At 63.1% G+C, this 60948-nt stretch overlaps 6 protein-coding genes, 1 long non-coding RNA gene and 2 other non-coding genes across 25 annotated transcripts; 8 read left to right on the top strand and 1 right to left on the bottom strand.

The window, feature by feature from the left end:
• The first annotated feature begins 647 nt into the window (after positions 1-647).
• LOC125120547 (lipocalin-15-like) lies at positions 648-11281 on the top strand. 9 transcript variants are annotated; one of them, XM_047768977.1, is made up of 7 exons: positions 3576-3771; positions 9267-9397; positions 9847-9917; positions 10234-10338; positions 10415-10504; positions 10603-10628; positions 10891-11147. In XM_047768977.1, exons 1-7 carry the CDS (start codon positions 3706-3708, stop codon positions 11017-11019), a joined length of 618 nt encoding a protein of 205 aa, XP_047624933.1. In that variant the 5' UTR covers positions 3576-3705; the 3' UTR covers positions 11020-11147. The 9 variants fall into 9 exon arrangements, with proteins under 9 accessions (XP_047624939.1, XP_047624937.1, XP_047624936.1 ...); XM_047768979.1 differs by having other exon boundaries at positions 3583-3771; positions 11042-11147; XM_047768983.1 differs by lacking the exons at positions 9267-9397; positions 9847-9917; positions 10234-10338; ... (1 more) ...; positions 10603-10628; positions 10891-11147 and adding exons at positions 648-2175; positions 2257-2327; positions 2526-2636; positions 3252-3353; positions 8659-8687 and having other exon boundaries at positions 3706-3771.
• A 786-nt stretch (positions 11282-12067) lies between these two features.
• Positions 12068-15307, top strand: LOC125121428 (epididymal-specific lipocalin-5-like). 6 transcript variants are annotated; one of them, XM_047769659.1, is made up of 7 exons: positions 12068-12697; positions 12873-13006; positions 13468-13547; positions 14057-14161; positions 14304-14405; positions 14478-14499; positions 15202-15307. In XM_047769659.1, the coding sequence occupies exons 1-7, from the start codon at positions 12602-12604 to the stop codon at positions 15206-15208; spliced, it is 546 nt and encodes a 181-aa protein (XP_047625615.1). In that variant the 5' UTR covers positions 12068-12601; the 3' UTR covers positions 15209-15307. The 6 variants fall into 6 exon arrangements, with proteins under 6 accessions (XP_047625615.1, XP_047625613.1, XP_047625611.1 ...); XM_047769657.1 differs by having other exon boundaries at positions 14304-14499; XM_047769655.1 differs by having other exon boundaries at positions 14057-14405.
• Positions 15308-20118: 4811 nt separating this feature from the next.
• LCN6 (lipocalin 6) lies at positions 20119-24585 on the top strand. The gene is made up of 7 exons (XM_047769305.1): positions 20119-20211; positions 20647-20786; positions 22050-22120; positions 22572-22682; positions 22961-23062; positions 23384-23532; positions 24535-24585. The coding sequence occupies exons 1-7, from the start codon at positions 20119-20121 to the stop codon at positions 24583-24585; spliced, it is 717 nt and encodes a 238-aa protein (XP_047625261.1).
• A 176-nt stretch (positions 24586-24761) lies between these two features.
• Positions 24762-27694, top strand: LCN10 (lipocalin 10). Its single transcript, XM_047769304.1, has 6 exons — positions 24762-24872; positions 25517-25656; positions 25941-26011; positions 26303-26410; positions 27273-27371; positions 27666-27694. The coding sequence occupies exons 1-6, from the start codon at positions 24762-24764 to the stop codon at positions 27692-27694; spliced, it is 558 nt and encodes a 185-aa protein (XP_047625260.1).
• A 5233-nt stretch (positions 27695-32927) lies between these two features.
• On the top strand, positions 32928-38450 carry LOC125120546 (uncharacterized). 3 transcript variants are annotated; one of them, XM_047768974.1, is made up of 6 exons: positions 32942-33178; positions 33695-33735; positions 33937-34111; positions 35068-35134; positions 35928-36002; positions 37862-38450. In XM_047768974.1, exons 1-6 carry the CDS (start codon positions 32956-32958, stop codon positions 38142-38144), a joined length of 864 nt encoding a protein of 287 aa, XP_047624930.1. In that variant the 5' UTR covers positions 32942-32955; the 3' UTR covers positions 38145-38450. The 3 variants fall into 3 exon arrangements, 2 of the variants coding, with proteins under 2 accessions (XP_047624930.1, XP_047624929.1); XM_047768973.1 differs by having other exon boundaries at positions 37859-38450; XR_007133341.1 differs by lacking the exon at positions 33937-34111 and having other exon boundaries at positions 32928-33227; positions 37859-38450.
• LOC125121772 (small nucleolar RNA SNORA17) lies at positions 33883-34013 on the top strand. The gene has a single exon (XR_007133635.1). It is a non-coding gene; the product is annotated as a small nucleolar RNA SNORA17 (small nucleolar RNA).
• On the top strand, positions 35179-35313 carry LOC125121763 (small nucleolar RNA SNORA43). The gene has a single exon (XR_007133626.1). It is a non-coding gene; the product is annotated as a small nucleolar RNA SNORA43 (small nucleolar RNA).
• DIPK1B (divergent protein kinase domain 1B) lies at positions 38367-46384 on the bottom strand. Of its 2 annotated transcripts, none has more exons than XM_047768972.1 (5): positions 46262-46384; positions 42987-43121; positions 40229-40336; positions 39970-40146; positions 38367-39567 (listed from the first exon to the last, which is right to left on the bottom strand). In XM_047768972.1, the coding sequence occupies exons 1-5, from the start codon at positions 46322-46324 to the stop codon at positions 38911-38913; spliced, it is 1140 nt and encodes a 379-aa protein (XP_047624928.1). In that variant the 5' UTR covers positions 46325-46384; the 3' UTR covers positions 38367-38910. The 2 variants fall into 2 exon arrangements, with proteins under 2 accessions (XP_047624928.1, XP_047624927.1); XM_047768971.1 differs by having other exon boundaries at positions 38367-39723; positions 46262-46383.
• Positions 46385-46677: 293 nt separating this feature from the next.
• LOC125120544 (uncharacterized) lies at positions 46678-55917 on the top strand. Its single transcript, XR_007133339.1, has 2 exons — positions 46678-47299; positions 53206-55917. It is a non-coding gene; the product is annotated as an uncharacterized LOC125120544 (long non-coding RNA).
• The last annotated feature ends 5031 nt before the right edge of the window (positions 55918-60948 follow it).

Below are 60948 nucleotides of genomic sequence, written 5' to 3'. Positions count from 1 at the left end.
TGCAGTAGCATTCACCCTCCTTGTGTGTTTCTGTAAGTTTAGACAGACGCAGAGTCCATCACCCAGAGCAGGCGCTCAGCCTCTCCCGCCCGCACCTGCCAACTGTGGGCAGCCTTCTGTCCCCTCGGGTCTGCCTGTTCTGGAACGTCGTAGAAAAGAGGCCAGGCTGCAGCCTTCCCGACTGGCTTCCCACTCAGGATACTGCATCTGGTTTACCCGGCTTGTGACGGGGTCAGCAGTCTCATCACCCGGAGGCTGGGGTTGCTCCCCTGTGCCCTGGGGGGCATTTGGTCCTTTCTGTGGGGGGGGGGGTTTGACAGTAAGGTCACATGACCAGCCACAGGCAGGTTTTTGTGAAAAAGTGACTCCTTTCTCTCGGGTAAATACATGCCCAGGTGTTGACTACGGAGTCCGGTGCTAAAATGGTTGTTTTCCTTCCTAAGAACCTGCCAGACCATCTCGGAGCGCTGCCCTGGCCTTCTCCCCAGTCCAGCCGTGACCGTCTTGATCCGGCTGCTGTGTCCCCCGTCCCCACCACCAGCGCCCGGAGCCACTCCACTTGACGGCAGTTTCCATTTGGGAATCTTTTCAAATCTCTCGCCTGCTTTTTTTTGGGTTTGTTTTAATTGGGTTTTTTTTTTTTTTTATTGTTGAGTCTTGCGAATTGTCTATAGATTCAGGATTTAAGTCCTTCATCAGAGGGGTGTTTTGCAAATGTTTTCACAGGAAGGCTTCGCTGTGTGCTCTCTGGTGACTCTGGGACCTGGCTGAGAGCCACCGGCCTCCTGGACCCTGTGGGGGCGGAGGGCAGGAGCCTCAGCCCTGCCTCTCCCTCCACAGTGTGGGCCACACGGTGTTCCTCGAATAATGTCCCTGGAGTGCTCCGAGTGGATGTGGCAGGTCACCTGGAGAAGCCTTGCCAGCTCGAGCCCCCCCAGCCCTTGGCGCCTCCCTGGCGACTCTCTGAGCCACATGCTTATGCAACCAGTGATAAGGTGGCCGCGACACCGTAATCCACCCTAAGTGACCGCCCAGCCCCACCTTCCACACGGGCTTGCAGGAGGCCCAGCTGGGGGTCTGGGGAGTGAGGGGCGCCCAGGCCTCTGATATCACCTCTGTCACAGCTGCGCTGGCCAGGCTCTGCCCCAAGACAAGGTCCAAAGTCCTGGCCCAGTGGTGGCTCCAGTCCTATGCAGGGAGGTGAGGACTCTGGGGACCCCAGAGCCCGGGTGGGAGCCCGCTGGCAGAGCAACCCACCCCTGGCTGCCTCTCAGCAGCACCCCTGAGGGCCCAGGCCCCACCTTGGCCAAGGAGGAGGCAGACAGGTGCGTGGGGTGAGTCAGGGGAGAGCCTGGCTCTCTGCACACTCCAGGAAGCGACTCCTGGAGCCGGTGGGGACACTCGAGCAATTGTGCCACACAATGGACAAAGAGGGGCTGGAGTTTCCGGGGTCAAGGTGCCTTCCGATCCCCAACCTGCCGCTGCGGGCTGGGGTATAAAGCTGGGCCGGTGGGGCACCAGTGGCCTGGGTGCCAGGGACCAGAGGACAGGCGACGGGATGGGGGCCACCCTGCTAAGCCGTGTCCTGGTGCTGCTCTGGGTGACATCGGCTGGGGCTGAGGTCCTGGTGCAGCCTGATTTTGATGCCAAAAAGGTATGGGAGGCCTCGGTGCTGTGCCGCGGGTGGGGCAGCAGGCTGAGCCCCTGCCGGAAGCAGGGAGTGCGGGATCCCGTAACTTCTGCCGTCCACAGAGGGCTTGCTCTGCGCCTTCAGGGCTGCAAACCTCTTAGGTTCCTTTTCGATTTAATCCTGAAACTAGGCCGTTTGGGGGTAAGGACAGACCCACCTCACGGTGGGGAGAACTGAGGCTCACAGTGGCCATGGGACCTGCCCCAGGCGAGTGGCAGAATAGGGGCTCGCACCACGAGAGGACACTCCGAAGATCCCTGGCTTCAGACAAATCCGTGGGCCTCGGGGCCCAGGGTCCGGGTGCCAGGCGGGCGGGACCCAGGGTCACGGGCCGCCTCCTCACAGTTCGCAGGCCTCTGGTACGTGGTCGCCATGGTCTCCGACTGCAAGGTCTTCCGGGGCAGCAAGGACCACCTGCTCATGTTCACCAGCAACGTCACGGCCACGGCGGAGGGCAACCTCAGCGTCCACATGGAGGTCCCCAGGTGAGCGCGGCGGCGGGGGCGGCGGCGGGGGCGGGGGCGGGACGGGGCCCAGCGTGAGCCTTGGCTGCGCTGTGTCCCCAGGCCTGACGGCTGTAACCAGGTGGACGCCGAGTATCTGAGGACTGGCTCCCAGGGGCACTTCCGAGTCCCCGGTAGGTGCCCCGGAGGCCCTTCTCCAGGGCAAGACTGTCCTACCTGCGCCCCTCGCCCTCGTCGTCCCCCGTCCCTGCCGCCTCCCGCCCCTCCCCTCCGTCGGCCCCGCCCCGCCCCGCTGTCCCTCGAAGCGGGTGGGGGTGGGGGTGGGAGCCGGGGGTGGGGGGGCCGAGCCCTTCTCCCCGCCGCCTCTGCAGCGCTGGGCTACCTGGACGTGCGCGTCGTGGACACGGACTACAGCTCCTTCGCCGTGGTCTACATCTACAAGGAGCTGGAGGGGGCGCTCAGCACGCTGGTGCAGCTCTACAGTGAGGGCCCCACGCCCCCCACCCCCGCTGGCCCTCCCGCGCCCCGGGACCTGCCCCACCCCGGCACCCGCTCCCAAGTCTGGGCCCACACGACCAGTCAGGGCGGCTGGCGGAACCGCACAGCGCTTCGGAGGGGCCTCCGAGGGCTAGGCTCTCAGGCCAAAGCTCGCGCCCCTCTCTGCCTGGGACCCTCCCTCCCCTGCTTGGCCGGCTGCTTGACACCCTGAGCCGGGCGGGGCTCAGGTCTTATTTTGCTTTCAGGGGGCTTGGCAGAGTGAACCAGGGGGCTCCAAGAGGGGAGAGCCGGGCTAAGAGCTGGGGGCCGGCTTTGGGGACTGCAGGTGAAGCTACGGGAAGGGCATGAGGCCCAGCGGTGCGTGGTCTGGAGAACGCACAGGCCACCCCAACCTGCCAGATGCCCCTTTGGAAATTAGGAAAGGTGCCCCTCGGGGCAGCTGCGGCCGCACTGGGCCCGCAGCCGGGCGGGCGCTCTCCTGCACTGCCCACCCTGTCCAGCCCACCTGCCGTCAGGCTTCCCGGCCGGGAGACCCCCGTCCCCGCTCCCTCTCTCCCCTCTGTGAGCCCCGTGTTCACAGGGGCCCTGCTCTGCCCCAGGCCGGACCCAGGAAGCGAGCCCCCAGGCCGTGAAGACCTTCCAAGACTTCTACCCGACCGTGGGGCTCCCCCACGACATGATGGTCGCATTGCCCAAGTCAGGTACCCGGCCAAACCCTGCCCACCAAGCCCCGCCTCCCCCAAGCCCCGCCTTCCGCCCCAAGTCCCGCCTCTAGCCTCGTTTCCAGAGTCCGGGGCGGTGCAGGCAGGAGACCGCCTTCTCTTCTAAGGGTGGGTTGGCAGCCCCTCCGGCAACTCCTCCTCGCAGCCGCCTCTTCCTCCCGGCTCACCCAAGGGAGAGGTTTGGGGCCGTCGGGGCGGGAGAGCCCCTTGGCCCCACCCTCTGGGAGGGGCTGTCCGGGCAGGGCCGGCGGCGTGGGGGGTGGGGGAGTGCCCGAGGTGGGGGGCAGCCCTGGCCAGCTCAGCCTCTCAGGCACTGCCTGTTTTTCTACAGATGCCTGCTCCTCGGGGGGCCAGGGAGCACCCTGACAGCTGGGAGACCCACATCGGCCCTTCCCAGGTGGGTCCCGGGATAACTTTGCCCTCCTGTTGTCCCTGGCCTGTGTGGGCTGCCTCTCAGCCCACTCCTCACCCGCCTCCTGCCCTCTGACCTCCTGAGGTCTGCAGGTGCAGTTCCCCCAGCATCCATTGTTCTGCCTGGACACTTGCTGGTGTGCTTCAGGCCTCAGCTCAGCATCACCTCCTCCAGGGAGCCCCTCCTGATTGCCTGGGGTTGCGTAACAAATTACCACAAACCGGCTGGCTTAAAACAACAGAAATGGGGGGTTCCTGTCGTGGCGCAGCGGAAACAAATCTGACTAGTATCCACGAGGACGTGGGTTTGATCCCTGGCCTCACTCCGTGGGTTGGGGATCTGGTGTTGCTGTGAGCTGTGTTGTAAGCCGGCGGCTGTAGCTGTGATTGGACCCCTAGCCTGGGAACGTCCATATGCCTTGGGGGGGGGGCTAAAAAAGACAAAAAACAAACACCCCAGAAATGTATTCTCTCAACAGTTCTGGAGGCCAGAGGACCAAGTCGAGGTGTGGGCAGGGCTGTGGCGGGAGAATGCCCCGTCCGGAGTCTGGTGGTGGCGGCCTCCGGCGCGGTCCTCAGCCTCTCGCGGCCTCACTCCCATCTCTGTCTGCCTCTGCGGCCACATGGCCGGACTTCCCTCTTCTTACCAGGACACTAGTTGGGGCGGTGGGGGGGGGTGAGGTCCACCTAAGTCTGGGGCTGTCCCATCTCAAGGTCCTGCACTAATTACATCTGCAAAGACCTCATCTCCGAGTAAGGTCACAGTTGGAGTTCAAGTGGACTTGAGTTTGGGGGACACGATCCAGCCCAGTACATCCTGTGTCCTCACGGCCTCTGGCTCGCACCCCCAACCCCCGCCCCTGGTCCTCGCCCTCTCCCCGAGGGTCCCGCGAGGCGGGAACCACCACCCTCCACCGTCGCAGGGGACGTGGATGCACACGGGCTCTCGGGGACACCGGGCAACCATCAGACCCTCAGCCAAGTTCATCGTGAAGAATTAGGGGACCTCCATAAAACAGGAAATAACAGACACAACGTGACAGTCCCCGGCTTCGGGCGGTGCCCCTGTGGCCTCTCCCGGCAGGATGGGTTAGGTGTAGGCCGGGTGGGGGCTTCCTGAGCAGCCTGCAGGCAGGGTCCCTCTGGCCTCCAGAGCTTAGTGCTCTCCATGGCTGGCCTGGGTTTGCTCAGTGCTGGGACCCTGGAGCTATGTGCATGTTCCAGACACCTGACCTGGTGGGAGGAAGGGGTCAAGTTGTCCTCAGGAAGGTTCTAGAGCCAGAGCGCTGTCTTCCTGCCCTGTGCCCCACCCCCCAGGTTTCTCTTAGAAAGAAAAACCAGCTTTCAGGGTAAATTCTCCGATGCCCCCCCCCCCCCAGGGGTTGAGTCTGTGGTTTTATTGTGGTTTACTGGCTATTCTGGGGCTTTCTTGCCACACCAGCCCCCTCACCGCCAGCCAGGAAGTAAGCAGGGCCCCGGGCCCTGGGTGGCAGATGGGGGACAGCTCCGGTGTGTGTCCATATGTGTGGAAGTTGTGGTGGCGGAAGCAACTCGTACAGCCTTTGGGGTGAAGAGCGAAGTGGGGGGGCGCTGTGTGTGGGAAGCAGCTCCGGTGTCTGAGGAGTGACCGCGCCTTTCCTGTCTGCGCAGGGCACGCGGGAGCAGCACGCCTTGTCACCTGCAGTGGCCCAGACTCACACCCCACCTGCACAGGCCACCCTCTCCACACCCCCTCCACCTCCCCATCTCCCATCCCCCTCGGGCCACCCCTCCCACCCAATAAACAGCTTCTGCAGTTTTGAGGCTCCCGATTTCTTTGCAGAGGCCCCAGGGAGGGCCCAGCAGCCCCTGCTCCCCGGGACTCTGGTTGCTAGATTCCTCCTGGCTGAGGAGGCGGGGCTCCAGCCACAGGAGGCACCCGGGGGGGTGGGCTGCACCCACCAGCGCAGCCCCTGTGGGGTCCCGGCCTGGGGTGTGCCCTGGAGAGACCCACCCGGCTCCGCACACCCCACTCTGGCTACAGAGCAGCAGGGGGGCTGCGGGGGTGGGGGGCTTGGGGAGTTTCCCTTGACCTTGGGCACATCACAAGCCTCTGTGAGGTTTGGGAATGGGTCACGGTCGTGGCCTGAGTGCCCCACCAGGGACCCCAGGACCCATGTGGTGAGCCTACGGGGCGCCTTGTTTCGCAGATGGGGAAAACGGGGCAATGTGCTCAGTGAGGGGCCAGGCTGGGATTCAGGGTCAGGTCGGGCGCAGGGGCTCTGTGCTGACCCTCCATCAAGGGTGGGGCCTGGAGAGCCCTCCCCCGGGGCCCGGCGGAGCTCAGAGCGTCCAGGTCCCACGGGCACACACCCTTCAAAGGGCCAGCCATGGGGTGGGGCAGGAAGGCGCTGGAGGTCCTGCTTCATTGCTCGCGGGCGTCCTGCGGCCCTCGCTGGCCGGAAGCCGTTAGCCCCGAGTGCACCTGTCGTCATCCTGGCCCTGGTCCCCTGAGGCGGTGGACATCCCACAGCTTCCTGTCCTGTCTCCTGCCTGGCCAAGCTCCCTGGGGGAGCTCAGCTCATCAGCCCAGGGCTGGGGGCAGCCTGGGGCTGGGGTCAGTCAGGGCTCAGCCTCCTGGGGTCTCCCTGCTCCTGCTTTTTTTGTGGGGGGACCTCACCTAAAGCATGGACGTTCCCAGGCTAGAGGTCGAATCAGAGCTGCAGCTGCCAGCCTATCCCACAGCCACAGCAATGCGGGTGGGATCTGAGCTGCACCTGCGACCTGCGCCACAGCTCGCGGCAACACTGGATCCTTAACCCACTGAGCAAGGCCGGGAATCAAACCCCCGTCCTCATGGATGCTAGTCAAGTTCGTAACCCGCTGAGCCACAACAGGAACTCGGCTCCAGCTTTTTGGGTGGTCCTGCTTGGTCTCTGGGCTGCCCCAGCCTAGCTTGACCCCTGACGCCTGCCTGACCCCAACCACAGCCTTTGTTGGCAGGCCGTGCTGCGTCCGGGTGGCCAGTTCCCCGTCCTGGAGAGCAGGCCTGCCCTTTAGCTGGCCAAGCTTGGAGCCAGTCCTGGGTGGGCTTTTCCGGCCTTGAAGGTGGGAAGGCGGCACCTTGCCGGCTGAGACCCAGGGCTGCAGATCTGGGCGCCCTGGGACCCTTCTTGGCCACCTGGGGCTCCTGCGGCTCAGCTCGCGGTCATAAAAGACAGGGAACTGGGGCAGAGCCTCGCGCCCAGGCTCCATGGAGAGAGGGGCCAGGGCTGGTGCCCAGGCAACCTGACCCATCTTCACCTTGACGTTCTCGTCTGATCCTGAGTCCAGGATGAAGCGCCTTGGCAGTGGCCGGGGGCCTGGGCAAGGGTGGGAAGCTCGTGGCCCATGGCCCCCGGAGCATGAGCAGGGGAGGCTCTCCCTGAGGCCGACCTCTGGGCTGTACACCGAGGGGCCCGGGCCTGGCTGGGCTGGTTCTACCACGGGGGGCGGGGGGGGTGATGCAGAGGTGCACAGGGCCTGGAGCGACCCCACCGCTGTCTGCCCTGAGCCCCACTTCCCACCAGGCCTCTGCCCCTTGCATACCTGCTCCCTCTGCGGGGGGGCGTCATTTCCCACCCAGGCTTTGCAGCCCCTCCATGGTCCCCCCCCCAGGGGCCCGTCCAGGCCCATGGAGCCAGTCTTCCCAGATCAGAAAGAGCCAGAAAACCATGCCGTGTCCTGTGCGGAGGCTGGGGGGGCGTGTGCAGGGCTCTGAGCCCGTGGGGGCCTGGGCTTGTGTATCCGGCCCGTCAGGCCCTCCTGGGGTGGGAGATGGTTCCGTGCTGCTCCGGTGGGAATGGGGGCCTTGTCCTGCTCTCAGGCCCCCAGACGGGCCCTGAAGCTGTGTCCACCACTGTCCCCAGACCAGGAAGGTGGTGGCACCAGCTGTTTAGTCCAGTGGACCCCCCCACCGTGGCTGTGGGTGTCATGGGGCCAGGACGCACGCCCCCTGAGCCATCGGGGGCCAAGTCTGCTGAGGACACGCAGGCGGTTGCACAACCTGCCACCCCCCTTCCGGATATAAGCCCGGGCGCTGGGGGCACAGGCACCGGGAGCTCAGACACTCGATGGAGCCCGGGCTGCTGAGCGCCGTCCTGGGCGTCGTCCTGGTGCAGGTGATGGCCACGCACGACCTCGACCTGCAGAAGGTGGCTTTTCTTTCTTGGCTTCAGGGTGCTGGGCTTCTCTAGTCCCCTGTCCCTCCACCCGCAGCTGATGCTGGAGCAGCTATGCCAGGGCCCCAGGACCCCCTCGGTCAGCCCCACGAGGGCAGGTCTGAGCTCAGCCCTGCCAGGTCTCTCTCCTCCCGCGGAGCAGGCATCAGGCCAGTGCCCAGGGCCGGTCGGGGATGGGCAGCACTCCCCTCAGGGCCTTCTGGGGGCAGGTGTGTGTCCTCAGCAAGGACGGTCTGGGATCCCCAGGGTGTGGGGCTCCCGGGCCGGAGGGGGGTCCCTCCTGTACCAGCCAGATCCATGCGCGGTGGGGACCAGCAGTGGCTTTCCCAGGGCAGGGCCTCTGCGGGGGCTTGGGCTTCCACCCACATGCTCTTTGCCCGGCTTCCTCCCTTGCGGGGTCTGTGTCGGCTGCGGGGCCAGGAGCGTGGATGACAGATGCTGGACACAGATTCATTTCTCTTGCACAAATGATCAGTTCCTAAGAGTTTCAGATGAAGTTCTAGGCTCCGAGAGGCTCGTTCTTTCTTTCTTTCTTTTTTCTTTTTTTGGCTATTTTAGGGCCGCACCCACGGCACGTGGAGGTCCCCAGGCTAGGGGTCAAATCAGAGCTACAGCTGCCGGCCTCCACCACAGCCACGGCAACGCGGGGTCCAATCTGCTTCTGCGACCTACAGCACAGCTCACGGCGACCCCGGATCCTTAACCCACCGAGCGAGGCCAGGGATCGAACCACATCCTTTTTGATCCTCGTCATGCTCGTTAACCGCTGAGACATGAAGGGAACTCCCGGGAGGCCCTTTCCGAAGCCAGGAGCACCTGCACCCGTGTGGCCGGGCAGAGCCGGGCCTCGTCCGTCGGGCAGGGCTCCTGGCCACTGCTTATCCGCGGGTGTCCCATTCAGCTGGCTCTCTCCAGCCCACTTCTCTCAGGCTCTAGCCACCACCTCCCCCAGGGTCCTGTCCCCCAGGACAGGCAGCAGCAGAGGCTGGGTCTCTGTGGGCACGCAGAGCAGCGTTCCCCGCCCACCCCCCCCCCCCCCGGCCCCAGCTGCACACAGGCCCACATGGGGAGGGGCTCACCCCGACGCCCCTGATGGGGCCCCTTGGGAGGCTGGCAACTTTTGCCTCTTGGCGGCTGAACCCTGCAGCCTCTGCCGACCTCCCAGGGCCGGCTGGCTCCCTGCTGTGGGGCCTGGGGAGGTGGGGAGGCCAGCCTCCTGGGGCGGGGATGGGGTCGTGGTCTGGCTGCCCTAGGCGGGCGTGGCTTCCGCTCCTTTCTCCAGATCGCGGGATTCTGGCGGGAGGTTGGCGTGGCCTCCAGCCAAAACCTGGTCCTGAAGAGCCCCAGGAGGCTGGAGGCCTTGTTCCTGACCTCGCAGGAGGGGGAGCTGACCGTCAAGGCTGCGTATAACAGGTAAGGGGGCCAGGGTCCCGGGGGGCCTCGCGGGGTCAGGTACCTGTGGCCAGGTGCCCGGGAGCATGTGGATGAGGGCGTTCGGGTCACTTCGTGGGCCGGCCCTGCCCGCGTTCGCCTCGGCCAGCCCCTTGAGACCAGACCCCCGGCTCCTCGAGCTGCATCTTCTCTCGAATAAAAGCTCACAGTCTTGAGGAAGCCCCATCAGGTGACAAGAGAGGGAGATGGACTCAGCATAGGTGGCTCTCTGGAGGTTACAGAGCCCTTGGGGCAGAGGCACAGCTGGTTCCACCCTGTAGCTCTGCCCTCCCCATCCTGTCCGGGATCTCCTGGGGACAGACACGCTGCCAGAGCCCTGCCTGAAGCCAGGCACCCCCGCCTCGCCCGGGAGTGTGCCCAGCACGAGGAAGGCAGGCGGCATTTTCCTCACGGGTATTTGCTGCTTTCAGCTCAGGAAGCTGTGAGACTGAACAGATGGTGAGCTCAGAAGTCAACGCGTCAGGGAAATTTGTTTTTCCTGGTAAGAGCCGTTTCCTTGTCGCTGCAGTTACCACCCTCCGGCCCTGTGTGCCAGCTACGCTTGGCCTTGCCGTTCCTCATGCTGTTCCGTGCGCTCCTCCTCAGGCCCCAGTCTCCCATTCTCCCACCAACAACCTGGTCATCCTTCCAGGGCTGCCGTAGCCCTCCCCTCCCCGACCCCAGTGTCCTGGGAGGGCCGGGCACTGGGTGGGGAGAGAATGGAGTTGGGCCGGCTGACCCTGGCCCTCCAAGGTCTGCCAGCCCGAGGGGTGGTGCCCGGCCTGCCCGTGCCTGTCCCCTCCCACTCGCTGCCACAGGCCGCAGGGAGATCCACGTGATAGACATTGACTACGAGCAATACGCCATCCTGAGGGTCTCCCATCTCTGGCAGGGCAGGGAATTCCACGTGCTCAAGTATTTCAGTAAGCTGCCCCCGGTGCGGGCTGGGGGGCTGCCCTCCTGGGGACCACCCAGCCCAGTCCCCTATGTCCCCCACAGCTCGGAGCCTCGAGGGCGAGTATGAACCTGGCTTCTGGAGGTTCCGGGAGTTGACGGCAGACACGGGGCTGTACCTGGTGGCCCGGCACGGTGAGCCCCAGGCCTTTGGGGTGGGGGCGGGGCTAGGGGCCCCGAGGATGGGGTCAGGGCACCCGTGCTGGCGCCCCTCTCACTGTCCCGTCCTGCAGGGAGGTGCGCCAAGCTTCTGAAGGAGGTGAGACTCTGGCCCACGGCCTGACGGGAGCTCGGCTGGCTCCAGATCCTGGGCCTCCAGGGTGGGGACACCAAGCTGCCGGGAGGGGCGCCTGGCTCTCGGCCCCATTCGCATCCACCAGGGGCTGGCCTGCGGTCGGGGGCACAGGCCCTGGGGGCACCGTCTCGGGCTCCCCAGCTCCCTGCGGTGCTCACCCCTCAGCTGCACGGCCCCCTCTGTCTCAACGGCCCCGAGACGTTGGGACTCTTCCCCCACTTTGCAGGCAGAGGAACTGAGGCCTGGCCACACAGCCAGGACACCCACTCCTGGCCACGGCCAGCCGCTGCCCACCCCCACCCCTACCCCCACCCCACCCCACCCGGGGGCCTTTGGAGGCTGGGCTGTGCCCTGAGGCCCTGCCCTCTGTGTCACAGGAGCTGATCTAGAGGAGCCCCGCCCCCAGCCAGGACACTGGGAGCCCTGCCCACCTGGCCTCTCCTGGAGGCACCTGCCCCCAATAAACGCTGCTGCCAAACCCGCTGCCCCGACTCGTTCCTGGGGGGGCGAGGTGAGGGGGGTCGGGGTCGACAAAGGTGAGCCTGGCTGCCCTGAAGCCTCCACCAGGAGGAGGTGGGTGTGCCGGCGCCGGCAGTGAGACCTCTCCGTCGGTGGGGTCCCACCGCGCTGCTCTCCTTGGAGCCGGGACCTTCTGTGTGAGCCCTCCCACCCGCCCCCGCCCGCCAGTCTCCTCTCTGTCTGTCTGTCTCTGTCTGTCTGTCTCTGTCTCTGTCTCCGACTCTCTGTCTCTGTCTGTACCTCTCTTTGACTCTGTTCCTAGCTCTGTCTCCATCTCTGTCCTTCTGTCTCTCTGCCTCTCTGTCTCTGCCTCTGTTCTCTCTCTGTCTCTGTCTGACTCTGCTCCTCTCTGACTCTATCTCTGTGTCCCTCTCTGACTGTCCCTCTGTCTGTCTGTCTCCATCTCTGTCCCCCTGTCCCCCCCGCCCATGACTTGGACACTGTCTGCCGTGCGCTGGGAAGCCCCCCGCCCCGGCCATGTCCCTGGCTCTGCCTGTGAGTTGAGGACAGTGCTGGCCCTTGGAGGTGGGCAGGAGTCAAGGGCAGTGACAGGGGCTGGGTTTCCAGGGGCTGCTGCCCTCCCGCTGGGTGCCCTGGGCCAGTGTCTTATGTCCCCTGCCCTGTAAGGCTGAGAGACGCCATCCCCACCTGGGAGGCCGCTGAAGAGCGAGGGTGCCCCGGGGGTGCTGCCTTTGGCTGCCGTCCTGGCGGCAGGACACTGCTGACTGGCCACCTACTGACTGTGTGGCTTCTTTTTTTTTTTTTCGGCCACAGCTTGCTGTGGGATCTCTGTTCTCAGACTGGGGGTTGAACCCCGGCTGCAGCGTTGGGCATTGAGTCCCAGCGGCTAGACCAGTCGTCCAGCCAGCAGGGCTGGGGGAATTGGGACGTCCTGGACCCTCCCTGCCTGCAGCCTGGGGTGGCCCGGGCTGCACAGGGTCCACATTGTGCGGGACCTGTGTCCTTGGTGCTGCCCCGCCCACTGGAGCCCTGCACCTGCCCAGCGGTGGGCCCTCGGGGGCATGCGGCCACATCCTGAGCCCGCAGCCACCTGGGCACAGGGCTCCTGCTGCGCCTCTAGGCGCTGTGGGATCCTGGCACCAGGCTGGACGCTCCCTAAGTGCTGCCCAAAGCTGCCCTTTCCTGAGAGTCGGGGGCCTGGAGGTTGGTGCCCTCCCCTCGCCTAACCCCTCACAGCTATCCCCTGGGGCCTGGGCAGGAGAACTGACTGCTCCCATGACGACTGTGGGCGGTGCCCCCTCGGGCCTGAGCCCAGGAGGCGGCTGTGAGCTGCCAACCTGCTTAATGAGGCCAGCCTGTGCTGGCCCCGGCGCCCACGGGGCAGGGTATAAGCTGGGGCTGGCTCCGAGGGCCATGTCCTGTGACTCTGGGAGCTGGCCCAGCCCCTGCCTGCCAACATGAGGGGCAAGGCGCTTGCCGGCCTGCTGGGGCTGCTTGTGGTGCTGGTGGCCAGCGCGGAGGAGATGGGCCTGAGGGACTTCAACGCCACCCAGGTGGCCATGCCAGGGCACCTGCTGTGGGGGACGGGACCGCCGGAGGGTGCCTGGGGAATCTTGGAGGCTGCACAGCGCACGGGGCCTGGGGGTTTCCTGGAGCGCTGTCCCGTCCGTGGGGAGGGGTGGCCCGCGGGTGCCCCAGGGGCAGCTCTCCCCCTCCACGTCCCCCCAGTTTTCAGGCCTCTGGTACGAGATCGCCTTGGCTTCCAACCTGGAGCCACAGACCGCCCCCCAGCTGAAGAAGATGGGGGCTGTGCTGGTGGAGCGGGAGGGGCCTTATCTGACCCTGACCTCCGTGTCCGACCAGTGAGTGGGCACGTCCCGCCCGCGACACCCAGTCTCCCCGCCCGATGAGCATGGGTTTGGCAGGAAGGCGGCTGGGGCCAGACCCCGGCCAGAGCAGGTGCCCGCGGAGCCGAGCAGAAGTCCCAGGGCCTCTTCCTCTCCGAGGTGACCTGCAGCCTCAGGGCAGGGCTGCCCGGGACCCCTCCCTGCCAGGTGCCGGGGCCTGCGGGCGAGACTGGCCCTGTCGCTCCCCTTTCCAGCAGCCTGGGCTGTGGGGACAGGCTTGCAGGCCTGCAGCCTGGCCACCTCCCTGGGACATGCACGCGTTGGAACACGTCTCAGGCCCCTCGGGGCGCTGCCTGAGAAGTCCGTTCTCAGAGGGTGGACTCCTCCTCCCTGGCTGGGCAGGGGCCCCGCTGGCTGGGCCCCCATGGTCGCAGGGGCGCGGGGGCAGTGCGCTGGCAGGCGTCTGCTCTTTCCAGCATTAACCGCTGTGTGAAGGAGACGACACAGGCCGTAAAGGGCGACGCCCCTGGGAAGTTCAAGTTTCCTAAGGAGCCTGGTAAGGAGCGCGGAGCGCAGCAGCGGGCGCCCCACCCCCAGCCCCGTTCAGCCCTGAGGTCAAGGTGGGGTCCCGCAGCCGCGCTCTCCATGCGGGCTGGATGGCGTGGGGACACCTTGTCTGGCGGCGGGTGGCTCTCGCTCAGACGCTGGGCGCTGAGGCTCCCTGGGGTCAACCCTGCATCTCCCGTGGGGGCCTGGCCGCAGCAGGGCGCTTCCTGGGCACCTCGGGCCAGATGCCTCCGCGTGAGGCTCTGTGCCAAGGCCACAGGGGGCCCCGCAGCCGCCACGCCCAGCTCCCCACCCCTGGCCTCGGGCACCACGATGTCTGAGGGCTTTGTGACCTGCTCTCTGAAATCCTTGGCAGGGAGGATGAGAGTCTTCTTGTCCTGGTTAGTGGGGGTCCCTGTCCAGCGCGCACGTGTGAACTTTACAAGGCGGGGAGCACCCCCGGCCCGTGGGAGGCCCCTGCCCAGAGCCTGGGAGTCCTGTGTTGGGTTCGTCCCCCAGGAAACAAAGACGTCACCGTGGTGGCCACGGACTACAGGACCTACGCCATCGTGAACGTCGCCTTCCAAAAAGGAAGGACAGCCCACAGGGTCCTGAAGCTCTACAGTGAGCCCCTGGGGGCCCTGCCCTCGCCCCGCCCTGCCTGGCCCTGCGGGGGGCACCCCCAGCCCGGGGAGGGGGCGGGAGCCGCGTCTGTGGCCCTGGCCTCGCACAGGCACCCGCAGCCAAAGGCACCCCTCCCGGGCAGGCCGGGACATGCAACACAACGAGAGAGCCATGGCCCACTTCCTCCTGGAGGCCTCGGAGCGCGGGCTGTCCACGGCCAGCGTGCAGCTGCTCCTCAAGGACTGTGAGTGTCCGGGCTGCGGGGTCAGGCCGCCCGAGCCCGTCTCCCCAGGTCACTGTTCTCTCTTGTCCGCAGTGACCTGCGTGAACTTGCTGAGGTGAGTGTCTGCTCCCATCCCGGGGCCGAGGCTCCATTCACTGGCCTGCCCATCACACCTGGAAGAGGAGTCTGGGCTCCGAGGGCAGACAGCGGCTGAGCCCTGAGCGGCTGCCTGGGGGTCGAGGCCATCCCCCGTCTGGGCTGGGCCGGCTCCTCCTCTGGCCACAGCAGCCGGGCTTGGGGTGGGGTCCGGGCACCCCTCCTGCAGGGAGGTGTGACAAGCTTCCGAAGGAGGTGAGACCTCAGCCCAAGGCCTGACGGGAGCTTGGCTGGCTCCAGATCCTGGGCCTCTAGGCTGGGGACACCAAGCTGCCAGGAGGGGACCCTGGAGGCTGGGGCATGGGGGCAGCGCTGGGCAGGGGGTTGGGTTGGGGGCGCCTGGCTCTCGGCCCCATTTGCATCCACCAGGGGCTGGCCTGCGGTCGGGGGCACAGGCCCTGGGGGCACCGTCTCGGGCTCCCCAGCTCCCTGCGGTGCTCATCCCTCAGCTGCACGGCCCCCTCTGTCTCAACGGCCCCGAGACGTTGGGACTCTTCCCCCACTTTGCAGGCAGAGGAACTGAGGCCTGGCCACACAGCCAGGACACCCACTCCTGGCCACGGCCAGCCGCTGCCCACCCCCACCCCTACCCCCACCCCACCCCACCCGGGGGCCTTTGGAGGCTGGGCTGTGCCCTGAGGCCCTGCCCTCTGTGTCACAGGAGCTGATCTAGAGGAGCCCCGCCCCCAGCCAGGACACTGGGAGCCCTGCCCACCTGGCCTCTCCTGGAGGCACCTGCCCCCAATAAACGCTGCTGCCAAACCCGCTGCCCCGACTCGTTCCTGGGGGGCGAGGTGGGGGGGGTGGGGTGTGTTTGCTGTGACTGTCCCCAACCCGACTCTGGGTGGTCCTGTTTACTCTGTGCGGGCCCCACCCTGGCTGTGCCTGCTCCCCCAGGGGCTGAGTGGCTGCTCAGAGCCTGCAGGCCAGGCTTCCCCAGGATGCCCCCCTTGGGCACAGCACCTGTGCTCACTGCTATACCACCCACGCTACTGCCTCTCAAATGAAAGGCGACCACAGCAGGGGCTGTCCACCATCTGCCCTGGCTCCCTGCTGCCCCGAACTCCGATCCATGGGCACCGGGTCCAAGGCCCTCTGGCCATGGCTGCCCCGGGCCCCCAGCAGGCCTGCTCCCACAGGGCTGCTGGTCTTCCAGCCCTGCTCAGCATCCAGGCGCCTCCTGCACTCTCAGCCCACGGCCTGGTCCCGGGGGCTGGGGTGGGGCCAGCAGGGAGGAACCACCCCATCGGCCACGAGAAAGCCCGGCAGGGGTGAGTGAGGCCCACCCGTCCTCGAGGGGACGGCCTGCCTTACAAACCCTGAGCCAAGTCCCAAAAGACCCCAGGAGTGTGGTTTCGAGGCTGAGCTCCGGCAGGTCACTCGTGCCCGGGGAATGCCCGCAGCTTTCCCCAGGCCTGTCCTGGACAGGTGGTCTGCCTCAGCTGGACTTCCTGATAGAAGGCTCCAGGACGTCTGCTCTGGCCGTTGGAACACGGGGGGTGGTACAGAAACAACAGGTGCCTGGGGGTCGGAGGTCAGAGGTCAGGGTGCTGAGCGGCCGGCGGTGAGCAAGGCGGTGGCCGCGCGGCCTCCCCTGCACATCGTGTCTGGAGTCCTTCCCTCGTCTTAGGCACCAGCCCCACGGACCCGGAGCCTGCTCTTAAGGCCCCGCTTAAACGCATCACCCGTCAAAGGCCATGAAGCCAAACACCGTCACGGAGGGCGTTAGGGCTGCGACCTGGGACCATGGGGCACAACTCAGGGGGGCTGGCAGGGGCCTGGGCTCCTTCCCCGCACCATCGGCGCCGGCTGCACAGACGCCCCTGCACAGACAGGGACAGGAGACGCCACCTGGGGTCGACAAAGCCGGTCTTAAAAAGCGAATCTGGGAGTTCCCGTCGTGGCGCAGTGGTTAACGAACCTGACTAGGAACCATGAGGTTGTGGGTTCGGTCCCTGCCCTTGCCCAGTGGGTTAACGATCCGGCGTTGCCGTGAGCTGTGGTGTAGGTTGCAGACGCGGCTCGGATCCCACGTTGCTGTGGCTCTGGCGTAGGCCGGTGGCTACAGCTCCAATTCAACCCCTAGCCTGGGAACCTCCATATGCCGTGGGAGCGGCCCAAGAAATAGCAAAAAGACAAAAAAAAAAAGCGAATCTGAGAAGAGCCAGAGTTGGATTTGGAAGATGAAAGACTCACGCAGCCTCACCTTCTGAACGTTCACTCTGCTGCTCTGTTCCGTCTGTTCAGCCCAGTGACTCTCTGGTCTCGTTCTTCCTCATGGCTCCTCTTTTACGTCAGTCAGTCAGTCAGTCAGTCAGTCAGTCAATCAGTCAGTCAATCATTCATTCATTCAGTCAGTCAGTCAATCATTCAATCAGTCAATCAGTCAGTCAGTTAATCAGTCAGTCAGTCAATTAATCACTCATTAGTCAATCATTCATTCATTCATTCAGTCAGTCAGTAAATCAGTCAGTCAGTCAGTCAGTCAATTAATCACTCATTAGTCAATCATTCATTCATTCATTCAGTCAGTCAGTAAATCAGTCAATCAGTCAGTCAGTCAGTCAGTCAGTCAATCATTCATTCATTCATTCAGTTAGTCAATCATTCATTCATTCAGTCAGTCAGTCAATCATTCAATCAGTCAGTCAATCATTCATTCATTCATTCATTCATTCATTCAGTCAGTCAATCATTCAATCAGTCAATCAGTCAGTCAGTCAGTCAGTCAATTAATCACTCATTAGTCAATCAGTCATTCATTCAGTCAGTCAGTCATTCAGTCAGTCAGTCAATCATTCAATCAGTCAGTTAGTCAGTCAATCAATCGATTGGACTGTTTATCAGTCCCTCAATTATCCATCTATTCATCTATCTATCTATCTCTCCATGTATTCATCTATTGACTCATCAGTCTATCTATGTGTCTGTCTCTCCTTCCATCTGTCTGTCTGTCTATCACTCTGCTTTGTGGGGTGAATTTTGGCAAACTGAATTTTCCTGTGAAATCATCCATTTCTTGGAGAACTTCAAAGTTATTTGCTTAGAGGTCAGCAGAGCACTTTCTGGTTTTGTCTTTTTCATTAAAAATTTTTTTTTGTCTTTTTAGGGCCGCACCTGTGGCCGTGGCGTATGGAAGTTCCCAGACCAGGGGTCGAATCGGAGCCATAGCTGCCAGCCCAGACCACAGCCACAGCAACGTGGGATCCGAGCTGAGGCTGCGACCTCCACCCCAGCTCAGGGCAACGCCAGATCCTTAACCCACTGAGCGAAGACAGGCATCAAACTCGTCCCCATGGATGCCAGTCAGGGTCGTTAACCACTGCGCCACGACGGGCACGCCAGCAGAGTACTCTCTGTCCCAAAGGCCAGCGCCCACACTTTCGTCATTTCTTACTTCAAGTATTTATGGTCCCTGTGTTTTCCCCTCATTTATGTTAATTGTGTTACTTAAAAAAATAACACTAATGATTCTGTTAATAATTCTGTGAATTAACAGAAAAAAATCTGTTCCCTTTTCCGCGGATGAGGATTTTGGTTTGTTAATTCCATCTGCTGTTCTCTCTTCTCCATCTGCTATTTCCTTTTTTTATCAGTAGTATTTCCTCCCTCGTGTTTCCTTTGGTTAATTTTGTCTAGATTTTAGAGTTGGGAATTTAATGCCTTTATGTTCATTCTTTCTTTCTTTTTTTTTTTTTCTTTTTAAGGCTGCACCTGTGGCATATGGAGGTTCCCAGGCTATGGTTTGAATCGGAGCTGCAGCTGCCGGCCTCCACCACAGCCCCAGCAACTTGGGATCCGAGCCGCGTCTGCGACCTACACCACAGCTCATGACAATGCCGGATCCTTAACCCACTGAGTGAGGCCAGGGATTGAGCCCGAATCTTCACAGAGACAGGGTCAGGTTCTTAGCCTGCTGAACCACAAGGGGAACTCCTATACATTTTTACAGTCTCGTTTTTTATAGTTTATAGTATCTTAGGAAAACACAATGCAATTTCAAAGGTACCTCAGCAGGCAGAGTAAGCAGGGCCGTGTTGACAGCTGTGCAGTGGTCTGAACGTTTGTGTCGCCCCGGTCCCCCCGCCCGACACCAAGGGGGCGACAGCCTAACCGTGGGTGTGATGGGCTGGGGGCGGGGCCTTCAGGAGGCAATGAGGTCGTGGTGGGACCGGGGCTCTTCTGAAAGCAGCTCCCGGGCTCCCTCACCCCTTCCCCATATGTGAGGAGGCCGCAGAGGGACCTGGACCTTCTGGACCCAGAGTCCCCACACCACAGGCAGTCACCCTCATCTTGGCCATCCAGCCTCCAGAGCTTCGGGAGTACAGGTCTATTGTTTATAAGCCACCAGTCTGTGGGTTTTGCTGTTTCAGCCCCAGGAGACCACAATCGGCCGTGTAATTCCTGCGTGGGAAGCACCCGTGGGTCTGCTTCTGTTGTCTGTTCATCCTGCTGCTCCTTATGCTGCTCCCTCATGTTTTTTCAGGAAACTGTACTTGAAAAAATAACAGACGAGGCTAACATGAAGGCCGGGGCGGTGCTTTTGTCTTTGGCTGTCATGTTCTTCCGTCAGGCATCTGGGAGGCTGTGGTCAGCCAGCCGTCCCAGTCCGAGCTCTGCCCGGTGGCTCTCTGGCCCGGAGGTGGTGCGGGTTTAGCAGCAAGTGGGTCCCATGGGCTCTCTGGGTCACCTGTCCCGCAGGGCTGGGCTGCTGGCTGGTTGGAGGGCCCTCCTGGGAAGGCGGCCGCAGGACAAATGGCTTCGCCTTTCCTCACCTTCCAAGCTCTGCGTGTCCTATGTCGGCAGAACCCCTGGAAGCCCAGTGGGTGGGGGCTGAGGGGTGGGGTTTGCCCCCCCCCCGCCCCCCAGGGAACCATCCTCCCAGACTCTTCCTCCCGGGTTTCGGGGCTTCAGACAGATCCTGCCGGGCGCCTGGCCCTCTGCTGTCAGGCGAGGAGGGACAGCGACCCAGGACAGGAAGCCAAGCCCGCAGAGTGTTCCCACGCGTCCGGGGCATCCCACGGGCGAGCTGCCGTGGGGGACAGGAGGCTGTGGCCAGTGAAGCAGAAAGGGCGGTGGGAGCTTTTGAAAAATTGGGGGGAGTTTTTCTGTGTTCTTAGTGATTAAGACAGAAGATGCAAAACCAGGCTTCTGGAGGAACTGCGTGTTCCTGCGCCCTCCCCAGACCTGACCTTGGCCTGTTGCCGGCCTGGGTTCAAGAGCCGGGTTTTGGCAGCTGAGCGAGGGGTGTGGGCTCTGGGGACAGAGGACGTGGTGTGGCTGAGGGCGGGAGGCTCAGGCCCGAGCCCACCCTGGGGAAGGGATGCAGAGATGCAGAGACACACGAAGGTGGCCCATGGAAGGGGCTCCCCCCGGCCCGGCCCACTCCCCACTCAGCCGTGCATCTGGGCGGGCGCGGAGGAGACCGCGGGGACACACGCCCCGCCTGGGGGTAATTTCACCACCTTGCGGAGAGAGAGGCCAGGAGGGGGCCTGTGGTTAGCGCCGCCCACGGCAGTGCGCTCAGAGCCACATAAGCGACCTCGGGGGCCTGGAGGGGACGCTGGCCGCGGGGAGGATGCGGGGCAGTGTGCTGCTGACCGCCCTTCTGGCTTTGGCCTCAGGGCCTGGGGCCTGGGCGGTGTGGCTGGGGAGGCTGGACCCTCAGCAGGTAGGGGCCCTCTTTTTTTTTTCCTTCTTTTTGCCTTTACTTGAGCCGCTCCCGTGGCATATGGAGGTTCCCTGGCTAGGGGTCTAACCGGAGGTGTAGCCACTGGCCTACACCACAGCCAGAGCAATGCGGGATCCGAGCCGCATCTGCGACCTCCACCCCAGCTCACGGCAACGCCAGATCCTTAACCCACTGAGCAAGGCCAGGGGTCGAACCCGCAACCTCATGGTTCCCAGTCGGATTCGTTAACCACTGAGCCACGGCGGGAACTCCGGTAGGGGCCCTCCTGTGCAGCAGACACCCTGGGCCCCGTGGGTCGCGGGGGGCCGGGCTCCCCCCGGGCCAGCCCGGACCGCGTGGGCCCCTGGGCGCCCGGAGGATGAGGACGGGCCGGGGCTGTGGAGACTGGCTCCTCACCCGCGCCGCCTCCATCAGTTCCTGGGGCCCTGGTACATCCTCGCCGCGGCCTCGGGCGAGAAGGACTTCGCGGTGGAGAGGGCAGTGAGGAGCGTCGAGGGGGTGCTGGTGAGCCTCACGCCGCAGAACCATCTGAGGGTGCTGTCCTCCCGACACAGGTGGGTGAGGCCGGCGGGTCCACGCTGGGCACCAGCACCGCTCGTGCCCTCTGCCCTCGGCCTGGCCTCTGGGGTCTGTGTCCCTGGACTCCCAGGGGGCCCTGGCTAGGACTCACCTCCTCCACTCGGGCTGGCACCACCGCAGCCCTGGGTCAGCTTGCCGGGGACTCCAGCCAGCGGGAGACGCCTCTTCTTGGCCCGTGTCCCCCAGAGCGGCTACTTAAGACGGGGCCATGCCGTTGTGCCTAAAGCCGCCGCTTCTCTCCGAAAAGGAGCCCCCCAACAGATCGTCGCATGTGCTGGGCCAGGCAGCTCGGGGTCAGCGAGCCGGCCTGCGCAGAGGCCGACCCGACCGGTCCCAAGAGGCAGACACGGCCGGGCCTCAGGACGAGCGAGGCCCGAGGAGGTCTGGGTTAGGGCGGGGGCTCCGCTGTGCTGGGAGGGCACGGGGTCACGTATGCCCTGGGGGGCAACCCCCAAGCACGAGGCTCGGAGAGTCCCAACAAAGCGGAGGGAATAAAACATCTGAATACAGAGCCCCAGGCACCCTGGGCAAGCCGTGGGCAGAGGTTCTTTTGTCTTTAGCAAAGTTTTAAAGATTGTGGTAAAATAAACCTAAGAAAATTTACCATCATAGGAGCTCCGTGGTGGCTCAGCAGGTTAAGGATCTGGCGTTGTCACTGCTGTGGTACATGTGTGACCCCTGACCCGGGCAATCTCACCTGCTGCCAACGTGGCCCAAAAAAATCTTACATCTTTTTTGTCTTTTTTTTTTTAGGGCCACTTCCACGGCATGTGGAGGTTCCCAGGCTAGGGGTCGAATCGGAGCTGTAGCTGCCGGCCTACCCCACAGCCACAGCAACACCAGATCCGAACCGCGTCTGCGACCCACACCACAGCTCACGGCCACGCCGGATCCTTAACCCACTGAGCGAGGCCAGGGATGGAACCTGCAACCTCATCGTCTCTAGTCGGATTCCTTTCTGCTGAGCCATGACGGGAACTGCTCGGCCCCGTTTCCGAGGCCCCTCTGACCCGGTCTGGCCGAGCTGGCCTCCCAGACGTGAGGAAGCAGAATTATGCTTCGCAGTCCTGGCAGCCGGTTTCCCCAAAGGGTTCGTTTTGGTCCTGAGCAGGGCTTCCTGGTAACAGGGGAGGCACATCCCCTCTTCAGCCTCGCTGACCACCGTCTGGGCGGCAGAACCTGTCCCCTCTCGTCCTGCATCTGGACCCTGGGTGACGAGGGGTCATGTTCTTTTCCAGGCTGGACAGATGCCACCTGCACACAGTGGAGCTGCTGAAACAGAATTCTGGATGGGTGTTCGGGAATCCCTGTACGGGTGACAGCCACAGAGTCCATCTGGGCAGCGTGCGGGCTGGGCTCCATTTCCCTGACTGTCTTCGGGGCCCGGTTCTCCCACCAGCAGCCCCGGGCCCTCCTCCCTGCAGGCAGGAGGGATGGGGAGGGGGCGACGCCATCCCCCGGCTTCAGGGGCGCTCTCCTCCAGGCAGTGAAAGGACCACGTTTTGTCAGAGGTTTGGTGCCTGGAGGCTCAGCTGGGACCCAAGGTTTCCTGCTGCAGTGCTGGGGGCGGGGGGCTGGTCCTGGGCCCCCGTGGGGACAGCTCAGGGCATGCCACCCAGGGTGAGCTGGGACTCAGCTGCAGTCCATTAGCCACTGCAAGTGTCCGAGGGCTGGCGCCAGGTGGGGGTCAGGGACCAGGGGACAGGACGTGGGGGCCCTCAGCCTGACGCGCCCCCCTGACCCCTGGTGCCCTCTCCTAGCCCTGGGCGTGCTGGAGTACCGGGTGCTGGGCACCAACTTCAGAGACTACGCTGTGGTGTTCACACAGCTGGAATTCGGGGATGAGGCCTTTAACACCGTGGAGCTGTACAGTGAGTGGCCTCTGTCCCCCAGGGGTCCGAGGCTAGAGGGGCCCCACTGGCTGTGCTCAGCTCCTTGCTCCCAGCGGCCTCATTCCCACACGATGTCACCAAGTAGGGCTCCTCCGTCCCTCCCTGCACCTGTGGGAGATGGGACCCTGCCTGGAGGGAGACTCGGCCCCTGGAGGGCTTGGGGTCGGAGGAGCACAGGGTCCCTGTCGGCGCTCTGATTCTTGCCCCACCCTGGCGCCCAGCCCCGGGCCCAGACTCAGGGGTGCCTCGCCCTGCAGGCCGGTCGGAGCTGGCCAGCCAGGAGGCCATGAACCTCTTTTCCAAATGGAGCAAGAACCTGGGCTTCTTGTCACAGCAGCAGGCCACGCTGCAGAAGGACTGTGAGTACCACCGTGCCTGATGCCGCTGTGTGCTGGGGGCACAGGCCATGGGGCCTTGGGCTGGCTTTTGCTGGACGTGGGGACCCGCCTGGCCTCAGGGAGTCAGGCAGGCCTCGGGGTGGGGTCCCTGCCCAAAGTCAGGCCTGCAGGGGCTGCCCCAGTCCTGGCGGGGGGGAGCTCTGTGCAGGGGCCTCCCCGATCTCATGGGGAGTGCTGTGTGCAGGGGCCGGCAGGGCCCCCTTGCTCAGCAGCCGCAGTCTGTCCTGGGCGCCGGCTGGGCAGGGAGCCCTGTGCTCACGGCCGCCTCTCTTTCCCCTCCAGTCACCTGTGCACACAAGGTCCACCAGGTAAGCTGCCGACCCAAGCAGCCCCTGGGTCCTTGGGGCAGGAGGAGCCGAGGGGCCCTGGGAGCCCCCACCCTAGTGGCTCTACCGCTGTGCGGGGCTGGGGGCCTGGGAGAGCCCCTCAGGGTGAGCCCTGGTCCCCCAGTGCCCTTCTTGATTTCCAGTGAGTGCTGCGGCCCCGGGGACCAGCGCAGGCCGGCCAGACGCTGCCTTCCTTGCTCAGCATCCTGGGTGCTGGGCGTTGGGCTGGCCGCTCCCAGGGGCTCTCGCTGGGATTTAAATAAAGTGACTCCACACACCCATCCCAGTGCCTTGCGCCTGAGTCCAAGCGGGGCCCTGAGGCAGGAGCAGACCCAAGGGCCCCCTGGAGCTGCAGGGAGGGGAGGCGGGTGGGGTGGGCTCTCTGAAGGCTGAGCCGCAGAGCACGGAGCCAAGTGCTGGCCAGTAGCCCCGCTCATGCCCCCAGAGTCCCTCTGATTTGGGGTCACCCAGACCTAGGCCCTGGCTGGGAGGCGGGGGCTGGGCTGGAGCTAGCTGCTCCCCGCACAGGGGTCCCCATGGGCCCTGGGCAGGGGGAAGGCTGGTCTGCCTAAGCTGGAGCAAGACCCTGTGGAGGAAGTGTGGCAAAGCCCTGGGCTGGGGTGCCAGGGCATAAGGGCTTGGCTTTCCAGCCTGCAGCTCGGGGGTAGAGCCCCAGAGGGCCTGAGCCTGTGTGTCCTCCTGTGTCCTGAGGTTCAAGGCCGTCAGGGGAGGTGGGCGGGGGTGGCCCAGCGGCTGCCTAGCACTCGCAGCAGGTCAGGTGCACCCGGGGCACCACACACATCACCCACGTGCCCACGTGCACGCACGCACGCACGCATGCACACACCTGCTAGGGGCATTGGGAAGACTGCCCAATGCCAGCGCCCGCACCGGCAGCCCCGTCTTGGCGGAGCCCCTGCTTTCTGTGTGCTCGTCACCCTGTGAAGTGACTCAGGGACACCTTCTGGCCTTGGCCTCTCCCCCTGGGGTATGGGGGGCAGGACCGAGGCCCAGCAGCCTCCCTGCCCACGGCACCGGCCCCAGGGAACATGAGGTGCCCAGGGGCCTGGGGGTGACCTGGGGAACAACGTGACCCCCATCTTCCAGGCATCCCAGGCTGGCAGTGCCCACCAGTGGCCGTGCTGCTCCCAGGGCTGAGGGCAGTGGGGCTGGCTCTCGGTGCCCCGGGGGGCGGGGCAAAGCCAAAGCCCCCTTCCCCCCGTTGGCCCACCAAGCTGGCTCGAGGCTGCAGGTTGGCTGGACACCCCCGACTGGGTTGGGCCAGCTGGGAGATTTAAGTGCAGCGTCCAGTTGGCTGAGGAAGGAGGGCAAGGATGGGGCCGGGCTGGCTGCCGCCCGTGCTGGGCCTGGCGCTGGTGCTGGCTGAGGGGTCCCAGGCACAGGAGCAGCTCCCTAGGGCATCCCACAACCTCAATTGGAGCAAGGTAAGCCTCAGGCCTCCAGGGCCCTAGTGGGGCACCCAGGCCACGGCGGCAGGGCTGGTTGGAAGAGTGATCTCTGAAACCACGGGCAGTGGCCAAGTCTGGATGGGTGGGCAGGAGGCTTGGGCACAACCTTCCACCAGCCCAGTGGGCTGCACAACTGGCCTCTCCCTGAGCAATCAATGGCCTCTTCTGGGAACAGGCTGCGGCTTCAACACTCAGCTGAAAGCTGTGGGCCACATGGGCCAGGGTGGAGGGGCCCAGACAGGTGCGGCCTGAGGTTGTCCAGAGGTGCCAGGTGGGCAGAATGAGCACAGCATGTTCTGGAATAATGAGGCCACTGGCCGGGAGGATGGTTCTGGTGGGGGCGGCCATGGGCACAGGCTGAGCAGCCCGGGCTGGTGCCCAGAGCGTGGGCTGGCTTCAGGAAGACCCGGTGGGGCAGAGGGCAGGGGCCAGATGATAGGGAAGGGCCCCCACGCAGCCCGCACGGTCAGGAAGCTCTGACACGTGGTGCCCACGGCCCAGCTGCCTCCACGGCCTGGGGGTGGCAGCAGGGCTGTGCTGGTCTCTGGGTTCTCAGGGCCCTGGGGCGGGGCAGAACCAGTGCAGGGGCCCACGCCCCATGCCCCGCACCCTCTCCGCAGTTTTCAGGGTTCTGGTACATTCTCGCCGTTGCCTCCGAGGCCCGGGGGCTCCTGCCAGGCCGAGACAAGAGGAAGCTGGGGGCTTCGGTGGTGAGGGTTCAGAAACCCGGGCAGCTGAAGGTGGTCCTTGCCTTTAACCGGTCAGTGGACAAAGACCGGGGCGGGGGGGGGAGTCCTAGCACCTTCTTTGCAGACCCCTGGGCCCAGGGAGGGGAGAAGCCAGACCCCCGGGTCAGCCGGGGAATTCCACAAGGCCTGTCCCCAAAACCCGCCGTCCGCCACTTCCTGCCCCTAAAACGCCAACAGCTGACCTGGGGAGAGGTGCCCGCAGAAACGGTGTTGGAGCGTCTCCCCTGAGCCGCGGCCCAGGCCCGGACAAGAGCCGCCAGGGGCCTTCGCCACGTGCTCACGGCTCTTTCCCCAGGTCCCAGGGGTGCCAGGCGCACTCGTTGATCCTGCGGCGAGATGGCAAGAAAGCGGTGTTCAGGAACGCCCGTGCGTACGGCTGCGGGAGAGTGGGGGGCGCCCACGACCCTGGGGAGGGCCCCGGCCACAATGCCCCCCAACCGTCCTTCCCCGTGAATAGGGCCTGAGAGTTGGACGCTGGGCCACACGGTCAGGCCGCTGTGGTCCCAGAGCCTGCCTGGCGGGTGTGTGCCTGGGGAGCTGAGCCTGGGAGTTGGGGGGGGACCCTGCAGCCCTTCCAGACCACCCACCCCCCATGCGGGTGGGAGGGGCGGGGGGCCGGGGGGCTGTCAGGTGGCTCTGTGCTTCTCCTCCGTCCAGCAAGGGGCGTGGAGGGCTTCCGCGTGCTGTCCACCGACTACAGCGCCGGCGTGGTTGACCTGCGCCTGGGCCGGGCCGGCCGGGCCACCAAGACGCTGCTGCTCTTCAGTGAGTCCAGTGGCCGAAGCCCCAGGGGCCTGCAGCCCGGCAGAGCGGGGCCGAGAGGGCGTTGGGGAGACAGAGGCCTCCGCCCGTCCCCCCGCGCTCACCACTCGGTCCAGGCGCAGCCGGGGACCCCGGCGACACCCTCTTCCCGGCTTGCCCGCCACCATCCTGCGTGTCCTCACCCGGGGTGGGGGCAGCTCCGGCCTCTTTTAAGGGCACAGGTTCCTCCTTGAGGACCCAAACTCAGGACCCTGAGCACCTGCCCAGGCCCCGCCTCCTATCACCGCTGTGCTGGGCCCTCAGCCTGCTGTGCCCCTGGGTCCCGCCCGGCCTGCGGGGCGCAGCAGCAGGAAGGGTGAGGTGGGAGGTGGGGCTGGGAGGAGGTGGGACCCTGGGTGAGGCAGTGGCCCCCCCGGGGTTGAGAGCAGAGGGTCCTGCAGGGTAGGGTCAGAGAGGGAGGCGGGAGTGGGATGGGCTGTTCACGCGGATGCAGAGGCCCCCAGGCTGATGGCGGTTTGGGGGGGCGGTGATGAACCCGGTGGGGTTCTGCCCAGGACTGGCGGTGGTTGGAGGGGGGCGGGAGCCCACTTCTGGGCTGGGAGAGCAACAAGCGGCCCTGCTGTGAGGCCGGGAGGGGGTGCTGGGGAGCCTCAGGTGGGAGGGGCAGCAGCCAAGAGTGGCCAAAGGGGACCGGATGGGCAGCGAGGGCACTGCCTGGTGACCCTGACCCCGGCCTCCGCTTCCTGTCACCCACCAGAGGCCACCTCCCCCTCGCGCACCTCGCGTTGCGGCGCGGGGGTCAGGGTGCCGGCTCACGCGGCCGGAACCAGGGCCTCCGATGTGATGACCCCGCTTCCACCCGCAGGCAGACGGGACACGTCCAGCTTCCTGAGCCTGAAAAAGTTTGCGGACATGTGCAGGGTGCTGGAGCTCAGCGACGCGCTGACCATCCTCCCCAAAGACGGTAAACGTGGCCCCAGACGCGCGGGCTGCTGGGACAGCACCGTCCCTGGCCCCATGCCCATCCCGTCGGGGGCGGAGAGGCAGGGATGACTAGGGCCCTTCTTAAAGGCCTGAAGCCACCGTGAGGGCACGTGCGCACGCGCACCCACCCCACCTCCTCGTGGCACCCAGAGCACCGATGCTGCGCAGCTCAGGCCTCTGGGCGTGGCTCGGCCAGGGCTGCAGGTGCCTGCGTGGGGGGCATGGGCCCCTCGGAGCTGCTCCCACTCCTTCATTGCCTCCTGCCTCTCCGCAGCCTCCTGTGCGCACACCATCCTGCCCTGAGAGCGAGCCAGGATCCGACGCTCAGCTTGCCGTCCCCTTAGACCCCAGGAACACGTTCCAAACGGCAGGTCTCAACAACATCCTACTGCTTGTTGAGAGGGGTTGGCGATGCCAGGCCATTGACGGTGTGGAGCCCGGGGCCACGGCACTAGCCCCGAGGCCCTTGAGGAATGGGGGTCAGGGCGGGTGCTGCCTGGGCAGGGGCTGCTGAGCCAGGCCCCTCTGCCTGCCTGTGTCCTGTGGGTCCCACAGCAGAAAGATGCTGCCGTCCTTCACCTGCCGAATAGACCACAGCGGTCCCGTGGGGGCTGCTCGTGCCTTCCCTGCCGTGTCTCTGCCGCGATCCCCGTGCTCGCCGACATTCTCCTCGTTCTCAGGAACATTCACGTGCGGTGCCTCGTGCTGGCCGAGGGGGGCGGGGGTGGGGGGGGCAGACACTGCCAACCGCTCTTACGAGGAGAGCTGGGCCCTGGCGCCATCACCCAAGCAGCCGGCCCAGGACCCTGAGTGGCAAGTGCAAAACCAACACAGGTCCCACCGTGCCAGGCGGGGTGGAGGGTCAGGGAGGGCTCCTTGGAGGAAGCGACCTTTGAGCTCAGACACTAGGGGCAATGGGATTTGAGGTGGTTATGGGGGAGTGGGACCTCCCTGGAGAGGGGAGAGGAGATGGGGCAGGGGAGGGTTCAGGGCCTCCTGGGAGGGCCGGGCGGTGGGGGGCAGGGCTGGGGAAGGAACAGGTGTCTTTAAGGGCTCAGAACAGGTGCAGCGCTCCTTCGCCTTGTCCTCTGAGCCGCCACCCAGTCCCCCCTCTCGGCCATAACCGCTCATATCCGTTCTGCGCCTCCAAGGTCTTTACCTGCCTCATGTCGCAGGCCCCCCACCCCCACCCCGAGGCACTCATCCGGGGCATGATGCTGGAAGCCGGGGTCTCGGGGTCTGCCAGCTGCAGGGGCCCCCAGCATCGCACACGCCCAGGTGGACAGAGTGGTCGCGGACCTGGGCAGTCCCTTCCGGAAGGGGCCGGGCGGCCCTGCAACTCTGCGGCAGATTCAGGGTGGCTGTCCCCAAGCACAGGTGCCAACGGCTCCCGTGTGTTGTCATTTTGGCTCTGTCCTCTGAGAGGCTTCCTTTTCACCTCTTTACTCACTTCTGCACTTCTGAAGAGGACGAGGGGGCACACGCCGGGTGTCAACACCCTCTGCCCGGTTCCTGCCTGGAGAAGTCGCCCCGCGGCGGCCACGCTCCCATCGCAGCCACACGACGACAGGGGAGGGTTTTCTGTGTTGGACTCTGCTGACCTCCAGGTGGCCAGGGGCAGGCCCACAGTTTCTTAGGTATCAGGCCTCTTTCTCCAGGTTTAATGACCAGAATTTGGGGGCTCTCAGCCTTGTGGGCACCTCGAGAACCTCCTTGGCACCTTCACTTCTTCAGAGGTCCGACAGAGACATGGCAGCACAATCCCGGGTTGGTCCATACCCCGAGGCCGTGTCTCGCTGAGTCACCAGGACTGGGCGTGCTCCCTTTAACGGCGTGTCCGAGGGGAGACGCCCAGGCTGCCTCAACCCTCCCACGGGACTTGCTCCGGGATGAGAGCCCCCCCAGATCCTGGAGGACACATGCCCACCCCCCCACCTCTTGGGACGTCCGCAGTGCACTCACACACACACGCGCACGTTCACATGCACACATGCGCACACGCACACACTGTGCCTGCCCTTCTGAGCGTCAGAGGGCGTGCACACAGGGCAGGTGAGAGGGGTGACAAGAGGTTGGGGCAGCTCGGCCATGTGGCAGGGGCATCTGGTATCCTAGCAACGTGCCCTTGCCCGGGGCAGAGGGAGGATGAGAGGCCAGGCTGATGGCAGGGGGTCCCCAGGGTGCCCGGGGGGCTGCCCGGGCCAAAGCCATTCCCAGAGCCACCTGGAGAACACGGGGTCCGGGCCCTGCGTCTGCCCCTGGGGACCCCGGGAGCTAGAACGCCCCCGTGCGGAGGGGCTACAGGAGGGGAGGCCTCAGCGCACTCCTCTGTAAACGGGGGCCTAGACAGGGGGACCCCAGGGTCCCACAGGCTTGCAGAGGGTCCGTTGGCCTCGGTTCTCCATCCATGACCCGCTCTGCCCACAGTCCTTGGAAAAGGCTTTCTGCCCCCTGAGGTCCTTCTGAGGAGGGGGCAGCCTGGGGACTTGGGGACTGGGGACCTGGGGGGTGCAGATGGTGGCAGAGACTGGACCACTTGTCCAGGAGAAGGAACCAGACCCTCCTTGTTGGGGCCTGGGGGTCCTCATTTGAAAGTGGGTGAAGTCATTGCCCTGCTTGGGGTGAGGAGGCCTCGTGAGTGAGCTGGACCCCCAGACAGTGGGAGGAAAGAGGGGAGGAAGAGAGGCCCTGGGGTGCCTCTTACCCCCCCCAGGAGCCGGCAGGGCCTGCTCCTCTGCCCTCTGGGTTCTGGTGGAACTGCAGCCTTGAGGACCCCAAACGGAAGGTGTGGAATTCGCTTCCTGGCCCCCTGCCTGAGGCTGCAGTGCCGGGGCTGACCACGAGGGGCGGGCTTTCCCCTCTCTGCTCCGCGTGGCATTCTGGGGGTTCCCCTGCCCCTGTTCAGACATGCCCCTTATAGCCTTAGCCTCCAGCCCACAGTGTGAGCTGCTCAGAGGCAGGAGGGGGCTCTGAGACCTGCTTTGGTCATTTGGCTGCAGCGCCCTGGGCACTCGCCCAGGACTCACAGCCCAGAGGGGCAGATGACAAGAGTCAGGAGAGGAGGTGGTTGAACACCAGGCGACGAGCACCGTCGAGGCGCGGCCTCTGTCCACCAGCGCTGAATAGAGTGTTGGGTGAAGGAGAAAAAAAAATACCTTTTCCTGCTTTGCCAGGCAAAGGAGGTCACAGCAGGCTGCTGCCCTAAAGACGGTGTCCGCCTCGGGGAAGAACTGCAGGGAGTTTTACAGCCAAAGAGGAGAAAAACAGGGTTTCAGATAAGAATCAGGATCGGGGGTAAACATGCCTTCTTCTCTCTCTGGGGGAGTCTCAGTCATCGAAGCAGGGGGTCCGGAGGTCTCGGCCCGATCCTGGCGGTGGTCTTCTGGGTTATCGCCTGGAGTAGCAGTACGTGTCTGGGCAACAACGATCAGAGATTAGAGCAGACTAGGAAAGGTCCTGAAAAGCATGCCGTTGGTCAAGGCAGCCCCACCATCAGCTGCAGCAAAGGCCCCTCCCTGGCCCTCGCCCTCGGCGGCAGAGAACTGGCCGAGCCAGGACTCGGGGGATGCTCCAGGAGCAGGGCAGGACAGCCCTGCTCCTGGCATCTGCTGCCCACACCTGCCATTCGCTGGTCCAGACCCGATGTCCTGGGTCCCAGCTCTACCACTACAGGCCGTGGGGCCTGGGCAAGCGTTCTGACCCCAGGCCTGGATTCCCCCGCGGACTGGGCAGACGCGACGCTCCTGTCCCGCAGTGCTGGGTGACCGCAGGTTCAGGGAGATGGAGCAGATGGGAAATGGGAAGGGGGCGCTCACTGAGGTGCAGCTCCAGGGGTCGTCCCCTATCTGCCGAAGCAGCCATGTGGCCACAGTGCTTGCGAGGCAGCTGCTGTGCCCTGACTGTGTGCGTGAGGACGCGCAGCCCTTGGGGAGCTGCCAGGGCCCAAGCCTGCTGGGGTGGGCAGCGGGGGAGCCGCCTCCTGGGCTGGGAGCACCTGGGGCTGGGCTGGTGTCGGTGTGGCTCCTGTCCTGCCGTGTTGGTCTGGGTGGCCTGTGCTGGACGCCCACGGCGGGCGGGAAACAAACCCAGAGACACCCCCCACCACCTCCTCAGCCTCCTGAGCTCCAGCTCTGACCAGAGACCCTGCCCAGGACGAGGCGGGACCGTGGGTGCTGAGCTGGGGTGTGGCGGAGCCCGGTGACACTCCCGCTCCCCACTCCAGGAGCTGTTCGGGAAGGTGGTACCTCACCACTGCCCCCTCCATCTGGTCCCAGCGCCACCAGAAAGGCAGGGAGCACCCGGCTCCCACCATCCATGCCACCCGCACCCAGTTCATCAACGTGGTCAACGAAAGCATCACATCTGACTCGGAGCAGGACAGCTGGGGACAGGGCCCCGGCGGGGGAGCCTGGCTGCCTCGAGAGGGCCCCGGGGACCCCCTCCAGAGTTTTGGAAACTTCTCTTTCTTGGAGAATCGGGTCTCCAGCTTCCCAGCTGGTCTCCCTCCCTCCCTCCCTCTCTCCCTCCTCTCGCCCCCCTCCCCCTTTCTGGCTGTCAGGTGGGAGGGTCCTGCCTTCCCCCAACCAGCTCAGCCTGTCCCCTGGACACCAGGCCCCAAGGCTCTCTCTGTCGGCACTGTGCTTCTGAGGGGAGGGCACCCCGCCTTCGACTGGCACTGCTGGAATGCTCCTGGCTAAGAGGCCGAAGGGACCGCCAGGCCTTGGCCCACAGGGTAGCCCCGGGAGGCAGGTCTGCGAGCCCCACGCTGTCAGAGGGCAGATGCGGCTAATGGCTAATCGCAGGGAGCCCTGTAGGATTCTCAGTGGAGCCCCCACTGCGATGTCACACTGAGGGGCGATCTGCCAAATTAGCAATAACTTGTCAGCCTGTGAGAAGTCTCAGGGGACTAACGAATTCATGGCGTGACCTTCCTGACCCCACCTCAGAAGCTCCCATGTAAAAGGAAGCAAAATGTCGCTTCCCAGTGCCGCCCGCAGCCCTAGCCCAGCGGTCAGCGGTGGCATCTGGGAGACGCCTCCTGGCAGGGTGAGCAGAGTTCCCTACAGGAGAGGCTGGGGCGGGGTGCAGGCGGGAGCATCTCAGCCAGGGCTCCCAGAAAGCAGGAGGCCCTTCAGCAGGGAACAGAGAGGTGGCCCCAACTTCACGATGCTTGGGGACAGTAACTGCAGGAGACGTTATCCGGTGCCTACGTGCCCTTCACAAAAGAGGATGCGAGCCGTCCTGCTGCCCACGGGGGGTAGATCCCACGCTACAGTCAGAGGCCCCAGGGGTCCGCGAGGATCGCCCCACCGGCTCGAGACGCACGTGCGGGCAGGAGACGGGACCTCCTACGGGGCTTCGCGGGCTCTGGGGCGGGACGCGAGGGTTGAGCCCGACCCAGGTCAGGAGGCAGCGCGGTGCGGCCGGGAGGCTCCGCTAGAGGGCGCAGCAGCGGCGGCGGACCCGGGGCTGGAGCGGATTGGGCCGCGCGAGCCGCCGTCCGCGCTATAAAAGGCGAGGCGCGCGCTCGCATGTCCTTTCCGGCGGCGGCGGCGGCGGCGGCCATGGCGGCTCGGCTCGCGCTCCGGGCCGGAGCTCGGATCCACGCCGTGCGCAGTGCCCGACTCCTCGCGGCGCTGGCCTGGGGGCCGGTGGCCGGAGCTGCGCCTCCCTGTGCGCCCAAGACCTGTGTGTGTTGGGGGGTGCGCGGCGAGGTCCCGGCGCCCCCGCGGAGCATCGCGAACCCGGCGGCGCTCGCCGCACCCTCCCAAGCGCCGAGGTCTCGGGGTGCGTGGAGGTAGCAGTGGTTTGATGGGCGAACCGGGGCGGTTCACAGGTAGGCTCCCCCTTCGTCCACGCGGCTCGTTCGGCGGGAGTCCAAGGGGAAGAGCCTCGCACGCTGCCGCTTTCCCTCCTTGCGACCTTGAGGAAGTGCCGTCGTGTTGCTGCGCCCCCCTGGTTTTTAAACGGGCCGTCACTGCTTCCCGGGCAGCGTCCGCGTTCTGGGGGGGCGGGGGGCTGTTACACGTAGCGCAGCGCGCGTGAGTGCTGCTGCCTCCTGGTGGAAAGGCGAAGCTGCACCTCAGCCCCAGTCCCTGGGTCACCTGCGAGCTTCGGCATCTTGGTACAGCGCCGCTGGTGCCCTTGGTTTTCCCCGCACCCCTCGTCAAGCAGGGAGGAAGAGGGGAGGTGACTGGGTTTGGCTGTAGGCCTGGAGATCGAAGGCCGCAAGAGGAAGCCCGGTGAGGGCCTTTTTGTGAACTTGTCAGGTTCTGACAAAGTGCTGGTTGCTGTTTTCTTTAGAGTTGGCCTGCGGGGACCAGAGCCGCCTGCCGGGGTCTCAGGTGAGTTGACCTTTGCTGCGGGAGCAGGTTACCCGGAGCGTAGTTGTTTGAGGGGTCTGGCAGCGTCTGTGTGAACCTCGTGGCCGGTGGGTCTGCAGTCACGTGGTCCGGGAAGTGAAAACGGGAGTTGTTGCGTGTTCCGTACACACTGCCCCTAGAGGCGTTGCAGATGTGGCTGCTGTGTCGCATTTGTGTCGTTAGGTGGCAGAGAGGAGAGAGGCTTGTCTACGCCCAGTGTTCTGGCTGGTGGACGTCTGGATGATTGATGGTCTGACACGTACCTGGGTGCTGGCTGCTGGGCCTGCGTGCAGGCCACCCGAGGCCTTTCCTGCGAAGCTCATTCTTTGCTCCTTCTCGGCCGGCGTCAGATCTGGAGGTTCTGCCTCTGAGGGCTGCTTAATTGAAATAATTTGAATCATTAGGGTCAAAATGTTACAGAGTATTCATGTGTCGCTACGGCGCTTCTCAGAGCAGAGTTGTTCCTTTGTCTTAGACCTTGATGGGCAGCTGCAGCCAGAAACTCCGGAAATGAAGTTGCCCGCCTCGCACGTTACACAGACGGTCCCACAGGCCAGCAGCGGGCGCTTTCTCTGGACTGGGAAGTGCAGCACTGACGGGCAGTGTTAACTTGGCTTGAGCAGCACAGTGACTCCGTCACGCACACGCATTCTCTGTGCTCTTCCCTTTGGGGTTGTCTCGGGACGCGGAACACAGTTCCCTGTGCTCCGTGGTAGGATCATGTCTCTCGAGGCCGCGAGACTTGAAATTCCAGAGCTTTGTTTTCTCTCCTCACCTGGTCCCGGTGTGCTGCTCAGATCCGTCATCTATCTGGTACCTCCCTCAGCTCTCCGGTCGAGGGGAGATTTCTGAGGGCCCTCCTGGTTCCACTGTGATCCCCCAAGTTCATTCAACCCCCCCCTGCTCCGGGGTGCCAGCACAGGCGGTCCAAGTCCTTTTTAATTCCCACTTTAGGCTGCCCCTCTAGAAAAGGTACAGGATTCCTTTGTCAGCAGCAGCCCTTGTTAGCTTTTTTTTTCTGCTTTGCTTTTTAGGGCCACATCCCCATCTGCAGCGTACGTAAGTTTCCAGGCTAGGGGTCCCATGGGAGCTACAGCTTCTGGTCTCCCCCACAGCCACGGCAACACTGGATCCTTAACCCACTGAGCGAGGCCAGGGATTGACTCTGTAACCGCACGGTTCTGGGTCATTCGTTTCCACTGTGCCACAGGGAACGCCCAGCCTCCGTGAGCTTTAGGTCCTAGCAGTGGTAAAGCAGGCGGCCAGCTGTTCTCTTGCTGATTCTGAACCAGACGTCTTTGTTGTTTGATCCAGGAAGGGCAGTGACGGTAGGCTCTGAACCACAGGCGAGAATGACCCCCCCCTCAGGATCCAGACCACGGTAAGTGGTGTGGGGCCTGGGGCGGGGGCAGGGGTGCTGCCCTGCAGGTGCCGGACCTGCCGGCGCCACGGCTGCAGCTGCTCTGCTGCACCTGTGACCTTGGGGCAAAGAGGAAGCGGCTATTTCTACGCTCAGTGCTCCAAACCTGGGCACTAAGAATGGTTTGTAGCCGGACATGGCTGAGAGCTGCCACGAGGAGGCGCTGTCCCCCTGTGTGCGGGCCTGTGGCCTGAAGCCCCGGACCATTTGTCAAAGCTTGTGAGCCTTGTGTGCACACGGCCCACTCTGGGCACAGTGGGATCGCCTCGGAGGGCGTCTGTCCTGGTTCCCCGGTCGGCTCGGCCTGGGGAGGAGCGCCTCCCTGCTGGGAGCTGCTGGGCTGGGCTCGAGGAGGGCCCAGAGCCCCCTGGTCCCGGAGCTCGAACTCTGAGGGTCCTTGGCCAGGAGCGGGTCCTTCTGGAAGGACCACTGAAGGCTGACTCCTGGCGTTTGTCCTGCTGGTGGGGTGGGTCAGGCCTCTGGAGCCTTTGGCGGAGTGACCGCAGCCCTGGAGGACGGCCGTCCAAACCGGGACTGTGCCGACACCCTCGCGGGGGCGGGGGGGGGAGGGCCCGCTAAGTTTGGGGCTTGAACAAAAGCTTTAGGTCAGGGCAGTTGTGTCCCCCCCGGGGCACCTGGTGGGTGGAGGCCAGGGGTGCACAGGATGGCCCCACACGGTAAAACCACAGGGCGACAGACCCTGCTGTAGAAAAGTCACTTTCGGGGGGATTCACTGATGGGGTTCGTTTCTCAGATCCGTGGGCCCAGCTCGGTCCTGCGTGACTGGTCCGTGGGACAGACCTGCAGATGTGGCTCTGATCCTGGACAGGTAGGTTGGGGGTGGGGGGCGACGGGCTGGGGGTCTGCAGGAACCTGGTTGGGGCCGTGTGTGAAATGATGGTTTTTGGGGGGTGGTCAGTGATTGGGCCCCGGGGGCCCCAGGAGAATGGAGGTGAGGCCCCGAACTGGGGAAGGTGCTGCCTGGGGTCTCAGCATTGGGGAGGGGGGGGCGGGGGGCGCCTCCCTGCTGCCCAAGCCATGCTGTGCTGAGATGCCCGTCCAGGTGCAGCTGCCAAGATCAGGCCCAGGAGTCAGGGCGGCCGGGGGTGGGCGGCTTTGGCACAAGCGCACAGTGCCCCCTCCTGGCTGTGCCTTGAGGGGTGAGAGTTGGTATCTCGGGTAGCTGATGATGGAAGCCCCGTGGCAGGAGTCCACTTGGGGAGGCGGGAAAGCCTCAGCTGACCTGGGCCACCTCACCCTGTTCGTGGGGCTGGGTGGTTCTGGCTGCAGCATCTGAAGGCTGAATTGGGCCAGAAAGAACCGCCTCCGGGATGTCACTCTGGCTGTTGGCAGGAGGCCTCGGGGCGGCAGCTGGCTTCAGCAGAGCTGGTGAGCCAGCCCTGGTGCCCTCAGGGAGGGGACCACACAGGAAGGCAGGGGGGCAGGTGCTTCCTGCCCCATCGGGGGAGCCTTTATCTGCTTGATTCTTTTAACTGACATATAGTTGATAAGCAATTCGGTTTATTCCTTTTTCTATTTAAAAAAGTTTCTTTTAAAGTATAGTTGACTTACGATGTGCCAATTTCTGTTAATGTAGTTGGGGTTTTTTTTGTTTTTTTTTGTGTTTTTGGTTTTTAGGGCTGCACTCGGCATATGGAGGTTCCCAGGCTAGGGGTTGAATTGGAGCTGTAGCCGCTGGCCTGAGCCACAGCCACAGCAATGCTGGATCTGAGCCACGTCTGCGACCCACACCACAGCTCATGGCAATGCCAGATCCTTAACCCACTGAGTGAGGCCAGGGATCAGACCCGCATCCTCATGGTTCCTGGTGGAATTAGTTAACCACTGCGCCACGACGGGAACTCCCAGCATGGTTGGTTCTTCATCCAAGTTTTGGGAGGGTGTGCTTCTTGGGGCTGCCTCCACAGAATGTGAGAGTTCCCAGGCTAAGGGTTGAATCGGAGCTACAGATGCTGGCTCATACCACAGCCACAGCAACGCCAGATCCAAGCGAGCGACTCGTGGCACCGCTGGGTCCTGAACCCACTGAGCAAGGTCAGGGGTCGAACCCGTGTCCTCATGGATCCTAGTTGTGTCCACTACTGCTGAGCCATATTGGGAACTCCCAGTGAGCGGGGTTTTTTTGGTTTTTTGCTTTTTGGGGCCACACCCTTAGCATGTGGAAGTTCCAGGCTAGGGGTCCAGCTGACAGCCTATGCCACGGCCACAGCAACTTGGGATCCTTAACCCACTGAGTGAGCCCGGGGATCAAACCCGCATCCTCGTGGATCCTATTGGGTTTGTTATCACTGAGCCGCGACGGGAACTCCAGGTGGTTTTTTAAGAGGATGGTCACCCTGAGCTGGGGGCTACTGCGAGGGGACTGCTGGGGTTGTGTGGACTTGTCCCTGCGCACCAGTTGTCTGGGGCTGGTCAGCGGGCGTGGGGCCAGGGTGGCTGGGGTTCCCGGAAGTGGGCAGAGAGGAGGACGGGTGGTGCCACGTCCATTTTTGAGCCCAGCTTCAGGGGCAGGTTGTAGGGGCACTTGGGACCCCGTCCCAGTGCACCCTGGCTGGCGGATTCCCCTAGAAGCTGGGTGCCGAATGGGGGGCCTGGGCCTGATGTGGGGGGGTGGGTGGGGGGAGAAGGCTGAGGAGGCCCCAGCCGTGTCCACTTTCATTCCAGCAGCCGCGCTATCCTGAGGCCCACCAGCCAAGGAGAGGAAGCTCAGCCAGCGAGAGGACAGTGGTCCCGGCTCCAGCACCAGGGCGCGTGCCCACTGTGTTGTCTGCAAAGTCGGCTGTTGAGGCTCGGTCCTCGGTTCCCATGGAGCCTGGAGCCAGGAAGCCACCGCCTGGGCCGGCACCCCCTCCAGCGCGCTGGAGGTGACGGGGGCAGCGGAGCTGGGAAGGCAGCCCCCGGAGGAGGCTGGGTTCTGCATGTGCCAAGTGCCGCCTGGCAGGGGCAGTAGCCGTGGAAGCGGAAGCAGACGGATCCAGGGACGTGGCATGTCGTGCGGGGACCGTGCGGGGCCCAGGAGGGCGCCCCTCGGCCGGTTGTTCCTCCATTGGCCGTGGGGGTGCCCCCTGTCCTCACCGTCTGGATGACCTCGCCCGCCCGCCCGGAAGTATCTGGGATGAGATTTAAGAGGCAGTGCCAAGAATGTGGACCTTGCAGGTGACGCTTTGGAACATGTGTTTTAAGCAAAATGGAAGGATTTAATGCCTTTTTCTTCAACGAGAAGGGTGTCTAGAGAATAAACGGGTCTTGAATAAACTGTTCTGCGTCTTCCTGTCTGATGAGCCGAGGCCCTGATCGGGGCCACAGCTTGGTGGGGGCTCTTTCCCGCTGGGTGTGGGGATCCAGCGGCCCTTGAAGTGAGCGACGGGAATTGCAGCCTGGGCTGCCTTGTCTTGAGCAGCCGCCCGCGCGGTGGGACAAGGGTGTTGGACGTTCTCGGCCCAGACCTGCGCCTTGACCCGGGCTGGGGGCGCAGCTCCTGCTCCCCTCGACCTTTGCCCCAGGCGGCGGCCCCACCCTGCCTGCGGTGGCTCCAGGGCTGGGTAGGCGGGTCAGGCTGGTGTCCGCCCCTGGCCCCCAGCAGGTGCCGCTCTGTCCGGGCTGGGCAGGGGGGCCGCCGGAGGGGCCAGGGCAACTATTTACATCTTAGGTTCCCGGGCTTCCCGACGGGCAGCCGCCGCCCTGCCGTGTCCCCCTGTGCGGGCAGCTGCCTGGCCTCAGGTGTACCTGCTGTCCGAGATCTCCTTCCAGAGCAGGCTCTTGAGGTGGCTCAGCACCAGCGAGTGGTGCGCCTCCACCTGGCTGGCCAGCCCGCTCAGCGTGGTGCACGTGCGCAGCTGCTTGCCCAGCTCGGGGCGCAGCGCGGCGGGGGCGCCGGGCAGCAGGTAGTCCCGCAGCAGCTCACACACCTTGGCCAGGTTGGGCTGCACCAGGTCGCCCTTGCACTGCCTCATGAGCGTGTCGCACGGCGCCCGGCAGTCGCGCCCGTAGGTGCAGTCGGCGCTGTGCTCGCAGCGGCGGCCCCGCAGGAAGCGGCGCACGGCGGCCTCGGGCGCCACCTGCTGCAGGTCGGCCATCCTGAAGTCGTACTTGGCCGTGTAGCCCACGTTGGCCAGCGTCGTCTCGCACATGTAGAAGTTGCCGTAGGCGCCGTGGAAGAGGTCCTCCACGAACTCCAGCAGCCCCATGGCGATCTTGGCGCGCCAGGGCCAGGCGGGCCCCAGCCACTGCTGCAGGGCCCCGTGCAGCGCCGGTGGCAGCAGCGGGCGCAGCAGGGGCGGGAGCGTGGCCCCCGGCCAGGAGCTGAGCGGGACTCCCTCGGTGACGTACAGGTCCCCGCAGTAGCCCAGCAGCCGGGACGCGTGCTCCTTCTCCTGCAGGGACAGCAGCAGCAGGAACTCGTTGCGCTGCAGCAGGGCCCACACCGACCTGGCCTCGGCCAGGGACACGCGGCTGTCCTTGTTGAAGTCGGCCATGAGAAGGACCCGGCCGACCAGCGCGGGCAGGGACGGCAGGTCCCCCAGGTTGGCCTGAGGTTTGGGGCCGTGAGAGAGGGGGGCCGGGTGTCAGCCAGCCGGCGGCACAGCAGACCCCCGCGCCTCTCCCCCCCTGGGGGCGCTGCTCACTTCCGGCCCTCGGCCTCCCCGCTCCCGCGTCCTCCCTGCTCCCCACAGATGCCCCTGGGGCGGGTCCTCAAGCCCGGACCCCCGGCCAGCCTGGGGCTCCCCCCAACTCGCGTCCTGCCCTGTACGCAGGACCCCAGGGGGGCCGCCGACCTTGAGAAAGCTGAGGGTCATCTCGCGGAACTCCTTGATCGAGGTGCCCCGAGAGGGCTTGTCAAACAGCACCAGCTCCCGCCGGGGGGCCCCGTCCGACCCCGCCTTGGAGGTGAGGCTCTCCTCAAGGCCACACTTGATGGTCACCTCCTTGCCCTGCCAGAGCCCGCTGTACACCTGCGCGGGACCACAGGGCTCCTCGCGCTCGGTCCCCGCCTGCCTCCCCGGGACGGACCCCGCCCGACCCCGCCGGGCTTACCTGCTGGCCCGGGACGGAGGAGAGGCAGGTCCTCCACTCCACCTGGTGCAGGTGGCACAGGTCCTGGCAGATGGAGCCTGAGATGATGCCTTTGCGGAACTGGTCACACTGAGGAGGGGCAGGACGCCAGGAAGTGGCCTGGGGAGGCAGGGGCTCCTCTCTCGGCCCCCGCCCCTGCCTGCAGGGGCCTCCCATCCCCTGCTGCACCCTGGGCGGGCAGGCAGGGGCCCCCTCACACCGGCCATTAACCCCGCGGTTCTTAGGCTGTAGCACTTCTCAGAAGGGGCCCGGAGCCCTGCAGCCGGCCATGCCCGAGCCACTCTGCCGGCCCTGAGCACCCGTGGGGCTGGCAGGGGCCTTACAGTCACCAGGTCTGAAACTGCCTCCCAGAGTCACCAGCTGCCTGCCAGCTGTGCCCACTGACCTGCGAGATGCCAGGCCTCCCGTGAGCACAGCTGCCCCTGAGCAGGCGTCTGGCTCTTCCTGGCGGGGCCCCTGCCTTTGCCTGGCTGACCGGGCTTCCGCTACCTGACCATGCCGGTCGGCGTGCGGCCGGCGTGCCCGCCTAAGGGGGAGGCCCCTCCCCTGCCTCGGCGGGAAGCCCTCAGGCTGCACCCCTGCCGGCCCCTCCCTGGCTCTAGACAGAGCCTTGCAACCCCCTGTGTCCTGGGGTCGGGACGGACCCGAGCCGGAGTGAAGCCAGAGGAGACGGAGTCAGCCCCGCGGGGTGGCGGGGTTGGGGGGGGGACTGTGGTGTCTGGAGAGGGTGCTGGTGAATCCTGGATGCCCATCGCCGTTGCCATGGCGCCCAGGCCGCGGTGGAGCAGCTCCCAGGAAGGAGAGGGAAGGGAGGGTGCAGAGCACAGCGCCACCGTGTGGGGGGAGGCGGCAGGGCCGCCCGCGCACCTCAGGCCCGGGCTCACCCACGGGAACGGAGCCATGAACGTGGAGGTGGCCTGGAGTCTTGAGAATGACAGCGGTTCACCGAGATGGAAAGACTGTCATCCCGCCGCCTTGCAGGAGGCCCTCCAGCACAGGGGGTCTGCTCGGATCCCCCCCAAAACCGCAGAGCCACAGGGCCTGGGGAGGCAGTCTGCCTAGGAAAGCAGGCGGCAGGGCCATCCAGGGCCTGTGCCGGGAGGGGGCCTGCCCGCCACACTGCCCGCAGGGCTGGGGAGGGGCTCCCATGGGAGCGGAGGGCGTCCATCGGCCCTCAGCCGACACCTCCCCTCCTGCCTGCAGACAGGATGGTGCAGGGGGCCCAGCCAAGCACCAGAGCTCCATGGGCACCTGACCCCGACCCCTGGTCTGGCCTCCGCCCTCCCACTGGGTGCCCCTGGACAAGCTGTGGAATCTCTGAGAAGGCTGGCACCCCCCTGGGGCGGGCAGGTCTCCTCTGGGAAGGAGGGGGTGTCCCCACGGCCCTGGGGACAGGCCTCAGGAGAGCTGGGCCCAGCAGCCCGGGAGACACCCCCCTCCACCCTGCCAGTGGGAAGGCCAGGGCCCTGTGGGAACACGGAAGCTGCAGGTCCCCTGGTGGTGGTGGGGGGGGCACATCCCTCCTCTGCTCCCCCACCCCCACCCAGCCCCTCCATCCTCTGCATGTTGGGGGGCAACTTCGGGCACAGGAAACGCTCAGAGAACACCTGGCTCTGGCCGCCTGCTCATTGCACATACTGGCTGGACCCCCACCTCCCAGGGCTGGGCCCCCGCCCCATGTGCTCTGCTCCGGGGTGCCCCCGTAACTGTTGGAGGGCAGGGCCGTGTGTCCCGCGTGGCTCAGGCCTGGCTCCTGCAGGCCACTGGTGCACGTATCTGGACAGGAGGCCCCAGGCCTTCACTGCCACCCCCAGCCGGGCTCTGCACCCTCTGAGCCCAGCGCTGGCCTGGCCCTGGGGGGGCACTCCCAGGTCATGTCACGTGAGACAAGGGCTCTCCCCTCTCTGGACCCCTGCCTCCCTCACCGCCACCTCTGGATCGTCCCAAGCTTGGCCCTGTGGGACCTTGGCCAGAACAGGCCCGCCTGAGCCCTTCCTGGGCACCACGCCGTCCCCAGGAGAAGCGGCCCTCGCTCTGCGAAGGGGAGACCCTCCAGGCCGCAGCGGCGTGAGGCAAGCAGACAGGTTCCTTCGCGGCTTCCCAAGGGCCCCGGGAGCTCTGTCGCGGCAGGGCAGGGCCTCCCAGGCCCGTCCCTGGTGGAGCAGAGGCTCGGGACCCGGGTCAGTCGGCCTGGGCCCCCCGCGGGCCCCGGAAGGCCGACAGGAGGTTGCCAGGGCCCCTTCGCTGGCATCACTTCCCCATCCAGCGTCATGGGGTGTCAGCAGAAGCAGTGGGTCGGCCGGGTGTGCACGCCCAGGAGCACACGTGCGAGCACACACAGGCTCACACGCACTCTCAGGCACACGCACGCCGTGGCTCCAGCAGCAATGCTGGCGCTGCCTGCGGGCAGGAGGCCCAGCAGACCACGCCCTCCAGCCTCCTTGGTGGCTCCCCGTCCCCAGGAGCGGCCTGCAAGGCCACCAGCGCCTGCCTGTCCTCCCAGCTGCACGCCTGTCCCCAGCCTCCCACCTGTGCTCCACGCACGGGGCACCTGCCTGGCCTCCCCTGGCCTCGCCCACGGCCAGCCAGAGACAGCCCTGCAGGGTGCAGTTGGCACGGGGTAACCCATCTAAAATCCCATCAGCTGGCACCTCTGAGGGCACCAGAGCGGGCCGGGGGCGCGAGGAAGGCCACAGGCCCGCCCCGAGGCGACACTTACGATGACCACCTGGCAGATGTGCCCGCGGCAGAGCTCCGCGTAGGATGAGTAGTGCGTGTAGGCCATCCAGCTGCCTGCGAAGACGCCCAGCCAGACCAGGAAGACACACTTGACCCTGAGGCCCGGGAGCCGGCCCTGCGGGCGGAGGGGGCACGTGAGCAAGTGCCACATCTGGGGGTGCTGACCCCACTTCCCGGACCCCAGCCTTTCTGCTGGGCCCTCTGGGCGGGCCGCCACGCACGCGGCCACCCAGCAGCCTCTCTCCTTCTTCCCTCCACCCACCGGGCGCTGGCAGGGGCCTGGTGGCTCTTAGACCTTTAAATCTCACAGGAAGGGGAAAAAAATGTCAAAAGGAGGGGGCTACAGCGTGGACGACTCTTTATTTTGCTGAGTGAAGATATTTTGAACAATTTGTCCTCCTGTCCTGCCCTCAATTCATCATGACATTTAACCTGTGCACAAGGTCAGGCTGGAGAAGCACTGACCCCTGTGCACTGTCCTCCTGCTGGGGGACATTTCCGGCTGGACCAGGGCTGGCAGGGAGCTACTGATGCAGAGGGCAGGGCCCTGGTGGCACAGTCATCCCAGGAGCCTTTAAGAGACCCAGCCTCACACGCCCACGTTCACCGCAGCCAAAGGGTGGGCACAACCCACGTTCATCAGCAGATGCCAAAGCCAAATGCCATCCATCCACACGGGGGAATATTTCTCAGCCATGAACAGGCAGAGAATCCCAACATTGGCTGCGACAGGGATGGCCCTGGAGAACAGCGTGTCTAGTGCAGTGAGCCAGACGCGAGACAAGCCCTGTGTGACCCACGCAAGCAGGGACCTGCAGTAAAGGAGTCAGGTCCCTAGAGACAAGCGGCGCGCAGGGGCTGGGGGGGCGGGGAGGATGGGGAGGGCGTGGCGAGTGGGGGCGGAGCTTCGGTTCGGGAAGATGAGGAGGTTCCGGGCCGGCAGGAGGGTGGGGATGGTTGTAGGGCATGACTGTGCCCCTGAGCTGTGCCCTTAGCAGGGGTGAAGACGTGACATTGGCGTGAGGTTTAACTTGCCGCAGCAAAGAGCAGGGAGGCACAGAGAGGACGCGCAGGTGCCGGCCGCCCGGGGTGGGCCGGGAAGTGCCCTGTGAAGGGCTCGGCCCCTCGCCAGGTCTCCCAGAGCCCCTCGTGAGCTGGGTCGGGGACACTGGCTCTCCCATCCAGCCCTCAAGCCCAGACGCAGGGCATCGGCTTCCCTTGCCAGCTGCTGCCCTGGTACATCACAGGCCTCCTTCGCCAGATGCTGTCCAGCTGATGGCACGGAGGTACCAGGCGCTGTCCTGTGCAGGGGCTCAGACACCCTGACTGGGGAGCCGGGCCCCCGGCCCAGGAGAGCAGGAGGCGGGGGCTTCAGGCCAGCAGCCCACCCCTGGAGGAGGAACCACCCCCCCACGTGGGCCAGGGAATGGCTCCGATCCTGGTGAGTCCTGGGTTCTAGCCACCTGAGGGCCGGGGGCTGGTGCCCAGAAGCAGGGCCAGTGGCTCCCCCAAGGGGAGGGGGCAGCGGCCTCCAGCCCAGGCTGGCATCTGGGGTCACTTCGATGGTTCTTCCAGGAGGGGCACAGGCCCCACCTCCTGCCGCCCAAAGGGCTGCAGCAGGGTGGGGGGGTCCCAAGAGCTCCAGGGGCCGGCTCGGAGCTCCAGAGGCCACTGAAGAGCAGGAGCGGAGTGGGGGGACAGGGGTGGCTCTGGGGCAGAGCGAGGAGGGGCTGGGCCTCAGGCCACCGTGTCCGCTGCTGTGTCTGTTTCCGTCAGTTTTGTTCAAAGGAAAAAAAACAGGAAAGCGGAGCCGTGTGCGCGGGGCCAGAGCCGGGCGCCGCTCGGGCAGGACAAGGCCAGGGCTGCCAGCTGCCGCAGGACCCCACCCCTGGGCCCAGGCTTCACAGACGGGCCGCAAGGCCCAGCCCAGACACGGCCCCTTCTCCGCCCAGCACCCCCGCCTCCTGTTCGGGGGCCCTCAAGTGGCGGCCTCTCTCCCAGGACACCATCCACTGGGCGGGCACTGACTGACTCCCAGGCGGCCCTTCCTCCAGGAGTCGTCCCTGCCCCCCTCCCCCCGCCACCAACCCAGCCTGACCCCGTGGGGCCGGTGTCCCACAGTGGCTTAGCCCCTAGGGCGGCGAGGGTCTTTCTCACAGTGGGTCCTGCACAGCTGCTCCCCTACCCCAGCCAGCCCCTGCTCCCTGTGGAGCCACTGTGGTGGGGGCGTCATTCAGGGGACAGTGACAGCACAGTCAAGGGCCGGCAGCCTCGGTCGGGGCCAGGGGCCCATGTACACCACGGCCTCCACCCTCAGCGCCCACCCCGTGTGTGTTTCACAAGCAGGGAAACTGAGGCTCGGAGTCCCTCCCTACACTGCGGGGGCGCTCGGACCCACCAGAGCCGCTCACCAGTTCCTGTCCATGTACAGTCCTGGGCTGTGCTCAGGGGCCCGACCCTCAGGGTCCAAGACCCACGACTTCAGCCTCCCCTGCAGCAGCCTGCCCGTGGCCCTGGCGTCCCCTACCCCGGGGCCTGGAGGACACTCAGGCCCTCAGCTCCGCCTTGACCATGCACCCCCAGAGCCCAGGCAGGCAGGGAGGGCTTCTGCCCTAGCCAGGCACCCACTTCCCAGCTCCCACCCTTCCCCCCCAGAGGGCACCCCCCCGGCCTGGCTCCAGGCTGAGTCTGGGGAGGCCGGGAGGTGTGGGCAGCTCTGGCCAGGGCTGTCTCCTTCCGCCCAGTTTGCTGGGGTCCTGAGGGTATCGAGGTCATAGGTTTGGCCTGGATGACTGGAGACTCAGGCCACCCGAAGCAGAGGCGACAGCGTTCTGGGCGGCTGGCACGCCAGCAGGCGGCAGGGTCTCGAGAGGGACAGGGATTTGTCCAAGGTCACTGTGGGGTCAGGGCACCCTCCTGACTAAGCCTTGGCCGGCTGGGGGATGCCCCAGGGGGCGGCCGCGTCCTTCTAGGGTGCTTCGCGCATCCCAAGTTCTCCATCACCTAAGGACACACCTGACCTTCCAAGGGAAGGAGAGCGAGCGGACTTGGGGTGGCTTCTGGGCCTGCGGAAGCGGGGCCAGCCGGTGGCGGGGTGGGGGCCTTCTTCAGCCTCCGAGGCGGGGGCCGCCCCCCTACAGCATCCGCTGGCCCAGAACCTCCGCTCGCCCACCCACAACCCCCGCCCCGGGCCCCGAGGCCGCTCGCCGCGCGCCCCCGCCGCGGCCCTGGCCCTGAGGCCGGGCGCGCGCCTACCTGCAGGCCCTTGGAGAAGGGGCAGAAGAGCACCAGATGCGCCAGGCGCCGCAGCCGCCGCATGGTGGGCGCCGGCCGATGCGCGGGCCCGGCTCCGCTCGGCCTCAGCCCCGCGGGCCGGCCCGCAACGGCCGCCGCGCCTCCTCCCCGCCCCGCGTCAGCGCCGGAGCGCTCGCCTCCGACAGCCGGGCGGGCGCGCGGGGGCGGGCGCGCGGGCGCGGCGGGGGCGCGCGGCAGGGCGAGAGCGAGGACGGAGGGCGCCGGGGGCGCGGAGGGCCGCGGAGCTAGGGGGGGAGGGGGCCGCGGCCCCGCCCGCCCCGCCCCTCGCCCCGCCCCCAGCGGGAAAGGGGAGGGGCGCCGAGGCCCCGCCCGCCCCCGGAGGGAAAGGAGGGCGCCGAGGCCCCGCCCCCCGCGCCCCCCTCCCCGGCTCCCGGGAGCCGAGGCTCTGCCACCCGCGGGGTTGTCTGGCGCGACCCTGCAGAGCGGAGGCTGGGGATGGCGCCGGGCAGCCTGCGGAGGTCCCACGGAGGGCCAGGGAGCCTAGGGAGGGGAGCGTTTTGGGGCGAGGCCCCGAGCGGGGTCCCGCGCCTACCAGCCGGGTCTGGAGGGGCCGTGGACCCTGCGGCAGCCTTTGCCTCGTTCTCCCGCTTTTTAAAGAAATACAATAAAATGCACCTTTTTCACTGGGCAGCTCTGCCAGTATTTACACGCCCAGCCCGGTGCGCCCCACCACTTTCAGGCTGCAGACCCGTCCCCCCTCTTTTTTCAAGGCCTCCCCGCGGCCCAGCCCCGTAAGCTCTGCCTCGTCCCCTGCGCGGCGCCTAAATGGAATTAAAGCAAACACAGCCTTCAGATCTGGCCTCTGTCGCTGGGCAGAGCGCCCTGGAAATTCAGCAACCCCTCCTTGCCAGCTGGGACTCGGGCCACCAGGCACCAGCTTGATCAGCCAGTCACCCGGGGGCCCTTGGAGATGATTCTGGCTTCCGGGGGTCAGGAACAGAGCTGCCCTCCAGCCTGCAGTCAGGCCTCTGCGGGAAGGTAACTCATTTTCACTGGGGAGCAGGGAGGTCCAGCGTCTGGACAGGGAAGGTTTAACTTCAGCACCTCAGCTGCCAGGAGCTTCTGGCTGCAGCTTTTCCATCTCAGCCCAGGGGTGGGGGTTCTAGTTGTACCACGTCCTCGGCAGCGCTTGCTAGTGGCCGTTTGTAAATTCTAGCCTTTCTAGGGAGAGTGCGATGGTGTCTCTTTGTGGTTATTTGAATTTCCCTAAGGACTGATGACGCTGAAGATTTTTTGTCTTAGTTGCAACTTGTGTCTATTTAGAATTTTTGCCCATTTTGGGGGGTATTGTTTGTTTCCTTGTTGGTTGAGTTTTGAGAATTCTTTTGTATCTTCTAGATACCAGTCTTTTTTCGGGGGAGGGGGGGGGTGCCTGAGGTACATGGACCCAGGGTGGAATCCAGGCCACAGCAGAAACTCAAGCTGCTGCAGTGACGCCGCCGGATTCTTGACCTGCTGTGCCACAGGAGAACTTTCTATTTTGCTTTTATTGACGTATAGTTGATTTACAATATCGTGTTAGTTTTAGGGATCCAGCAGCGACTCTGTTTTATATACACACACACACATATACATGTATAATTTTCAGATTATTTTCCCTTACAGGTTATTACAACATAGTGAATATAACCCCCTGTGCTGTACAGTAGGTCCTTGTCCTTTATCTGCTTTACGAAAAGTAGTGTGTGCCTGCCAATCCCCAATTCTCCGTCTAGCCCTCCCTGCCCCCTCCCCCTTGGCAACCCTAAGTTTGCCCTTGAAATCTAAGAGTCTGTCTCTGATCTCAAACAAGTTCATCTGCATCATCCTTCAAGATTCCACACACACAGGAGTTCCTGCTGTGGCACAACAGGATTGGCGGCATCTCTGCAGCACCAGGGCACAGGTTCGATCCCCGGCCCAGTGCAGTGGGTTAAAGGTTCTGAGGTTGCTGCAGCTGCAGCATGGGTCACAACTGTGGCTTGGATCTGATCCCTGATCCAGGAACCCATATGCTGTGGGGCAGCCAAAAAAAAAAGAAAAAAAAGACGAAAAAGAAAGATTCCGCACACTGACGCCACATGAGATCTGTCTTTCTCCGTCCGACCCACTCCACCTCCTTCCCTTCCATGGCCGGGCAGCCCTCGACCGCAGCTACATACACCGCGTCTTCTCCATCCACCTCTCTCTGCCAATGGACACCTAGGGTGCCCCCGCACCTTGGCTACTACAGCGCTTCTATAAACACTGGGGTGCACGCATCCCTTCAAACTAGTTTTGGTCTTTTCTAGATAGAAGCCCAGGAGCGGGACTGCCGGACCACAGCTCTACCTCCAGGTGTTAAGGATGCGCCACACTGTTCTGCGCCTGGCTTCACGGCAGCCTGGGGTCAGGGCGAGTCGGCATCATCACATGTTGGGAAAGTGGACCCAGTTCAGCCCAGTAACTCGCTCAGCAGACAAGTTCTGCTTCTGCCCTTTCAGTACCGCCTGTAGTCGGGGGATTCGTGGCTTTCCTTCTCTCCATTTCTTCAAGGCTGGCCTTCTGGGTCTTTGGCCAGTTCTCTGGGTACCGGTACATTATCAAATATGTGATTGACAAGGATTTCCTGTCTGTGGCACGTCTCTCATTTTTCTTGACAAGGCCTTTCGAAGAGGACAAGTTTTTGTTGTTGTTGTTGTTTCTTTTTACGGATGCACCTGCGACATATGGAAGTTCCCGGGCTAGGAGTCAAATCGGAGCCTCATCTGCAAACTATGCCACAATTTGCAGCAATGCTGGACCCTTAACCCACTGAGAGAGGCCAGGGATGGAACCTGCATCCTCATGACACTCTATCAGGTTCTTAACCGCTGAGCCAGGAGGGAAACCCTGTTTTTGTTTTTGTTTCGGCTTTGTCTTTTGTTGTTGTTGTTGTTTTTAATGGCCGCACCTGTGACGTATAGAAGATATGGCAGTTCCCAGGTCAGGGCTCGAACCTGAGCTGCACCTGTGACTTGCGCCACAGCTTTGGCAACGCCAGATCCTTAACCCACTGCATCAGGCCGGAACCAAATCAGCACCTCACGGACGACCTGAGTCTCTGCAGAGACGGCATCGAATCCTCAGCCTGCTGGACCACAGTGGGACCACCAGAGAGGACCAGGTTTAATGTTGATGAGGTCCGACGTGTCCATATTTTTCTTTTTATGGTTCACATGTGTCAAATCTATGAAATCTTTGCCGAACTCAAGCCAGGGTCACAAAGATTTTCTTCTTGTTTTCTTCTAAGTGTTCTATAGTACTAGGTTTTACATTTGGGTCAATGATCAGTTTGAGCTAATTTTTGAATATCGTGCAAGGTATAGATCAAGGCAGTGTTTTGCTTTGGGGTTTTGGGATTTTGTTTGTGGTTTTTTGCACATGAGTATCTAGTTGCTCCAGCACATTTGCTGAAAAGATGAGCCCCATGAAGGTTTTCGTAGCAGACCTCTGGGATTCACCACCCTGCAATCAGCCTTCCCCACACCCAGAGAGGGGTTTTCCAGCAAGTTCCAGAGGGCAGGTTTCCTCCAATTCTGCAGACACCACAGTGGCTTCTCTGCCATCCTGTGAGCCACAGCTGTACCCTCCCAACAGGATCTCAGCCTGGGAGTGGGACTCCAGCTCAGCCCTACAGGGTACACCTCGTGTCTGCTCTTCATGCCAACCCCCTGGTCCAGTCAGTAATTCTTACAGTAAAATTTCCTAGTTCAAACTGCCATGTGTGCTCTTGGATTGGAGGAATTAATATTGTTAAAATGGCCACATCACCCAAAGTAATCTACAGATTTAATGCAATCCCCCTATCGAATTACCCAAGATATTTCATGGAACTAGAACAAATAATCCTAAAATGGAAGCATAAAAGACCCCAAAGTGCCAAAGCACATCCAGAGGAAAAAGGACAAAAGCTGGCAGCATAACCTCCCAGACTTCAGCCAATACTACAAAGCTACAGTAAACAAAATAGCATGGTATTGGCATAAAAACAAATGTGGGAGTTCCCTTTGTGGCTCAACAGAAACGAATCTGACTAGGAACCATAAGGCTGTGGGTTCGATCCCTGACCTCGCTCAGCGGGTTAAGGATCTGACATTGCTGTGGGCTGTGGTGTAGGTCGAAGAGGCAGCAGATCCGGCCTTGCCATGGCTGTGATATAGACCAGCAGCTGTAGCTCTGATTTGACCCCTAGCCTGGGAACCTCCATATGCCGCAGGTGTGGCCCCCAAAAGCAAAAACAAAACAACAACAAACAAACAAAAAATGTGGATCCATGGAACAGAATACGGAGCCCAGAAATAAACCCACATACCTGTGGTCAATTAAGCTTCAACCAAGGAGGCAAGAATATACAGTGGAGAAAAAGACAGCCTTTTTTTTGTCTTTTCTAGGGCCGCATCCGCAGCATAGGGAGGTTCCAAGGCTGGGGGTCCAATTGGAGCTGTAGCTGCTGCCAGCCTACACCACAGCCGCAGCAACGCAGGATCCGAGCCATGTCTGTGACCTACACCACAGCTCACGGCCACGCCGGATCCTTTACCCACTAAGCGAGGCCAGGGATTGAACCTGCAGCCTCATGGTTCCTAGTGGGATTCGTTAACCTCTGAGCCACAGTGGGAGCTAAGACAGTCTCCTGGGAAAACTGCACAGCCTCATGTAAAGCAATGAAGTTAGAACATTCCCTCACCCCACACACCAAAATAAACTCAAAACGGCTGAAAAACTTAAACATTAAGACATGACACTAGGAGTTCCCGCTGTGGCGCAGTGGTTAACGAATCCGACTAGGAACCATGAGGTTGTGGGTTCGACCCCTGGCCTTACTCAGTGGGTTAACGATCCGGCGCTGCCGTGAGCTGTGGTGTAGGTCGCAGACGTGGCTCGGATCCCGCATTGCTGTGGCTCTGGCGTAGGCCGGTGGCTACAGCTCCGATTCGACCCCTAGCCTGGGGACCTCCCTATGCCGAGAGAGTGGCCCAGGAAATGGCAAAAAGACCAAAAAAAAAAAAAAAACATGACACCATAAAACTCCTAGAAGAGAACATGGACTAAACATTCTCTGACGTAAATGCTGCCAATGTTTTCTTAGGTCAGTCTCCCAGGGCAATAGCTATAAAAGCAAAAATAAACAAATGGGACTTGCGACCAAAGACGGCTAATTTCCAAAATGTACAAATAGCTCATGTAACCCAATGAGGAAAACCAAAGAACCCAATGAAAAAAATGGGCAAAAGATCTAAACAGACATTTCTCCAAAGAAGACATACAGACGGCCAACAGGCACATGAAAAGACGCTCAGCATCGCTCATTATCAGCGAAACGCAGTGAGGGGCCATCGCACACCAGTCAGAATGGCCATCATTAAACGGTCTATACAGGGAGTTCCCATCATGGTTCAGCAGTAAGGAACCCAACTGGTATCCATGAGCATGTGGGTTCGATTCCTGGCCTTGATGAATGGATTAAGGATCTGGCGTTGCTGTGAGCTGTGGTGTAGGTTGCAGACATGGCTCAGATCTGGCCTTGCTATGGCTGTGGTGTAGGCTGGCAGCTGTAGCTCTGATTCAACCCCTGGCCTGGGAACTCCCAGATGCTGTGGGAGCAGCCCTAAAAAGACACACACACACACGTCTACACATCATAAATGATGGAGTTCCCGTCGTGGCGCAGTGGTTAACGAATCCGACGAGGAACCATGAGGTTTCGGGTTCGATCCCTGCCCTTGCTCAGTGGGTTAACGATCTGGCGTTGCCGTGAGCCGTGGTGTAGGTTGCAGACGCGGCTCGGATCCCGCGTTGCTGCGGCTCTGGCATAGGCTGGCAGCTACAGCTCCGATTAGACCCCTAGCCTGGGAACCTCCATATGCCGCGGGAGCGGCCCAAGAAATAGCAAAAAGAGAAAAAAAAAATGCTGGAGAGGATGTGGAGAAAAGGGAAACTTCCTACATGTCGGTGGGAATGTAAATTGGTGCAGCCACTGTGGAGAACAGTATGGCTTAAAATAGAACGACCATACGATCCAGCTCCTACTCCTGGGCATATATCTTTTTTTTTTTTTGGGGCTTTTTGCTTTTTTTAGGGCCACTCCTGCTGCATATGGAGGTCCCCAGGCTAGGGGACTAATCAGAGCTGCAGCCACTGGCCTACGCTAGAGACACAGCAACGCAGGATCCGAGCCGCGTCTGCAACCTACACTTACACCAGGGATCGAACCTGCAACCTCATGGTTCCTAGTTGGATTCGTTAACCACTGCGCCACGGCAGGAACTCCCTGGGCATACATCTTGACAAAACTTTAATTTGAAAAGATATATGTACCTGTATGTTTATTTGCAATAGCCAATACATGGAAATGATGAGTAGAGAAAAATGTGGCACATATACACAATCGAATACTACTCAGCCACAAAGAGAAGGAAATAGTGCCATTTCAGCAACATGCATGGACCTAGAAATGCTCATACGAAGCAAAGGATGGCAGAAAAGGAAAGACGAATACCATATGATAGCATTTGTATGAATCTAAAATATGATACAGGAGTTCTCGTCGTGGCTCAGCAGTAACAAAACCAACTAGTATCCAGGAAGATGTGGGTTCGATCCCTGGCCTCGCTCAGTGGGTTAAGGATCAGCTGTTGCTGCAAGCTGTAGCGGAGGTCACAGATGCAGCTTGGATCTGGTGTTGCTCTGGCTGTGGCTGTGGCATGGGCTGGATGCTCCGATTCGACCCCTTGCTTGGGAACTTGCACATGCCACAGGTGCGGCCTGAGAAAGAAAAAAATAAAATAAATGTTAAAAATTAAAACATTACACAAATGGGAGTTCTGCAGAGCCTCGGGCCCCTGCTCCCACTCCTGACTCACCGCTGTCGGCTCTCTCTGCAGAACGATTCGGTCAGGAAGCTGCGCCGCAGCCGTGGCTTTGAAAGAGGCTGGGAAGCCTCCCTTGGAGCCGGAGGTCTCGCCATCCCCAGGTGAGAGTCGCCCTCAGCAGCCACGACATGAGGTCTTGGGAGAAGGTAGCTGCTGACCTGGGCAGAGGCGCAAAGTGAAAGGACCCGTTTGGATGCCCGCCGAGACTCTGCGAATAACCGCGAGAGAAACTGCTTGGGGTGACGGTTCAGATCCTTGGGACCGTGTTCGGACCCACAAGCGACTCCCTGAGCTGCGTGGGTCTTCTGAGCTCGTTCCGCAGGCAACGTCCATCAGAACCGAACCCGGGGCCGAGGCTGAAGCCCCCTTGGCAGATCGTTAAGTCCAACGTTTTCACAAGTTGACACTCAGCTGTTCAAAACCAAACCAAACAAAACGTTTGGAGACCCGCTGCACCCACACTTCGGACCACAGGCCCCCCCACCCGCCCCCGGCAGCCGGTGTCCTCAGGCAAAGAGTCAGGATACTTGGCTGCATGGCCAGGACTGTCCCCTGGGAGTTCAGGTGGCTGGACCGAGTTCCGCTCGCATCCCCTCGATCCCTGTGCAGACACCCAGGCTGGCCAGCGGGTCCCGCTGGGAGCAAAGACAAGCCTGGGAGGGTCAGGGTGAAGTCCTGAACGTCCCCAGAGGATCGACCCAGCCCCCCCCCCCCTTTCGTCTGGGTCGTTTCCAAGGAGACCGAAGCGGGGCTCCTCTCTGGGACCGACAGTCAGTGACCGAGCTGCCTGCTGAGGCGTGTGGCCCAGGAGGAGGGGATGAAGGAGAGAGCAGAGTCTTCGAAGGGAGCTGTGGAGAAGGCCGTTGCAAGGCTCTGCATTGCCAGGGGCTGTGGGCTCTGGGGCGCGGGGAAGGGCCTCTGGCACCTCGACCGCCTGCCCACTGTGGGCTGGAGATTGTGATGAAGAAGCACCAGGCCAGCCTGCCAAGGAAGCGGAACACGTGACACCACTTAGTGCCGGGAGCCCAGGTGGTGGCGCTGGAGTCCACTGCTGGGCTCGGAAGAGCGGCATCTTGACCTGGAGGGGTGTCAGCCTCACGGGGCAAGGCACGGCCGCAGCACTGAGAGGGTCCAAGTCTGATGGAGCCCGCATGCCAGGCTCGGGGTCAACCCCTGTGCAAAGGGCTCCCGAGCCTGACTGTGAGAGGAATCCTGCCCATCAGTGGGGCAGCTGTCCTGTTCGGCATGCAGTGGTCAGCACTCCATCAGAAATACCAAGTCCATTCCGTGTGCCCCTCTGTCATGCTGGGCATCACCGTGGCAATGCCGTGATGGGTCCAGGTGGAGCCTGGGAGGGGAAGATGGTGGACTCTGGTCCCAAAGAACCAACTTAGCAGGTGTTGGAACTCAAGCTTCTCTCGACTAAAAAGGGACGGGGTGTGGTTGGCTGCCGCAAACGTTGCTGCGGGAACCCTTTGTTCTTGCAGCTGTGCCCGTAGGCGTCTGAGGTGGTGATGTTCCTGTGAGCCTCTGACAAGACAGCGGCTATTTCCTGTTCTGCAGCTTTTTATCTCAAGGTGAAGGGGAGAGTGTTACACCCTTAAAGCTAGGAGCCTTGACAATGAGCCCTCCTGTATATTTCAGGCTGTTGGCAACATTCCTTTCTTGATTAACTTGCAGCCAAAGCAATAGGCTACAAGGTTAAAGTAAAGGAAACAGATCCAACGTGGATTCAGATCTGTTCTTCCTGACTCTATCAGGACCCCAAAGGGGGGTGTCTTTAATGTGTAATTTTCCAAGTGGCAAGCTGCCTTGGTTCCCTGTGGGTGCTGTAAAGAAAAGGTGCAGACTCCGTGGCTTTAGGCAAAAGAGATCTATGCTCCAGCTCTGGAGGCCAGAAGTCCAAAAGCCAGGTGTCAGCAGGGCAGCACCCCCTCCGAAGTGGCTCCAGGGGCGAAAGCTTCCCTGACCCTCCCAGCCTCTGGTTGCCGGCTATCCTTGGGCTTCCTTGGCTTGCCGTGTGACGCTCCAAACTCTGCCTCTGTCAGCACGTGCCCCACCCCCACGTCTCCTTCCTCTGGTTTTGTGTCTTCAAACACCCTCTTTGCAAAGCGGCCGCATTTGAAGCTCTGGGTGAATGTGAACCTCGGGGTCACTACACAGACCGAACAGCGACCTCCTCGGAAACAGCCCAAGAGTCAGTGAACATATAGCAGGTTTTATCAAGGGACCGTAAAATAGAAATAGAAGTGTGTTTATCTTTCACGTAGCCCGCGGAGGGTCGGCATCCGAGGGCGATCGGAGACCCCCTTGGAGACGTTCTCTGGGCGCACGTCTCGGGATGTGGTTTCTGTCTTGCAGTCCCAAATGGCTGCTCCGGCTCCAAACATCATCTCCACTCTCCCCCAAGAAGGAAGAGCAAAAGGGACCCGAAGAGCACGACTTTCCCTTTAAAGAGACGACCTAGAGCAGCTTACCTCTTCTGCTCACACGCCATTGGCCCGATCTCAGTCGCACGCTGCAAAGCGTGCTGGGAAATGTAGTCTTTTTCTGCACCAAGCAACCCCAGAGGTCTGGAACTTGTCAGTCTCGGGCACAAGCATGTCGTGAGGAAAATGGGGAGAAGGAGACCTGGGCCCTGGGCAGATGGCCCTTCCAGGCACAGCTCATCCCACGGCTCCAGACCCCAGTGACCTTGGACGGAGGTCAGGGGTCCCGCAGGTCCCAGCCGGCAGGTGTTCTGGGGAAGGCGATATCGGCATCGAGATCTAAGCAGGGGGGCGGGGGAGGAGGGAGAGGGTGGAGGGCGGGCAGAGGAACAGACCGTGCGGGGCCCGGAGGCGGCAGCCGACCGTGGGCAGACCCGGAACGAGCATTTTGCAACGCCAAGGTCGGTACATACCGGTCTCCATGGTAGTGACCGAGAGAGCCCAGAACCCGGGCCGTGGCCCTCATCCGCCTTAGTGGTGCTCTGAGCTCTTAGTAAGCTCTCAGCTTTCGTCTCATAGATCCTGAAGGTCTGCTGCGTCGTCGAAACAAGGTGGGGGCGGAGGATCGCGGGGAGGCGGCGGGAGAGAAGGGCCCGTGGGCGGCCCTGCGTCCCATCCACCCGGTCTCGCCGGGGGCTCCGATGCTCAGTGTAAGGAGCGCAGGCAAATGTCCACCCAGGGAGGAGCGGGCCCTTCTCCGAATGGAATGAATTCCACTGTCCATCCCGCACCCTTCGCCAGGAGGAGGGTGAAGTTCTGACCCGCAGAGCCACACAGAGGAGCGCCGAGAACCTTTTATGTAAAAGAAGCCAGACACAAAAGGCGCCTACAGGAGAGTCCACGCATGTGAAATATCCAGGATAGAATAACCTTTTTTTTTTGCTTTGTTAGGGCCGCACCCATGGCATATGGCGGTTCCCAGGCTAGGGGTTGAATCGGAACTGTAGCCGCTGGCCTACCCCACAACCATACCAACACCAGATCCAAGCTGCATCTGCAACCTACACCACAGCTCACGGCAACGCCAGGGAGCAAGGCCAGGGATCGAACCCTCAACCTCATGCTTCCTAGTGGGATTCTTTTCCAATGCGCCACAACGGGAACTCCCAGAATAGAAAAATCTTTAGAGACAGAAGTCGGGCTGGTGGCTGCCAGGGGCTGGGGGAGGGGGCTAAGGAGTGAGTGCTTCCTGGGTACAGGGTCTCCTTTGGGCGTGATGAAAACGTTCTGGAACTCCATGGAAGTGCTGATGGCAGAGCATTGGGACCATACTGAGAAAAGGCCACTGGAGTTCCCACCGTGCCTCAGTGGTTAACGAATCTGCCCAGGAACCATGAGGTTGCAGGTTCGATCCCTGGCCTCGCTCAGTGGGTTAAGGATCCATCATTGTCGTGCGCTGTGGTGTAGGTAGCAGACACGGCTCGGATCCCACGTTGCTGTGGCTCTGGTCTCCGATTCGACCCCTAGCCTGTGAAACTCCATGTGCTGTGGGTGCGGCCCTAGAAAAAGACAAACACCAAAAAAAAAAAAAAAGCCACTGAATTGTATAATTTCAAATGGTAAATTTTGGGGTTCCCTGGTGGCCTAGCCATTAAGGATCCAGCATGGTCACTGCTGTGGCATGGGTTCGATCCCTGGTCCAGGAACTTCTGTCAGCTGTGGGCACAGCCTCCCCCCAAACCAAACCAAACCAATGGTGAATTTTATGTTATATGAATTTCAGCTCAATAAAAAAGACACACGTGGGGAGTTCAGCAGGTTGAGGATCCCGTGGGACGTGGTTCCCCTGGGAAGCCTCCACAGGGTGAGGGCCCGGGGCCATCGCGCTATTTTAATGTTTGCACAGCGTTCGGTCGCCTGGATGCCCCTTGATTCGTGTTGCCAGGCACCTCTCGATGGGCATCTAGGATGTGCCAGCGTCTCTCTAACGAGGCTGGGCGAGTGACCGGCTACATCCACGCCCCGGCCTTAATCATTAACTTCGGACAGGCTCCCGCAGTGACATTTCTGGGTCAAAGGCTTTTTCTTTTCCTTTTTTTTAGGGCTGCATCTGCGGCCAGTGGACGTTCCCAGGCTAGGGGTCGAATCGGAGCTGCAGCCACTGGCCTACACCCCAGCCGCAGCAGCGGGGGATCCAAGATGCAGCGGCTTTCCAGGATAAAGCTGCACGGACCTCCGCCCCGGGGGAGCTGAGGAAGAGCCACAGCCACCCCCCCCCCCCGCCGCTTGTCAGGCGTGGCCACTGATGGGGGTGGGGCAGGGCCTGGGCAGCCCAAACCGTGAGGACAGGGCAGGGGTGCCGTGCTGGGGGACTTCAGCCTCCTGCCTGCTTCCCTCCCTCCCATCTGGGCTGCAGACTGTCCTTCTCGGCGACCCCACCCTCACCCCACCTTCCTCTTTCAGCCCCACAATGCATCTGCTGCCTGCTGCCTCAGAGCCTTTGCCAATGCGGCCTTCCCTCCCTCGGCCAGGGGCTCCACCCACGTCCCCTCCCCTCCCCTTTGCGTGGGTCCCAGCCCACGCGCCCCTCCCGCAGAGGCCCTCCTGACCTGATGCGGGCTTCCCATCGCCCCCGACCCCCACTCCCTTCGGCCATCAGTGCTGGGCCCTCTACGGGCCCTTGAGGCCCTGCTGCTGGGCTGGGCCTGCCTGTGTCCGGTCCTGATGGCTGCTGGATTCCTCACCCCAGCCCAGGGCTGGGCGTGCAGGCACCTGGGCTCTGTGGAGAGCTGACTGAACACGCGGCCTGGGAACACTGGCCATGAGGGTGCAGGCTCAGGCCACACACGATCCTGCGGCCCTCCGTGCTGCTGAGTCCACAGCGTCCTCTGCCCCCACCCCCCCGAGGCCGGCTGGACCTGGGCCGGGACCAGGACCTTGCAGGACAGTGACCGCTTCCTTCCTCAGGGAGCTCTGGTAAGGCCAGCAGGGGCTCAGGGTGGGGGTGGAGAAGGTGGGGGGGGGCGCTGGAGGAAGGATGGAGCGGGGGGGTGGGGGACCAGTGAGCCTGAATAAAAGCATCAGGGCACCTCAGCCTGGCATCAAGCCGGTGGCTCTAGGCCCAGGGCGAGCCGCAGTAGTGGGCTGTAGAGGGCTGCGCTGCCATCAGCCCCGGCCCGAGTCCCGGCCCATCGCAGCCGCGTGAGACTTGGAGGCGCTGCTGGAGCTGGTGACCAGGCGGGCCGTCTGCAAAGCGCGAGGCACTCGTCCTATGACTTAGGCCTCCTGTGAGAATCTGCTGAGAAATGTGCTCCTGTGTTTGGGGCACAGGAAGAAAGTTCTGCTTGGGGTCTAACCTCAGCGTCTCCTGTTGTGGTTTAATCCCCGAGCAGCCTCCTGGTGTAGACCCGACTCGTCCTTTGGGACTGGGATGCCAGGCATCCGGGCAGCCTGGGAGCCTCCCTCCGGACACAGCGGGAGCACTGGGGAGGGTGACCTCCAGGGACGCTGCTCGGCCTGGCTCTCAGGTCACAGGCTCTGGGGGATGCTGGCTGCCATGCTGGGGGAGGCCAGGAACTGAGGCCTCCCCCCCAGAGCCAGGGCCACGTGCCGGCACCTGCAACCCCCCCACCCCGCCAGCTCCACTTCAGCGAGCCCGGCTGACATTCTGACTGTGCCAGGGCTGCAGGGCTCAGCTGCTCCCGGGGTCCCAGCCCACGGAACCATGAGCTGTTCTAAGCTGCTGAGTTTGCGGGTCCTTTGTGACACAGCAAGGGATCGTGAGCGCACGGTGCTTTTGGAGCCGGACGCTCGGAAAAGAATCCTGGGAGAATGTCCTGGAGAAAGAGGGCAGGAGGGTCGGGAGTCGTTTTAAAAGAACCCTGGGCCTCTGGGAATAAGGTCAGTCCCCAGTCCTAGGCAGAAGCGGGAAGCCCCAGGGGACCAGCCCCACCGGCCCCCCCTCTCCAGGCCCCTGCTGCGAGGACATTCCAGACACACCGAACTTTTTGGTTCATTTCTGGCCCGTGTACCAGCGGTTCCTCATTCCTGCAACGCTCTCCTCCGCCTCGCCCTGGTATTCACCCTTCAGGCCCTCTCACCTTCTACAGGAAGCCGGCCCTGATTGCAGCGGCCTCACCGGCCCAGCCGGCTGCTGCCCCGCCCCCACGCTGGCACCCAGGCTCTGCGTCCCTCTCATGCCCAGGGCTGCGAGGTCCCCGGGAGGGGCTCCTGGCCTGTCTCACCTTCTGTGTTCTGGAACCAGCACAGAAGGTGACATGAGTGTTTCCTTGGGGCCACATAACAATGTGTGACTTCTAATGCCAGAATCCAGTCTCCCCATCCTGGAGGCCAGTCCAAACTCCAGGAGTGGCAGAGCCGGCTCATCTGCAGGCTCCCGGCGAGGGGCCTCCCGTCCCTCCGGCTCCTCCTCCCGGCCTCCGGCCTCCGCTCGGCAGCAGGTGTAGCGTGGCTCCCGTCTCCGCCGTCTTCTCCCGGGTCTGTCCGTTCCTGTGCATCTCCTCTGAGGACACTGCTCGTGGATTTGGGGCCCCCAGAGAAGCCAGGGTGCTCTATCTCCATCTTAAGATTTCCACCTTAAAAAGGGAAGACCCCCCTCCCTTTTTTTTTCCTTTTGGTCTCTTCAGGGCCACTGGAGGCTCCCAGGCTAGGGGTCCAATTGGAGCTACAGCTGCCGGCCTACACCAGAGCCACAGCAACGTGGGATCTGAGCTGCATCTGTGACCCACACGACAGCTCACGGCAGTGCTGGAGTGAGGCCAGGCATGGAACCCGAGTCCTCATGGATACCAGTCGGATTCGTTTCCGCTGAGCCACAGCAGGAGCTTCAAGGGAAGACCCTTTTTCTGAATAGGTCTCATTCACAGGTTCCAGGGGTGAGGATAAGAATGCTCTTTGGGGGGGCTACTATGCAGCCCACTGCGGGTTGGTGCTATAGACACGAGGGACCTGCCTACTGCAAAAACAAAACCAAACCAGATTCTGGAATCTGAGAAGCGGAAGTCGCCCGAGGCCTCCTCTTATCGCTTGGAGCCGGTGAGTGGGGAGCAGGCAGGCAGGCCTGGCCCCAAAGGCAGATGCCCACAGCTGTGGCCTGAGCACTGGGCCACGCCAGCCCGAGGCTGTGGCTGGGCCGAGCCCTTCCCCGCCTCCAGCTCTGCGGGGTCCCTCCTGGCACAGGCGTGGTCCCTCCCAGTGTCCGATTTGGATCCACGGGGCCCCCATAGGTCAAGGGCAGGATCAGACTGCAAGCACGAGGGTGGAGGGGACAAAGGAAGATCCCAGGACCCGGGGACTCGGGACTGGT

This window comes from Phacochoerus africanus, chromosome 2, assembly GCF_016906955.1.
Source record: "Phacochoerus africanus isolate WHEZ1 chromosome 2, ROS_Pafr_v1, whole genome shotgun sequence".
NCBI classification, from domain to species: Eukaryota; Metazoa; Chordata; class Mammalia; order Artiodactyla; family Suidae; genus Phacochoerus; species Phacochoerus africanus.
This window is presented reverse-complemented; position numbering and strand designations above follow the sequence as displayed.

Coding starts and splice junctions, on each gene's coding strand:
- LOC125120546 (XM_047768973.1), top strand. CDS start 32,956: ATGGCGGCTCGGCTCGCGCTCCGGGCCGGAGCTCGGATCCACGCCGTG. Junction 35,135..35,927: donor CCCTCAGGATCCAGACCACG/GTAAGTGGTGTG, acceptor TTCGTTTCTCAG/ATCCGTGGGCCCAGCTCGGT. Junction 36,003..37,858: donor GTGGCTCTGATCCTGGACAG/GTAGGTTGGGGG, acceptor CTTTCATTCCAG/CAGCCGCGCTATCCTGAGGC.
- LOC125121428 (XM_047769653.1), top strand. CDS start 12,602: ATGAGGGGCAAGGCGCTTGCCGGCCTGCTGGGGCTGCTTGTGGTGCTG. Junction 12,698..12,872: donor GGGACTTCAACGCCACCCAG/GTGGCCATGCCA, acceptor ACGTCCCCCCAG/TTTTCAGGCCTCTGGTACGA. Junction 13,007..13,467: donor CTGACCTCCGTGTCCGACCA/GTGAGTGGGCAC, acceptor TGCTCTTTCCAG/CATTAACCGCTGTGTGAAGG.
- LOC125120547 (XM_047768975.1), top strand. CDS start 3,706: ATGCCTGCTCCTCGGGGGGCCAGGGAGCACCCTGACAGCTGGGAGACC. Junction 3,772..5,435: donor CCCACATCGGCCCTTCCCAG/GTGGGTCCCGGG, acceptor CTGTCTGCGCAG/GGCACGCGGGAGCAGCACGC.
- LCN6 (XM_047769305.1), top strand. CDS start 20,119: ATGCGGGGCAGTGTGCTGCTGACCGCCCTTCTGGCTTTGGCCTCAGGG. Junction 20,212..20,646: donor GGAGGCTGGACCCTCAGCAG/GTAGGGGCCCTC, acceptor CGCCTCCATCAG/TTCCTGGGGCCCTGGTACAT. Junction 23,063..23,383: donor GGCCACGCTGCAGAAGGACT/GTGAGTACCACC, acceptor TTTCCCCTCCAG/TCACCTGTGCACACAAGGTC.
- DIPK1B (XM_047768971.1), bottom strand. CDS start 46,324: ATGCGGCGGCTGCGGCGCCTGGCGCATCTGGTGCTCTTCTGCCCCTTC. Junction 40,337..42,986: donor ACATCTGCCAGGTGGTCATC/GTAAGTGTCGCC, acceptor GCCCCTCCTCAG/TGTGACCAGTTCCGCAAAGG. Junction 40,147..40,228: donor CCTCCGTCCCGGGCCAGCAG/GTAAGCCCGGCG, acceptor GGTCCCGCGCAG/GTGTACAGCGGGCTCTGGCA.
- LCN10 (XM_047769304.1), top strand. CDS start 24,762: ATGGGGCCGGGCTGGCTGCCGCCCGTGCTGGGCCTGGCGCTGGTGCTG. Junction 24,873..25,516: donor ACAACCTCAATTGGAGCAAG/GTAAGCCTCAGG, acceptor CCCTCTCCGCAG/TTTTCAGGGTTCTGGTACAT. Junction 25,657..25,940: donor GTGGTCCTTGCCTTTAACCG/GTCAGTGGACAA, acceptor CTCTTTCCCCAG/GTCCCAGGGGTGCCAGGCGC.